The 72,089-nt window shown below is 38.1% G+C and overlaps 1 protein-coding gene across 1 annotated transcript; it reads left to right on the top strand.

Moving 5' to 3' along the window:
• Nucleotides 1–9,570: 9,570 nt before the first annotated feature.
• C18H18orf63 (chromosome 18 C18orf63 homolog) lies at nt 9,571–52,702 on the top strand. Its single transcript, XM_009434180.5, has 14 exons — nt 9,571–9,923; nt 11,648–11,813; nt 14,329–14,407; nt 16,514–16,570; nt 21,763–21,874; nt 22,811–22,852; nt 24,678–24,754; nt 32,526–32,635; nt 35,492–35,588; nt 35,700–35,785; nt 36,978–37,161; nt 46,749–47,771; nt 47,961–48,050; nt 49,981–52,702. Exons 2-13 carry the CDS (start codon nt 11,680–11,682, stop codon nt 48,015–48,017), a joined length of 2,058 nt encoding a protein of 685 aa, XP_009432455.3. The 5' UTR covers nt 9,571–9,923; nt 11,648–11,679; the 3' UTR covers nt 48,018–48,050; nt 49,981–52,702.
• The last annotated feature ends 19,387 nt before the right edge of the window (nt 52,703–72,089 follow it).

Genomic DNA, 72,089 nt, shown 5'->3' on the forward strand with positions numbered 1-72,089 from the left:
TTGTAAATTTCTTGGCATTTTCTACATAGATCATTATGTCACCTATAAATGATGTGTGCCTTTTGTTTCCTTTTCTTGTCTTTTCACACAGGCTAGACCATCCAGTACTATGTTAAATAGCAGTGGTGAATGTACACCCTTGTCTTATTCTTGTTCTTAAACAGAAAGCATTCAGTCTATCACCAGTAAGTATAATGTTGTATATCTTTCTAGATGCTCTTTATGAAACTGAGGAAGCTCTCTACTATACTCAGTTTTCTAAGAGTTTTTATCATAAATGGGTGTGAATTTTATCTAATTATTTTTCTGTATCAGTTAATGTGATAATGTAATTTTTCTTCTAGACTTTCATATGATGGAATACATTTATTGATTTTCAAATATTCAAATAGCCTTGCATCTCTGGAATAAAGCCCACTTGTTTATGGAGTATAATTCTTTTTATATATTGCTGAATTCTATTTTTAATGTTTTGTTAATAATTTGTGTATCTGTACTTATGAGAGATATTGGTGTATAGTTTTCTTTTTATGTACTGTAATATCTGGTTTTGATGTTAGGTTAATAGTGACTTCGTAGAATAAATTGGGACCTTCTTTTCTATTTTTTCTATTTTTCTGAAAAAGATTTTGTGAAATTAATGTTAGACTTCTTTAAAGGTTTGGTAGAATTCTCCAGTGAGACCATATGGGTCTAGAGATTTCTTTTTGAGATTTTAAGCTATCAATTAAGTTTCTTTAATAGTTATAGGACTATTCAAATTACCCATTTCATATGGGGTGTGTTGTCACAGTTTATACTCTTTCAGAGAATTGGTCTGCTTCATTGAAGTTGTCAAGTCTATGTGTGTAGAGTTGTTTGTAGTAGTCCTTTATTATCCTTTTCATGTCTGCAGGGTCTGTAATGGTATCTTCAGCTTAATTCCTGATATTTGTAATTTGTGACTTTTGTCTTTTTATTTATTTGTCAACATTTCCAGAGATTTACTGATCTTTTAAAAGGGAAAGCTTTTTGTTTCACTGATTTTTTCTATTGTTTTTCTTTCTTCAATTTCATTAACTTTCTGCTTCTATCTTTATTACTTCCTCCCGAGTTCTGCTTGCTTTGGGTAAACTTTTCTCTTTTTTTCTAGTTTCTTGAAGTAGGAGTTTAGATTATTGATTTGAGATTCTTCAACATGATCCCATAGTTCCACATCTAACGTTCCCTTTTCAGGAAACCAAGGACAGTGTTCTTCCACTGCCCTGAATAGGGTGACCATATTTTCCATGGGCACCCGAACTCCTCCCTGTTTTAACAGGAGTTTAATATAGCAGAGATGGCATAATGTTTAGACTCCATGTGCCCCATAGTCACCCTGGACAATACACAGACAACTCACCAATTGTCAGGGAGCCGAACAAGTGTTTCTGTGGACCGAACGGATGAACGTTTCTACGCACCTACCAAAGGGAATCGGGTTTCCACATGCCCTCAGGAAAAAGAAAACCATGTTGGCGCACCAGATATTGGGGGAACCCGCCCCCAATATTTCAACATACATTCTTTCTATTTTCCGTAAGTGTCAGCTGGCTGAGAAATAAAGAGAGACACTACAAAGAGGAATTTTACAGCTGGGCCGCCAGGGGTGACATCACATATCGGTAGGACCGTGCTGCCGGCCTGAGTCACAGATCAGCAAGTTTTTATTAAGGGTTTCAAAAGGGGAGGGGGTGTAAGAACAGGGAGTAGGTACAAAGATCACATGCTGCAAAGGGCAAAAAGCAGAACCACTAATAAGGGTCTAACAAAACCTAAGTGTCCATCAACAGATGAATAAAGAAAATGTGGTGCATATACACAATGGAGTACTATTCAGCCACAAAAAGAATGAGATCCTGTCATTTGCAACAACATGGATGAAAATGGAGGTCATTAAGTGAAATAAGCCAGGCACAGAAAGACAAACTTCACATGTTCTTACTTACTTGTGGGAGCTAAAAATTTAGAACAACTGAATTCATGGAGACAGATAGTGTAATGATGGTTACCAGAGGCTGGAAAGGGTAATAACAGGGAGTAGGGGAAAAGTGGGGATGGTTAATGGGTACAAAAACAATAGAAAGAATGAATAAGACCTAGTATGTATTAGCACAACAGAGTGACTATAGTAAAAAATAATTTAATTGTACATTTTAAAATAACTAAAAGAGTGTAATTATTTGTAACACAAAAGGTAAATACTTGAGGGGACAGATACCCATTCACCCTGATGTGATTATTATGCATTGTAAGCCTGTATCAAAATATCTCATGGAACCTATAACTATATACATCTACTATGTACCCCATTAAAAATAAAACATTAAAAAAATAAATTTTAGCTTGTGCTATTATTATTACTACTCAAAAGATTTCCTTATTCTAAAACAAAGATGAAGAAGCATCCTATCTGGCAGTTACTCCGATGTGAAGTTAATCTAGGCAAATTTAGAGACAAACAACAGAGAAAGCAACACAAATATTTACAAACTCCTCCTGACTTTCCCTACAGTAAAGACAGTTTTATACATATTTAGAAAACCACTCCTACTCCTAAAGTTCCTCAGGTAAAAATATAAAGTAAAAAGCACTCATTCTTCTCTTCTACTATAATACCAAAAAGTAGTATTGTTACTTTTTAAATTATTTTTTCTAATTCCTTCTGTCACTCAATCCACAAGACCTACTTGAGCAGATCTTTCCTGCCCATAGGCAAATAGTTATATCAACAATAGAGAGCTGGTTCCCTCAGCAAATGAGCACTTCCATGCAAATGAAATCTTCAAATATCTACACAAATTATCTGTAATATATCCATGTCTTTTAAATATCATGTTAGCACAGGTTACTTTTTTCCTTCCAAAAATATTTCTATTTCTAGTAGATACACCACATTTAGTTGATTTCTAAACAATTCCTTATCTATTAGCAGTAATTCCCAAACTCTGCTAAATTTTTAAAGTTTTTATTCATTTTAAAATAAAGCATTTATGACTTGAAGTTGTTTTTCCCTCGTGTACCTTTATAACCCACCAGCATGTCTGCTGGGAGCCTCTGATCATTTGGATTGCCGAGGCAGAACAAGGAGCAGAGCGCAACGGATAATATCTCACCATAAACCCAAAACAAATGTCTGAAGTTCATTGCTGACATAGTGGAATTTTCGTCAGTAACTTCAATGACAAGTTAATTATGTAGGGCATCTTACTTACTGTAAATATGTCCTTAGGCACATTTTTCTTGTAGGTCCATCTTTAAGCAGGAGGAGGCCAATAAGGATAGTAAATGTTTAATTGTAGGACATGGTTGAAATATAAAATTTATTTTTTAAATCTCTTTTTGTCTCCAGCATAAATTGAACAAGGGTAAAATGGTAAAAAGGAAATTCCAGATATCATATTTAACTTTGTAAAGTGTCCAGGGTTCTAGACAGTTCCATGAAATAGTTGATGCTGCCGCTGTCATAAGGTCACTATATTAATTCGTTCTCACACTGCTATAAAGATACTACCTGAGACTGGGTAATTTATAAAGAAACAAAGGTTTAATTGACTCAGTTCTGCATGGCTGGGGAGGCCATGGGAAACTTACAGTCATGACAGAAGGCACCTCTTCACAGGATGGCAGGAGAGAGAAGAAGCAAGCAAGAGAGGAACTATCAAACACTTATAAATACATCAGATGTCCTGGGAACTCACTCGCTATCACAAGAACAGCATGGGGAAACTGCCCCCATGATCCAATCACCTCCCACCAGGTCTCTCCCTCAACACCTGGGGATTACAATTCAAGATGAGATTTGGGTGGGGACACAAAGGCTAACCTTATCAGTGACCCAAGTCAGAAGCTTGGGAATCATCCACATCATCGTCAAAACTGAATTCATCACCAAGTCCTATAGATTTTACCTGTTAAACATCTCTCCAATTGGTGCTCTTCTCTTTATTCCTACAATCTTTGCTCCAGATCTTCCTTCCAGGATTACCTGCATACACTGCTTTCAATAACTTCCTAACAGGTTACTCTCACCTCTAGTCCTGACTTCTTCAGATCCATCCTCCATACAGGAGTGGACTCAAAATTAAAATCTGATCATATCACTACTTACCTAAGACCTTCCCATGTCTCGTGATAACCAAAGTTCAAATTGCTTACCACAACATAAAAGATCACTCAAAATCTGGTACCTGCCTATCTCTCTAGCTTTATCCTTTGTCATTTCTGCCTCAAACCTTAGAACCCAGCAAAAATTAGCTATTTTTAGTTCTCCACACAGCACACTTTCCCAACTTCCATACCTTTGCTCAAGTCCTCTCCCTTGCCAGAGTACTCTCTTTACCTCCTTTCTCCCACTTTCTCTGTACTGGACAAGGGCTGAGGACTCTTTACGACTCAGCTTAGGAGTCACTTCCTGAAGGAGGCATGTACTGACCACACCCTTCCCTTCCACTAGGTGCCCTCTCAGTGCTTCCTTGATTCTTTGGTTATATCACACACACCAACTACATCGTCCATCTACATGGCTGTCTCTCTCATTGGCTCAAGGGTTCTTTGGGACAATGATGGTTAGTCGCATTGCTATCTCCAGCACTAGCACAGTGCCTAGCACTCAACAGATGTTCAGTAAGTGTTTTTGAATGAATAAGAGCATAAATGTGATCCAGAAGATAGATTTTAAGTACATGGAAAATCATAATTATATTGTAACCAGACTGAGAAATGTGGATTTTCTTACTTATCTGTCACTAGCAAGAGTACCAGCAAAGTTTTAAATTTTTTCCATGACTTCTACTAAAGCTGAAATATTGTTTTATTTCTTTTCCAGTATAGAAAACAGAGGGAAAGGGAGGCTAATGTCAGCAGCAGCATGAAAATAGTTTAAAATGAAAATGTGTGCTGTAATCAACTTGGACTTGATTAAGTCCAAGTCTGAGGTGCTTGATAAGTAACACAACAGGAACAATGGAGAGGGCAATGGCATTTTCATACCCTATGCTGCTGGGAGTCACATGTCAGATACACAGCTATCTACTTTGATAAAAATAGTCTAGGAACTCTAAGGTTGATTCGAGACGAAACTAAACCCTGGACATCAGTGTCCAAGTATGCAACTGCATCCATTGGATCCTTCTTTCCCTCAATTCCCTCAGTGATTACCAATATCACTCCTTGCCACCCACCACTACTCTTCTCTTTTTATTACTGTGGCACAAGTGGGGATGCATAGCCTTTACCTTGCTTTCTTATAGCACTGTTAGAATATTAAAATGAACTTCACGAAAGGATAGCAAAAAAAGGAATTATGCATAAAGTACAATGATTCTGTTACAGGATCTTTGGGGTGTCACTTTTCTGGCAGGAAACCTCTGTGGCTGGTGGCACCTTTGCCTGCAGTCCCCCTGGGCTTATTCCACCCACTTGGCCTGGCAGGCAGCACTCAGCTAACACTACTGGCTGGATCCCATGCCTGCCAAGGGTGAGCCAGGTGTGGAGGGACAAGGGGTGTGTGAGTGAGTAAGCATGGGGTTCAGCCACTGCACAAAGTCAGGCACACTGGCTGCTGCAGCAGCGCAGGGCAGCTGCAGGTGCTGGCACAGGCACCGACTCTCTGCAAGGCTGCAGCTGGACCAGTCACCCTGCAAGCAGCTTCCACGGCTGCCACCAGGGAATGTGGTGTTGCCCAGAAGCTTGGAGACTCCAGGAACTGCAGGGCCCCAAAGAGGGAGTCACAATCCAGGGTTGGGGAGCTCCCAGGTCTGGGGTCCCTGAAGGGCCACAGTTCTTTCCTTTTCACCTGCAACACGGCGAGCAAGGGGTGTGTTTCAACCCTGTTTGTCTTACAGCTTTTTCAGCCCTGCCATTCAGTAGGTCCTGAGCTCTTCTCCTGCATCCAGGAAGAATGAGGTATGTGGACACAAGAAGGGTGAGCAAGGCAAAGAGAAGGTTTATTGAGCGACACAATAGCTCAGAGGAGGACTTGGAGTGTGTAGCTCCTCTCTGTAGACAGGTCCTCCTGATGTCTCTGCAGCTCTCCACAGAGAGGAGGCCCTGGAGTGGGTAGCTCTTCTAGCTTGTCCTCTTGACATATGCTCAGCCCCACCCTTATGATCTCATTAATCTTAATTACCTCCTTGTAGGCCCTGTCTCCAAATATAGTCACATGTAAGGGGGTTAAGCTTCAACATATGAATTGGGGGAGACACATGACTCAATCTATAGCAGATAAAAACCAAAGCAAAGGAAGGCCAAGGTGGTAAAGTAAGATAAAACAAGAGTAAAGTTAGTAACAAGATGAACTAACATTCAGTAAGTGTTTATCATGTGGAAGTATTTCCAAACATTTTATATACATATATACATTATCTCATTTAATCCTAAGAATAAGACTCTGAGCTAGTGACTGTCATTCCCATGTGTCATATGGTCAAATAGTATCTTAGAGAAGCAAAATATCAGGCTGAAGGACACATAGTAAATGTGACTAGTATTAATACCAGAGCCTCCATAGCCCATTTTATACTTCTTCCCCATGGTTTTAATATTAACTATACTTGACACTTAAATTGTTCTTACATCAAGCACTGATGTAAGTATTTTATGTATTTAATGTGCATTAACTCCTTTATTATGTTAAGGGGTATATTATCACCCTAAAAGGTACTATTATAATCCCTGTTTTTAAGGTAATGAAACTGCAGTACAGAGAGGTTAAGTATCCTACCTTAACATTACATAGCTAGTAACTGGCAGAACCAGAATTCAAATTCAGGCAGTCTGGCCCCAAAGACCATGCTCTTTACCACTAAACAACAGTTCCTCTCATGCATATATAAAGATGCATTTCCTCAAGTCCTGCACAATTGCTCCAAGTGGATCTCAAATTTGGTTTTGAGCTTATCGGCTAAATCAAAGATGGTAGCAAGATTCAGAATTCATGACATAAAATCTTACCAGTTTCTCACAGGCATAATATAAAAGATTGGGAGACATCTGCTTGTGAATCCATTCAATAAATATTTGTTAGGCACCTTCTATATGATTAGAAATGGCCTTTTTGGTATTTGGGTATTTGGTAATGTGAACATAATTTAAAACTTCAGACCAGGCACTGTGACTCACGTCTGTAATCCCAGCACTTTGCAAGGCCGAGGCGGGTGGATCATGAGGTCAGGAGTTCAAGACCAGCCTGGTCAATATGGTGAAACCCTGTCTCTACTAAAAAATACAAAAATTAGCCAGGCGTGGTGGCGTGCGCCTGTAGTCCCAGCTACTCAGGAGGCAGAGGCAGGAGAAATGTGGGAACCCGTGAGGCGGAGGTTGCAGTGAGCCGAGATTGCGCCACGGCACTCCAGCCTGGGCGACAGGGCGAGACTCCATCTCAAAACAAACAAACAAACAAACAAACTTCAAATGTCTTTAATTCTGCCTTGGTTAAAATTATTGTTGAAACCAGAGGCCATAAGTTCAATAGCACAGATATTAAGAACATAAAGTGTTGATACATGTGCTTTTTGGAATAAAGAACACTTGGCTTCCCTTTGTTCAGATAGATAGGAAAGGCTAGTGAATATCCACAGTTATCACAAAATTTAAATTGAATCTATATTTACTTTTTACCTGTCTTCATAAAACAGAGGGGTTTCTTTCCCCATGTGTATATACCAAGTAGGACAAAGAGATTTTCTGTAATATTGAAAGGTTTGTTTTAATAATTGCAAGGACTGTGACATAAAACCTTCAGACTGCAGGTGTTAAATTTGAGACATTACATTTGTTAGACTATTTCAGAAGATTGTGTTTTGTTCAATTAATGTAAAGTGTATTTGTCTTAGGAGGCTGATTTGTCTCAACAACGTTGTGATAATCACTTACTATGATCTCACATCTGGGGTCATAAGTAACCAAACAATTGTAAACATTGAACACATTCTTATTGCTAGGAAGATATGTAAAAACATTCCTCTTTGCCAAAAATTATTTTGCAAATAAAATAGGTAAATGACTTTAACTGATTAGACATTAAACACAATATAAAATCTCATTCTTTCACAATACCACTTCTGGGAGCTGGGAAGATGTAGGATTGAAAAGTAGCAAATCTCTGACTTAATGAAAATTTCCTGACATTCCACCCATGAAGTTCCTTGTCATCTCCCTGACCTCATATTGGGGTGTCCCAGGATCCAGTGTGAGGGTTCCTTTTCTTCCTACATGCCTCCAGATTTAAAATCTGGCCTCAGGTTTTAAATAGCATCTATTATATGCAGATCTTTCCCCAGAACTCTTATTGTTCCTCTTCATTTCTCAATGTCAACAAGTCCAAAACTGACATGAACCCTCCTGATCTTCAGCCCCAAACTTGTTCCTCTTAGTCTTCCCCTTTGTAATTAATGGCAACCCAATCCTTCTGAATTCTTAGTATAAAAACCTTGGAGTGATGCTTGATTCCTCTCCCTCTCTCTCAGATCCCACATCAATCCATATCCAAATCCTATTAAATCTAATTTCAAAATATATCCAGAATCCAATCCCATCCCATCCCATTCCCTCCACTGCCACTGCTCTGATCCAAGCCACCTCTCTCCTTATTGCCATTGCCTCCTAACTGCTTTTCTTCCTTTCCCTGTCCCCTTCAGTCCATTCCAGCACAGCAGGCTGGATGCACCTTTAATACTTTCATGGCTTCTCGGGCCTAACCCTGTCTGGCTCTCTGTAACTCCTCCTGCCTCACGGAGCCACTTCTTTCCTGCTCTACTGCAGCCAGCTGGCGTCCCTCCTGTCCTGGCCTTTTGTAGGATTCCCTCTCTCGTAACAAACATTCTCCCCCGAGACATGCACGAGGCTGCCCACTCTCATCGCCTTCACGTCTTTCTCAAACGTCCCCTTCTCCACGAGGCCTTCCTGACCACGCTATTAAACCTAACGACTTCTCCTCGGCACTCCCCGCCTCCCTACCCTACTTAATTTTTCTCCAATGCACCTATCACCATCTGCCACACTAAGATTTTGCACAAATCTTGCTTATTTGTTTTCCCCCAACTACCAAGTAAAATGTGCGTCCCACAAGGAGCGGGAATGCTGTTTGCTTAGTGCTCTAGCAGCAGACCCTAGAAACGCATCTGCACACAGTAGGCGCTTCGTGGATTTACTCCCACGAGCGTGCACCACGCTTCCCCTCCACACCAGGCATGAAGATGTTCCAGTCATGGAGATTCCCACGACTAAAGGAACTGCAGAAGCTGTAAATTCGGGCATGAGAATCTGAGGAGAAACGTGCCGAGGCAAGAGGCTGGGTAGCCCCTGTGCAGCACGCAGTTAGCCGGGGCTTCAGCGCTGGAGCTCCCCGTTGGACGTGTTGCGCTGATCCAGCTTTCCCGCCTTCGAGGGCGGCCAGAACCTTGTGTCCCGGCCCCACCCACACCAGCTCAGGCTGAGAGAATCTCACAGGGATTCACTGGGTCATCTATGACCAGCTTTGGTCGGTTCCTGCCTTGGCGGGAAAAGTTGACCTACATTGCGTGCCTGGAGCGCAAGGCTTGCAGGGCATGCTGGGAGAGCGCAGGGAACGCTGGGAGAGCGCGGGAAATACTGGGATTGGCTCCTGAGGGCCGTGAGGAGGGCACGAGGGGACACTCCGAGGAAGGCAGGGCACGAGGGGCGAGCCGGGAGCGTCTCCTAAGGGCAGCGAGGAGGGAGCTGAGGCGCGCGGGCTCTCAATCGACGCCCCACAGAGACCAAGAGGCCTGGCCTTGGGGGGCAGCTGCTTGAAGGAGGCAGAGCGGAAGCGAGGGAGACCGCTGGAGGCCCTGCCGCCCACCCGCCCTTTCCTCCCCCTGAGGAGAAGCCTGACGCATCTGCAGTGCAGGAGGCCGTGGGCGTTAGAAGCGTTGCTTTTCCAGTTTGTAAGACCATTTTCCTGATTCTCTTCCCCACGGTTGCGGAGGAGCAGGTCAGGGCCGCCATGAGGGCAGGATCCCGGTGCCGGCGCCGGCACCCTGAGGACGTTGGTTTGGGCCAGGAAAAAAATGTATTCATCAGCAAAGACCCATGAGTCCCAATTTTTCGGGCATTTCATTATATTGGAAATTTATAGAATCACCTTTTAAAATGGATTTAGCTGAACAAAGACCTTAGATTCGTTTCCACTCACGTCCATTACTGTTCTCACAGAAGCCAGGCCGGAAGAGGGGTGGGCGCTCGCCTGGGGGCAGCGGGAAGCCGGGTCTGGGGCCGCCCTGAACCCCGCGCCCCAGGATGATTTTTAGGAAGGGTCCCTCGTAGCCGCGGTCCCGAGGCTTAGCGCACAGCACTGCAGGAGCTGGGCGCTCCCAGAGTTTTGGTCCTTTGGGGTTCTCTGAGTCCTCTCTCACGTGTAGAATTGTGTAGGTGCCTGTTGCCTGCTCCTAGCACTTGTTCCTTGCCCTGCTGGGGATTGGGAATAAAGATGAAATCCTGGCACAGAAACGTAGTGGAGCGACTCCCTGGACAGGATGTTAATAGCGCATCCGTAGATCATAGTAAGGCTTGGCTCACGTTTTGAGCTTCACAATATAGTTCTACAGCCTAGCCAAAGAAAACAACATTCTTTTTGAATCTGCAAGTTTTGCCAACTAGGAACTCACAAAATTAAACAATAGTAATAATTCTAATAAATTCATGCTTATCCCTGAACAGATCACTCTTGTTTACATACAGTGTTGCAATCCGTGAGTATTTGAAGATTGGCAAAACGGGAGGACTTGCACCCAGGAATTTTTTGGTGACCTGGAATTTGCATTCCTACTGTATTACATTCCTACTGGCATTGCCAGCATTCCTCAGATGACACCACAAACTCATTGCAGTACTGTGATCAGAAGGCTGGTCACACTGCACATTCCCGGGCCAGTATGTTATTCTTTCTTAAAAAGAAAAAACACGTTGATGTTGAAAAGTTGAAAGTACTAGAGTCCAGCTTACTTTTCCCTGATGTATTTGTGCATGTTAGTGTACTGAAGCTTCACTGGGTTGCTTTACTTTTATATTCCAGTTTTTGTTACTGTAGTAAAATGTAATGTAGACTTCAAAGGTATACCTTATGAATTATCAACTGTAAACTGTGCCTCCAATAGAATTTGAAAGCTGGATAATTTAGTGGAAACAAAAACTAGGTAACAATTTAGAGACCAGTAAACATTTTCTTTCGTGTACAATGAAAAATAATATATTCCTCAACCTTGAAGTGCTTTACAGAAAAATCTGAAACAACAAAAGACTTTGCTATACATTTTGACTTTTAAAAAATAGTTATTGTTACAGAAAAAGGAGTGATGAAAATATTCTAAAAATTATTGCAATGATGGTTGCACAACTCTGAATACAGTAAAAAACAGTGAATTGTACACATTAAATGGGTGAATTTTATGTTATGTGAACTATATCTTAGTAAAACTTGTACCAAAAATCCTAGAAAATCATTAGAAGACCTTAAACGTAAATGGCAGTGATACTTAACTGCTGAAGTTTGCAAACTAACTTGTTTGTATCATCCCATTCTAAAACAATATCAAATATTGTGTGCTGACTTGGTATTGGAACTCTATTGGTAAGATAATTTACTACCTTTTTTTGCTGTTTATTTTTAAAGGCCTGATTGCTGAGACACTCAGTCAGGAAAGTATGAATGATTCTAGGCAGCCGTCTCTGTTCTTCATCACACTTCCAGATTTAAACAAACTCTGTGCTGTCAGAATAATACTGAGTAATAAGGTGGCAGATACTGAGATTAGGACTATACAAATGAAGATGTGCAGGTAAAAAAATACATCTTATAACTAAGACTTTTAAAACTTTGAGACCTATAAAAGCTGTTTTAGAGGAATTTTCTATAAAGCAAAATACTCATTCACTCAACTTGTGTTTATAATTTTAAAATAAAGGAAGTCAGATTTTGTTTTGACCAGGTATATTGGATTATATTTAAGGAGGGATTTAAAATACTTGCAATAGAATTATCTCACTGTTGAGTTTTTATATCTGTGACCTCTTATGTGCTTTTTAAAAGTTTAAAATCTCCACAGACATTCGTGAATTAAATTCAGGCTCCCAGAAACTTAGAGGTCCTAATTAATCAATATTTATGGAATACCTACTGTTTTCCAGTAGGTATTTCCAGTAGGTGGGGCACTTAGAGATCCTATAAACATCTTAGATTAGTATAGTTTCTTAATTCTCAAGTCAGTATGAGACACTGTGGAGTATTTCTCTAGGATCTGTCTCAAAATATCTGATCCCACATAGTCGTTGAAAAACAGCTTAAGAGGGCTGGGCGTGGTGGCTCACGCCTGTAATTCCAGCGCTTTGGGAGGCCAAGGTGGGCGGATCACGAGGTCAGGAGTTCGACACCAGCCTGGCCAACATGGTGAAACCCCATCTCTACTAAAAATAAAACAAATTAGCTGGGCATGGTGGCAGGCACCTGTAATCCCAGCTACTCAGGAGGCTGAGACAGGAGAATCGTTTGAACCCGGGAGGTAGAGGTTGCAGTGAGCCAAGACTGTGCCACTGCACTCTAGCCTGGGCAACAGAGCGAGACTCTGTCTCAAAAAAAAAAAAAAAAAGGAAAGAAAAACAGCTTAGAGGAAACCTAAAGTATAATTCCATGATTACTGAGGACCCTCCTTTAAATTGTTTGAGGCACTCAAAGGAAGAGTCATAGAATACATGAGAAGATTCCATATTTAAATGAATTGCTTAGAGAAGAACAAACAACTAGAAGATAGCCAGAGGCAAGAAATAAGGAAGCCACTTTTGGGGTGTCCTTCATTTTCGTCTTATTTACAAAGTTTTTCTTCTCTCCATTGCATATTTTCCCACCCAAGGGCATCAGGGAGCCTGTACCCTTCCTGCTAAAGTATAATATCATACCTGTTAAGGACTTAATCTGTGACTCCTTTTGGAAATACTAAAATAGGTAGAAAACCTAAAGTCAGGTTTTTCTTCTGCTTGTCCTCAAATTGAAGGCAGCCATGCCCACAGAGTGGGGTTATCTTCACTCACCCTCCCGGTAATTGACAGAGAGTCTTGAATAGCATTTGGCTCTCTCTAGTAGCATTTGGCTGTGTCAGGTGATGGCAGGCCTTGCCAAGGCAAGTACCTGATATACCTTGGTTCCAACAAATATGAAGCCACCAGAAACAGATTGGCCCATGTTGCTTTTTAAGGTAACCCCATACACATCCTAATGGTTATTTTAATTTGTTTCTTTGATGATTAGTAATGTTGAAGGTTTTCAAATTTCCAGTTGTATTCTTTTTGTGTTTTTCCTATCTTTCCCTTGAATCTTGAAATGAAATTATTAATGGTAATTTGATTCTGATGATGTTTGTTTTAAGTTCATTTGACTGTTGAAACCACTACCCAGTTCTTTCTGGCTTGGGAAGAATTTCCCTTCTGAAGGAAAAGGATTTAGTCAGTAGTTCTAAATGTTTAAGTGGTTGGTAACTTCACTGATAGGTGAATCCTTAGACTCTTGCCTCTGGTGCCCCCTGCCCACCACCTTTTGTTTATTTTAAAGGAAAAATGGAAGAAATAGGAGTTAAAGGAGACAGATTCTTCACTGTGTGTAGATTTCTTCAAGTATATGGGACAAAAATTGAGTTCTAAAAGATGAATTTAGGTTCACAGATGAAAGAGGTTGGGAAATTCAGATGTGGGGACAAGTTCTCAAGTTAGCATTAGTATCTAAAACTTCCTAATTCTCTTAAGTCAAATATTGCCTGAGTACCTACACCTACACCGTTCAAGGTGCTATGCTAAGTGTGGGGAGAGAGTCTCTAACACAATTGTTGCCTAGGAGAAACTTAACGTTTTAGCTAAGCAAAGGTTTAAAATGTTCCAATAGAGTAAAAACGGATAGTGAGTGTATTAGTCTGTTTTCACACTGCTGTAAAGAATTACCTAAGACTGGATAATTTATGAAGAAAAGAGGTTTAATTGACTCACAGTTCCACAAGCTTAACAGGAAGCATGATTGGAGGCCTCAGGAAACTTAAAATCATGTCAGAAGGGTGAAGGGGAAGCAAGCACCTTCTTCTAATGGCAGCAAGAGAGAGAGGTGGGGGGAGGAAGTGCTACACACTTTTAAACAAGATCTAATGGGAACTCACTATCACTAGAGCAACAGGGGGGAAATCCGCCCCCATGAGCCAATCACTTCCCACCAGGTCCCTCTGCCAACACTGGGGATTATAATTCAACATGAGATTTGGGTGGGGACACAGAACCAAACCATACCAGTCCACTTTGTAATATATTTCATCTCCACAGGCAATTGCTGTTTTTGCATCAAGATATTCTTACATCACCTGTGTCTGGAATATTAAACCAAATCTGGGTGGTGATGGCGGTTAGTATTTTAATATTTTGTGAAATGTTATTACTAGTTGAGAACAATATTGATAAATAATAATTTAGGTATTATAGCTAAAGTTAAGATGTTTATGAGGATTAATTGATTAATCACAATGTGTTACAGGTTAATTGGATTATTAACAAACTAATATTGAAATGCCTGATGCTTAAAATCCATTTTTGTGGTTCTAATTTAACATTTATTTTTCTCATTATAAATGCTAAGATAAAGACTGTTAATGAATAAAACATGCTACAGTATAATTTTTAAGATAGCATGGGCTTGATACATTTTATCATATTTTATTCTTTAGACTAAAAGGAAAAATTTCTCATTTCAACAAATCTCCAGTTGTTTTTAAAGAACTTGGATCAACATTTCTTCTAATGGAACATTTTATTTAAAATTATTTTTACACTTAAAATTTTAAAATTAGTATTAGAAACATATTTCCCAATTCTGTATGTAACCCTGAATTATAGCAAAGTGCCAAAAATCTTTCTAAAAATCATATTATCCTGAGATTTTTATCAAAAATCTTCCTGGAAATTCTGTTTTTCTGATATTTTAATTCCCAGAATCCAGTGAAATCAGCATTTATTGACAATGCTGATAAATCATCTAAAGGTTTAGTTCTTTTATTTTTCTCCTAGGTCTTGGTTATATGTCCATCTCGTATTTTCCCTCCCTCCTTCCCTCTCTCTCTCCCTTCCTTCCTTTTTTTGAGACAGGGTATGGCTCTCTTGACCAGGCTGGAGTGCAGTGGCTCCATCTCGACTCACTGCTACTTCCATCTCCCAGGCTCAAGCAATCCTCCTCCATCAGCCTCTCGAGTAGCTAGGACTACGGGTGCATGCCAACATGCACAGCTAATGTTTTGTATTTTGTGTAGAGAGAGGGTTTTCCTGTGTTTCCCAGGCTGGTCTCAAACTCCTGAGCTCAAGCAATCCTCCCACCTCGACCTCTCCAAGTGCCTAGATTACAGGCTTGAGCCACCGTGCCCAGCCATATTTTCTTATTCTTACTGTAGTTTTTTTAAAAGGCAAGCTGTTGGTGAACAGGTAAATTAATATCTTATTCGTATCTTTTTCTACCTAAACATCTTTATGGAACAAGGGCATTATTTTAGAGTACTAGTAAATTCAAGAATGTGAATTTAAGCAAGGGCGATAAGAGGAAAGTAGCTATCTGTTTTTAAAAAATGTATTGCTTTCTTACAAAGGTATTCTGTAAAAAAAAGAAGTTGATGTTTAAAAGTAGAAAATGGGATTACATACATACTGTTTTGAAACTTGCCATTCATTTCCCCTTTAACAACCTTTCCTGGATATCTTTCCATGTCAGTACACATATCTTCCTCACTTTTAAGGCTGTGAAATATTTCATTGTATGGATGTATAGTAATTTACTTAATACTTTCCAGTGCACATCTGAGTCTGTGCTCTTACAGTGTTTCAGAAAGCATCATTGAAATTGTATCACTTTTATTTGTCTGATAATTTGTCAGTTACATTTTTAGAGGTAGCTTGTAATACACTTTAAACTATAATATAGATACTGCTAAATTGCTGTCTGAAAAGCTTTTTGCCAGATTGCATGTTAACAAATAGTCTGGGAGGAAACCTGTTTTTCCATACCCTCACGAACACTGTAGATATTCACGCCTTTAAATAGTTGTCAGTCTGTTAGGTTACAAATAATATTTTCCTTTAATTTGTATTCCTTTTATTAATGAGTTGGAGCACTTAGGCCTTTGAACATGATCTTCCATTTATGTCCATTTTCCTTATTCATGCCTAAGAATTCTATATTAAGAAAGGTGTTAAATATTTATTATACAAAATTTATTGACATTTTCCTTTATATGGATACTGGGGTCATGTCACTCCTAGAAAGGCTTTCCTCACTTTGAAAATGTGCCCACAGATTCCAATTCAGGGAGAGAATGATCATCACTTCTTCTCCAAGGCACAAACCCTAATTGGATGATGGCCTGTTTCTTTGCCCTCTGTAGAATAATGCTTAAAATCTTTCTTTATTGCATTATTTAATTATATATTTATGTTAAGTCCTTTTTATAAATGTGGATTTTTGTTACAGATACCATTTTATAAAGCAAGAAAACTTAATGCCTATGTTGAAAAATATGGAGCTAAGGTAAGTGTTAAAAAATGATATTAATACCATATGTTGTTTATAGTGATTATATGTTCCACTCCTTTTGTCAACAAACAAAAACTGGAGTATCTTTCTCATAGACCATTGTTATGCATATGAAAGAACCCAACACATTTTTTCTAACAATTATTATGTGCACAATTAGTGCAGAAAGAGGAGAAGAGGCTTTTTTGTTGGATGCTTTATTTCAGGCATTTTATGTGGCATAATCTTATTTGCCATATACATCTTCAGATAAGTGAATCTCGTCATTTTCACAGATAAACCCAGAGATGGGATTATTGTCCACATTATATAGCTAATATGTAGAGAAATAAAACATTATAGATTGTATTCTACATGGTGATGAGCTTCTGGATCTTCACAAAGAGAAAGATGAATACAGTGGTTAGTATTCATTTACTGAGACCTCTCTGTGTCTCAGTAAGTCATGAAGCCTTGACTAGAGCTCCTTTCATGCCTCTGCATGTAACTCTGAGACACTGTGTCATTGGTTATCCCAGAAGCAACAGCTGTTATTGCTGGCCTCTGTTCCTAAGTCTAGTAGAGTTTGGAATAATGAGGTTTCTAGTCATCTTTAAAATGAGATGTTGCCTTTAGGTCCTAGGGAAGTAAAATGTCAGTAACACTTTCCAGTTCCCTGAGAAATCTTTGAATGACCTGAAAGCTGGTTCCAGCCATCAGTTACAATCTGTGGGAAAACAGTATTATTCAGGAGCAATGAGGAAAGAATATGTTTACATCTTTTTGCTGAGACAAGTCTTTGGTCATCTAAGGATTCTGGTTATCTTGAAAGGCCATTTACAAGCTAGCTATGAGAACCGGATTTATAGTATATCATTCACCTAGAACTAGAACTTGGGTCTTTAAGCAATCTCTACCATATTCTATTATTTATTAAGGCCTAAGAATAGGTAACGTTTTAGTATAGCAGATCCTTGAGTAAATTAATTTTGTTCAACGTTGTTTCAATATAACATTAATGAGAAAGGAAAATAATTCAGTTCCCAGCCAAGGCCACTGTCTGTGTGGTTTGCACCTTCTCCCCTTGTCTGGGTGGGTTTTCTTTTGATACTCCAGGTTCCTCCCACATCCCAAATATGCACACATTAAGTGAATTGGCATGTATAAAGTGTCCCAGGCTGAGTAAGTGTGGGTATGTGTGTGTTTGCCCTGCAATGGAATGGAGTCCTGTCCAGGGCTGGTGCCCACCTTGCACCTGGAGCTGCCAGGATAGGCTCTGGCCACCCACCACCCTGAACTAGAACAAGCTAATTGGAAAATAAATGAATAAATTGCTGCATGAATACAAATTATAAAATAAATGTTTGTAAAGTATACAATAATCATACAGATGCGCTACAGTAAATGATGCGGTACAAAAGCACTCAGGGAGCCTGTCATATTTGTGATTATTTTGAACCGTGTGGTAGTAGGAGGTGCTCCTTACAATTTTCGCTTTGCAGACATTTATTCCTTGATTTTACCCACTGCCACTACTACCACTGTCATTCATTGATTCACCAAAAATTGGGTAAATAATTCTTACTTGTTTTTATTAATCTGTCTTAAATGTATGTATAGCTTACATTTATTTCAATGTTAATATTACAAGTGTTTTTGGTCTTTATTTAAAAGCTTGGTGATTTTTGGTGACCAGAACTATGCCATAGGAACTTTTATTTATATCAGTGTATAGTTTTAGCAATAGCCAAAACCAATATAACAAAATTGGTTTTGTTATATGTCGTTTTGCTTAAAGTCATGGTTTGTAAGAACTTATCAATGACATTAAATGAGGACTTACTGTATTGATTTAATAAAGCAACATTTATACTAAGCATCATCATTTTTATGTGTACTTTACAAGAAAAAATGAAAAATTAAGAAAATATCACCCATAGTCCTTATACAATAATAAAAATGCTTTGTCCTATATTTTTCTTCCACCTTGTTAATTCACACCTGTGACTTCCTCAGTACAAGGTGTCATATTTCCAAAATGTTTAAGATTTTTCTGTTTACACTCTTATCCTTTTTCCATGTATCTCAGTTTCTATTCCTATAAACTAAATTTTTGTTACCTTCACTAGACTTTCCAACCCTGAATTCTTTATTATTCACAAGCTTTCTTCCAGTATCACTTGTTTTTCTACCCTCATTGAGCCTTTATGGTTATGCTCAGTTTTTCTTTATATGAATACTTTTCACATAATCATAATCAGCAGATATTTATTGAACATCTGTAATATGTCAGGCACTCTACTTGATTCTGGGGATAAAGCTGTGAACCAGATAAAGTCTCTGCCCTTGGTAATCTTATAGGTCTTATTTTTCTAGTTTCTTATTGTGGAAGCTGAGGTCATTGATTTGAGAATTTCTTTGTTTTGTAATATAGAGACATTTCTTCCTAAACACGTTCGTGCTATACATTTCTTCCTAATCACGTTTTGTTTTGATTTTCTTCAGTTAAAAAACACGTTCTAATTCCTGTTTGATTTCTTTTTTAATCTATGGGTTATTTTGAAGTGTGTTACATAGTTTCCAAATATTTGAGGATTTTCCAGGGATCTTTTTGCTGTTGATTTCCAATGTAATTGTTGTTAGAGAATACGTTCTTTATAACTTGAATCTTTTTAAATTAATTGAGATTATTTTATGCTCCAGAATATAGTCTATCTTAGTAAATGTTCCTTGTCCATTTGAGAAGAATGAGTATTCTATGAATGTGTCATCAAGTATTCTGTAAATGTTTATTGGGTCACATTGGTTGATAGTGTTTTTAAGTCTGCTATATTCTCACTTATGTTCTGTTCACTTGTATCAGTTATTAAGAGAGCAGTATTGAAGTCTTTACCTGTAATTATGAATTTCTCTGTTTCTCCTTGAAGTTCTGTTCATAGCCCTTAGACAATTGCTGCAAACTTTCCAAAATGAGGCTGCCCTTGGTTATTTTGGAGGAGCTTCTTAGAGAGATAACAATCCATTGTTCATGCCCATCCTGAAAGCAGTTTTCCCTGCAATGGGAGTCACTCACATAGAAAAGGTGGTAGAGAATTTGTCCTTGACTTTAGCTGAAGTGATAACTCACACCATCTTTGCACTGCAAGGCATCCAGGTCACCAAGCAGGATGGTTATGAATGACAGAATTGCCCCATACTTCCTCTTTGCATGCCAAGGCTGAGTCTGTGCTGATAGATTTTGCTGTATCTGGATTAATTCCTTGGGCCATAGAGAAAGTCAATACAGAAATTAAGAGAGAAATCCACCTGGCCCTCTGAGGAAGACCCTGGTGGTTTATGGGATTTGTTCAGCTGTCTGGGTCTGGGCCCCTGGGGCCATGTTTGAGATCAGCATTATGGAGTCCTAATGATAGTCCTTAATTAAATTCTGTTTGAGACAAACTGAAGAAATTTGGTTCCATCCTCTGCCAATAGATTATTCAGTTATGTCCTGGAAACATTCACCAGAAGTCAAAATGGTACAAAAATTAGAGATGGATAATATTGGGAGACAATTTTCCTCGGCTTTCTCATGCTTCTGCATGTCCTTTTTCACAGAGGCAAAGCCAGCAATTTTTTCTGGACTGTATTTTCAAGGATGTTTATATACCAAACAGCCTTGGCTCTTTCTCCAGCCTTGGGTAGCTTCCTCACATGTCTATGCTAATCCATACTCAGCTGATTACTCAAAAGAGACTCTCTGTTGACCTCCAGAGTTTGCTTTCTGTGCAGCTCCCATACTTTGCACTGAAAACTCTATCTTCCTAGACTCTCAGCTCTGTCTCCTCAATTCAGGGAGACTACTGGCCTGTTCCTAGGTTCCCCTGCTCTGTACCGCAGCCTAGAAACCCTCTATCATCAAGAAGCTGGGGAAATCCTAGGACTTATCTTGTTCATTTCCCATCTTTTGGGGATCACTTTTCTTTGTTGCGTGATGTCCAATATGTTGTGAACTGTTATTTTGTATAACTTGCCTGGTGTTTTAGGCATTTCAAGTGGGAGGATAAATCTGGTTCCTATTACTTATTGGTCTTAGTTGTACGTGAAAATCTTAATTTTTAAAATTAATTTTGTATTGTACAAATAGAGATATTCTCTTGGTTGCGTGTGCCCATGTAAGTATGTATTGTTTTCTACAGTTGTGGCAGGCAAGGTCTCACTAACTCAGGCCTCCATTACAACTGTCCCAGCACTGACTGAGTAGCAAGGTTAAACATTAAAAGCTAATTGAGCCCATGCCCTTATACAAAGGCTGGAATGTAACAAAGAGCCCACCAAGAGTTTTGCCTAGGCTTTTCCTGGGCCTTGAAGCATGACAAGATAACGAAGGAATTCTTAACCGGACCCTTTTAGGATTAAACAAGTTTTATTGTGAGTCTGAAGAAACTTCCCAGGCCTCCACAAACAAGTTTATTGGGGTCTAAAGGAACTCCCCAAACCTTTATGATTTAGCAGGAGACAAGATAAGGGTAGTCACCTCAGCACCTAGACCCATTTAGATTAAGTAAACTTAATGAGGCTCCAAAAGAAGGTCTTCAGGACTCAGACCTTAGTTATAGATTAAAAGAAGTTAATCACTTATGTCTTTAGATAAATGCACACTTACACATAGACATATAGCTTAGAAGGTGTATAAGCTCTGGAAAACTTTGTAATTTTGAGTTGGTCTGGCAATAATTTCCAGGCCTTCTCCTTGTAACCAGTTGCAGAAAATAAAAACTCTCTTCCTTCCCAGTTCATTTGCATCTCGTTATTGGGCCGCAAGAAATAGCAGCCCAACGTTCAGTTTGGTCCAGGAACAGAGTGAACAATAATGAGAACTATTACAAGTTTGTCCTTGTTTGGATTTCTCTTTGTGGAGCAGAATACAAAGTGAAGATCAAGGGTTTTAGCACAGAACTCCCAAGATTTAGACTTACTGGCCAGGGTAAGCAGGTAGTATTTGGCCATGATAGCATGACAATAGTAGTGGTTTTGAAGTGAATATATTTTAACACTTCTTTAACTTTAGAACCAGATGGGATTAGCTCTAGCAATGGCTATAAGTTTTACCTAGAACACCCGAGTTTGTTGGGTGGTGATCTAAATGGGCAGTCATTTCCTATTAGTATATACATACACAGCAATTGTTCTAAATTGGCCCATATTTTGCCATTTAATATTTTTAGATGGAGGCTCCACAAAGAGTAATTCCTGTAATCCTTCAGAACTGCCTGTCATATTCATTCATGGCTAGACTTGCTCCAGCCTGGAATAGAACTGGTCATCTCTTCATACAAGGTAACTTTATCTTTTTAGTCACTGGGGCTTTCTGAACTAGATTACGTCTGTTATGTGTGTATTAGTCTATTCTCATGCTGCTAATAAAGACATACTGGAGACTGGATAATTTATAAAGGAAAGGTTTAGTGGATTCACAGTTCCACATGGCTGGAGAGGCCTCACAATCATGGCGGAAGATGAAGGAAAAGCAAAGGGACATCTTACTTGGCAGCAGGCAAGAGAGCGTGCTCATGGGAACTCCCCTTTATAAAACCATTAGATCTCATGAGACTTATTCACCATCATGAAAACAGCACATGGAAGCCCCACCCCCATGATTCAATCATCTTCCACCGGGTCCTTCCCACAACATGTGGGAATTATGGGAGCTACAATTCAAGATTCAGATGGGGACACAGCCAAACCATATCAATGTGCATCTGTTCTTAATTTTAAGATATGCAATTTTTAGAAAATAATTATTAAAACTGACCCAACTAAGCAATCTCAAGCAAGCCCACAACAACATAAATATCATTTCTTTACTTTGGGATTATATACAGAGGCCTGATGTTTCTTTAAAAAAATCAGTATGTAATACTTGATACTTAGGAATAAATGTAAGTTACAAAGCAGTATGATAAAATGAGCACAATACTGTTAAAACTGAGAAGCTATCCTGAATTTTTCTTGAAGTCTGACTGTTTTCTAAATGTTTTATAGCAGGAAATAGACATTTGGGGGAAGAATTGGGTATTTCCATCCTTTTAATTGAAGAGATACCTTTTGAATGATTATATTTTTTCAGCTGTCATCAGGTATTACTTTATATAACAACTGCATTTTTAAGTATTTTCTTTAGCTTTGATAATCTCACATCAAGCATAGTTATAAATATCAAGCATGATTATTTATGAGTTGTAATAATATGGCATATTCTATGAATTTTTTAAGGAAGAGATTTTCTTTCTCAGATGGGAAAACAAAGTGCTGTTGGTAAGTAAAAATGCATAAGTCAATAGATAAAACAATATAATTCATAGTTGCTAAAGAAAACAGTATCATATGCTGGGCACAGTGGCTCACGCCTGTAATCCCAACACTTTGGGAGGCCAAGGTAGGTAGATTGTTTGAGCCCACAAGTTCAAGACCAGCCTGGGCAACATGGTAAGACCCCATCTCTACAAAATTATTATCCAGGCACCACACCTGTAGCCCCATCTACTTGGGAGGCTGAAGTGGAGAGCCAGTTGAGCACAGGAGGTTGAGGCTGCAGTGAGCCATGATTGTGCCACTGCATTCCAGCCTGGGTGACAGAGCAAGACCCTATTTCAAAAAAAAAAAAAAAAAAAACCAGTAACATAGATCATTGGGTTGTATAATTATTGATTAATTAGGTTGTATAAGACCTTAATCAGATATTATTGTAATCAGAATTTCACCTGGGAAATCACTTCTTATTCAAAATATACATTCCAGACTGTATGAGAAAAATTCATCTTAATTGGAAAAAGCTATCTTTTTATTCTCTCTACTTAAAGAAAATCATGGCTGTGAAGGAGTTTAATTCTGTAGGCATTTATAATGTATAGTTTCCAGAATCATATCATCAAAAATTCTTTAGTACTGATATAAGTCAAAACTTTATTTCTTATAAGAATAGGATTCATTTTCTCCTTAAAAAATTGGAAAAAGAGACACAGATGATCTAAAGTATACAGTTTACTACATGGCCTAATCCAGTTCTTTCATTGATTTGCACAGTTGTGTTTCAGATAGACACTTTCCTAAACAGTAGTCCAGAGATAGCAGATAGATGAGAATCCTGAGTCACCACCGTAGACATTATTAATCAATCATGGTAGCTTTTCACATCATTTGGGCATAGCCTTAAAATCCTGACCTGTAATCTACAGCTATTAGATCTGGGTTGACTTTCCAGCTGAAGCCTGTTTGCTCTCCTTGCACTAGTTGTATGTTTAATTTGTGTAGTGTCAGTCAGTGTGCCCTGCCTCTGGGTGAATGGGTTCATTACCTACATCTAGTTTCATCTCCAAACACTGTCATGAGACTACAGCTGTAGGGATTAAAAATAACAGTTTAGGAGAGGAAAATTCCTCACTCCTGTGTTAGGATTTGTTTTCGTTTACTTTTATTGAAATGTAATACACAAATTTTAAGTGTCTAGCTCATTGAATTTTAACAAACTAAACATTCTTGTAACCATTTCTCAGATCAAGAAACAACATTAAGAGCACCCCAGAATCCCCCTCATGCTTTTTTCATGTACTAACCCTTCCCAAAGTCACCACTATCCTGACATTTCAGAAGTAGTTTTCTTTATGAAAAAGAAAGGTAAAGACTTCAAGGCTCTAGGAGATTTGGAATATATCTGCCAGTATATTTGAGGATATTTGTTAGTAAAAGACTACTCAAGTCAGAAACATGGTGTGATACCTCTTTAGATTACAGAAGAGGACAATCTCCATATTTATATATATAATATATGTCAGATTTGTGTAAGGTATTTGTTGGATTTTTCTCTTAACTGTGGGGTGTCTCATTTTTTTTATTGTAACCTTGCCTATGACCTGCACCCCCCACACATATTCATGCTGTTTCGTACCTTTGTCCTCTTTTAGATGTCTCATCTGTAAACTGTCAAATATTAAGTGGTTATTATTTGAATTTTACCATGTGCGGAAAAAAATCTGTTCTTGTTTTTGACTTGAATAAGTTCATTTCCTTTGTTACTAAAATACTTAATTTAATAGTAGAGTAATAATTCCAGATAGTTCACAGTTAAATATTTTATTTTCAGTATTAAACATCAATGTAACAGAAACTCAAGTTTGTCTAAGTATAGAAGCTTGCACAATCAGACTGCCAGCACCTGAGGTACCACATATTGTGATTTCTATACTTTATTATATTTACTATATACTTTTTATATTTATTATTGTTACTAACGTGATTAGGTTTTAATTTTTAACATGAAGCGTGCTAGAAAGGTTTTTATTATCAAAATCTGTATTATTAAATGCTTGATGTATTTATATCATTCTAAATCTGCTTCCCCAAAGAAAATATTGTTCTGTCCATTTAACACAGGTCTTCACATTATTCCTTTGTTCAAAAACTTTGTTAAGATTGTATCCAAGACTCTCCACAACCTATCCTGTCTTAGCACCCACTTCTTGCCTCTTCTTTCACCTCCAAATATAAAAAGCATGATTTCAGCTCTTACTAAATTTAATATTAATTCCCCTGCCATTGATATTCTGGTAGCATTTTTTTGCATCTATTTTTTACACATAACACTTTCTGTCTTCTTAGTAGAAGGATATGTCTTTTATTTTGTGGATTCCCATAGCACGTAGCATAGAACCTTACACACTAGTGTCACTCAATGTTATTGTCTTTCCTCTAGGCCAGTAGTTCTCAATGGAAGCGGTTGAGGGCAGGGAAATGAATGATTGGCTCCTTATGAGAAATTTGGCAATGTCTAGAGACAATTTTGGTTATCACAGTGGAGGAAGGATGGTGTTGCTACTGACATCTAGTGGGTAGAGGCCAGAGAAGGGATGCTAATGAATATCTTCCCCTGCACAGGACAGTCATCTTATCCCCACCCACAGAATTATCCAGCCCAAAGTGTCAATAGTGTGGAGGTTGAGAAACCCCAGGCATAGGACAAATGATGCTTCCTTTGCTTAGAATGCCCCTCTGATTGGCTATATGTGACCTGCTCATCATTTAAGGGCCAACTCAAATGCTACTCCTCTATTCATTTATTTCCATTTAATTCTTTGATTACCTCTTATGTGGATAAGTAACAAAGGACAATGGATAAGTCCAAGATGAATAGGATCTACTTTTCTGCCCTGGAGAATCACTTAAGCCAGTAGGGAAGATGACCTGCATATAAATAACTGGAATGGGTAACATGACATGTATATCTTGGACTGATGAGGAACCTTCCCAAGGTTCCAAACCCTGTGTGATCTCCCACCCTCATTTAAACCCTCATACTCTCCTGTACCAAACTGTCTTTGTTTTCTGTCACTTAGAATACCTGAAATTGGGTAATTTGTAAAGAAAATGAATTTATTTATTAAAGTTATAGAGGCCATGTCCGGTGAGGACCTTCTTGCTTTCGGGGTCTCTCTGCTGAGTCCTGAGGTGGCACAAGGCATCACATAGCAAGAGGGCAGGGTGTGGAAGCTGAGGTCTCTCTTCCTTTTATAAAGCCATGAGTCCTACTCCCATGATAAACCATTAATTCATTAACCTTCTAATCCACTAATCCATGAATGGATTAATCCATTCATGAGGGCAAAGCCCTCATCACTCAATCACCTGTTAAAGGCTCCACATTGGCTCAGCACGGTGGCTCACACCTGTAATCCCAGCACTTTGGGAGGCCGAAGTGGGTGGATCATGAGGTTAGGAGTATAAGATCAGCTGGCCAAAATGGTGTAACCCTGTCTCTACTAAAAATACAAAAATTAGCTGGGCATGGTGGTGCATTCCTGTAATCCCAGCTACTCAGGAGGCTGGGGCAGGAGAGTTGTTGGAACTGGGACCCAGGAGGCAGAGGTAGCAGTGAGCCAAGATCATGCCACTGCACTCCAGTCTGGGCTACAGAAGAGCAAGACTCCATCTTAGAGGGGGGGAAAAAAAAAAAGGCTCCATCTCTCAATACTGCCACGTTGGGGATTAAATTCCAAAATGAGTTTTGGAGGGGACAGATAGTCAAATTGTAGTTTATACTCACATGCTTATTTCTATTTTTATACCTCTGATTTTCTTATAAGAAGCATCATGAAGACTAATATTGTGGCTTATTCAACTTTGAATTTTCTACAGATGATACTTCTGTATTCTACACCTCAGTTTGAACCAATTTAGAGATTGACAGAGGAGTAAGACATAAATAGAGATCAGAATGTCACCTGTATTACTTGGGTGAGATTATAATTTATCCTCAAAATAGGATGCTTCTGAGAGTGAAAGTGGCACTAACCTGAGGAGATACTGGCCCAACATGCACGAACTGGGATATATAGTCATGCTGTTCATTACTGGAAAGGAAAAACAGCTCTTGGAGGACATGGTTTATCTGAACCTTAGAATTAGGCAGACTTACCCACTCACTTATTGCAGTAGTGGAAAAACCTTAGGCCTCCCTTGGGAGACCAGGCACTCGTTCTGATATGACAAAGAGAATGCAGAACACCACTCTCTGCCAGCAGGCCAACTCCCAAGAGGAAGGGGAGGAGGTGAGCCAGCATGCCTGGTTATTCATCCCAATTTTACCGTCTGTATTAGTCCATTCTCATGCTGCTCTGAAGAAATACCTAAGACTAGATAATTTATAAAGGAAAGAGGTTTAATTGACTCACAGTTCCTCATGACTGGGAAGGCCTTAGGAAACTTACAGTCATGGTGGAAGGGGAAGCAAGCATGTCCTTCTTCACAAGGTGGCAGGAGAAAAAAGTGCAGAGCAAAGGGGGAAAGGCCCTTTATAAAACCATCAGATCTCTTGAGAACTCACTATCACAAGAACTGCATGAGGGTAACTGCCCCCATGAGTAAATTACCTCCCACTGGGTCCCTCCCACAACATGTGGGGATTATGGAAACTACAGTTCAAGATGAGATTTGGGTGGCAGTGCAGCCAAACCATATCACCATCCATATGCCCTAGGGAGGAATGAATGACAGAGCAGAATGATTCCAGGAATATGTGTTAGTAGAGCTTTCTGGGCATGGAAGGAAACACCAAAAATGGGGCAATAACATTCCTTTCCTCTATTCAACATTATACACTCAACATGTACTTGTTAAATTAAATCAATTCTCTAAATTATGATTGTTCATCAGCTTCTCTGAATCTCACTTTTACTTATGTTTTTGATATGGTGTCTTACACATTCTGACTGCTACAAAAATTAGTTTCATATATACCTATGCTCCCACTAAATTGTAATATTTTTGAGATTCTAGGTCCTGTGTTATTCATTTTTATTCCCCATGGAGCCTAAAAGATAATTGCATTTAATTTTCCTTTTATTAAAATCTGGCATTGGTTATGTTAACCAAAAAGTGACTGAGGCAGATCTCAGCTGACTCAGGTTTATTTTGCCAAGGTTGATGACATGCCCAGGGAAAAGAAATACAAGTTACAATAGGATCTTTGCCCCATGCTTTTTCCAAACAGGGTTTTGAGGACTTCAGTATTTAAAGGGGAAAGAACAAGCAGAAGGGGAAAGAGGAAGGGGAGAAAAGAGGAGGAGGGTAGGCAATGAGGCAAATGGTTACATTCTTGTGAGGCTTTGATTACAGCTGAGTGAACCTACATTATACACATGAAAAGGGGTAGCAGAAAAGTCAATTATGCATTTCTCTCACTCAGTAAATCTACATTTACAGCAATAATCTGAAACTAAGCTGTCTGGGAATGAAAGGAAGGCAGGGGTTTTTTGTTTGTTTTTTGTTTTTGTGTGATTCAGTTACCAAGCTTAATGTTCCCTTTGGCATAGTGAGTTTGGGGTTCTGAGATTCTGGTTTTTTTCTTTCATAGTTATTAGGTCAGGTTGTGGGGAGGGGAGAAATAAGGATGAAGAGGTGAGAAGGAGGATGTTTCTGGTTTCTCTTCCCTCCAGTTTATTTTGTTTGCTTTCATTCCCCCTTTCAAAAATCTACCATGGCCCCCATTGACTATAAGATGAAATCTCAGCTGTTTACTATGATATACAAGGTCTTCAGCAAACTGATCCAAACCAACCTTACTTATAGCCTCATCTCCCATTACTGCTCTCCAAGTAGCCAGACTATGAATTGTTTCTCAAAGATAGTATGGTCTTTCATCCTTCCATGTCTTTGATCTCACAGTTGTCTAAATCTGTAATTCCCTTTCTTCTGCTCATCTTTCAAGGCTTATCTCAGACATCACCCCTTTGAAGAATTTCCCAGCTCCTAAGTCTCATCTCTCTTGGTGCTCTCTGCCTTGTTTATCACATATTATCTATGCAAATGTCTCATTCAACTGAGAAGTCCTAGAGGGAAGGGTCTGTGTCTTATTAATCTTTCTATCATAGGAGCCTACTCTAGTGCCTGTCACTCACTTTAGTAAAGATTTATGGAATGAATGGAGCATTGACTGGAGTGAAAGACTAATTTATTTTTTGAACTAGGTGACTTTTGTTTCTAAATTCTTTTTTAATTCCTCTGGGCTAGAGATTGGAGTAGTTTTCTAAATCCTGACCTTTGACCCTATTTAGACAAATTTTGAAGCAGTTTATTATAATTCATTATGAAAAATGGGATTTCAGCCCTTATCTTTACAATTTAAATAGAGATCAAAAAATTTAAGAGGTAATTGAAACAGTAATTTACTCATTTCTCAAATTTTGGACTGTGCTAAACTTTAAAATAATGCTTTCCTGGAAGTAATTAAATGTTTCTAAAGGAATTTATATGCACAAGTTGCCATTTTACTGTTTGGTGCATTGAGATTATAATTGAATCCACAGTTACATGAGGGATATATTTCAGAAAAGCATTATGTAATATTAAACTGTTTGCCTTGAAATTTAATTATATGGAAAATTTGGGAAATGAGTGCCTCGAAACAAATTTCTATTTATTTCATAGATGGATATTTACTGGGTACTACTATGTATATATGCCAAGTGCTGAAGGAAAACACCTTTTCCTCCCAGAATGTTTTATCTAGGTCAGAAGAAAGAGGAGCATGCACACATAAAACTTACCAGAAGAAGGGAACATTTACCGAGTACTGGTTAATATTCACATACCCAGAAAATTCAGTGTAGGCCTAGAATCACATTAAAATTCTCAGATCTGCACTTATTGGCAGTGCCTCTTTGGCATGTTAGTAAATCTTGCAGAATCTCCATTTTTCTTATAAATTGGAGATAATGATATCCCTTCTAGGGTTGTAAGGAGGTTATGGTGTAAAGTACATTAAGGGCCTAGCATAGTACCTGGCAGTAGAGGTTAAAAAATGATAGCTATTGTTATTATTTTATAAATAAGTAAATGAAGACACAAAGCAGTTAAGTAAGTTGCTCTGGATCATAAAGGTAGTAAGAGATTCAGGATCTGAGTTTGTCCTTCAACTCTGTCCTTTCTGCTGTACCATGCTTCCTTCACCTAGCCTTAGGTTTTTTGGTTCAAATTTGTATGTCCCATAGAGCCTTACAGAAATAGAAACCTAATATATGTTAAATAAAAATATATTAAAAAACAATGTTTGGTAATGGAGTATCAAAATTTGTGTTATAGGAACTATGTTACTTGAGGAATTAAGAGAAAAAGAAAATGTCTGAGGGAATCATATGTGAAATCTTTGAAACACTTATAATATTTTTCACATTTTTCTTCTTGAAATAATCTCCTCTCTTGATTTATCTGAAACTGATTTTTCTAGAATCTCCAGGAATTCATTTATCTTCATTCATTTATGATTTTAAATGTTGCTGTTTCTTAGGGTTCCATTTTCAGCCCTCTTTTCCTTAGCAGGCTTACCCATTTCAGTGGCTTCAGCCTATACACCAGTACCTCCCAAATATTCTTGTATAGTTGTAATTTTTCTGTCATCTCTTGGATACTTTCAAATGAATGTACTAATGGCAGTCAGACCCAATTATGTCTAAAACTGAATGTATTTATTTGTCACCTTCCTCAACCCCAAATCTGTTCCTCCTGTGTAATTATTCTTTTCATTAGTGGCATCAGCAGTCAATAATTTACCTACCTAAAGACTTCAGAATCATCCTTGGCTTTCCCTCTTTCTCACTTTCTCTTTCCAGTTAGTCTTTAATAGCCTACTGTGGTCTCTGAAATGGACTTCTCTCTGCCTCCATTTATGTTGCTCTAATTCAGACTCCCTTTTTTTACTTGAACTATTAAACCAGTCTCCATATGGGCCTTGTTTCCAGCCTTTCTCCTTCAAGTGTATTATCTAATTTTTCCTTACAATGTCAACAGAGTTCACTTTCTAAAACAAAGGTCCCCAGCCTAAATATCTTTAGTATTTCAACATTGCCTAGAGAAAATTAAGTCTAAATTCTTCAGATTGGCGTTATAAGGAGAAAATAATATTTATTGAATACCTGCTTTTCAGTATGGTTTTGGTCATCATATAAGGGCACTTTATAAATATTTGCTAAATAAAGAAATACAAAGGGTTAGCATTCGCAGTCTCTTGGAGTATATGGTGAACAGCTGGGTGCTTTGCCAGTCTTTAATCTGTGTTGAGAAAGACCAATGTAAACAATAAGTACTGGTACTTATTGAGGTCCCTGCAGCAATCGACTTGAGTCTCTGAATACTGTAGAAAGTACCCAGAGGATGTATACTCAAGCTGTATAAGTAGGTGTATGTGGGAACCCATAAACTTTAAACATTTGAACCTGATATCTACCTTCTGTGAATTCAATTTTAAGTTCTGTTTTCTCTCAGTTTAGTCCTCCCTCTGCAACCAGTCTTTTCTGACATTCATAACCATGCCTCCTCTAACCATGTTTTTATCACACATTTCAGGCAACTGATCTCTTAAGCACAGTACATCACAGTGCAAGATTTATCTCTTGTGCACAGGAAAATATGTGTCCTTATTCATTCTGCGTGTCCTTGCTCTTTTACCTCACAACGTAACTAGCATATCTTATCTTCCTCTTCCTGCATTCATGTTTTCTGCTCTTCCCTGCTCCTCCATTTCCATTAGTCTTGATGAATGACATAGGAACTCAGAGAAGGATCAGTCACTGGACATGGAGAAGATGGGTCTAGATCCAGGCATTAGGACCTTATTGGTAGGAGTCCAGGCAATAAAAAGTTGTCCAGTTTAGTTGGACTTCCTTGAAAAGTAGTAGGCAGCGAAGTTAGAACATTGTTTCCCAAAAGATGTTAGGTGGTTGGTTAAGAATGGGGTAAGGGTTTATGAATCATTCTGTCTAATCTTAATATAGTGTCCTTTCACCCATTAATACTTTATTTTTTCACCCTCCTTGAGGTCTCTTTATATCTTTGGCTAACTAGAACAGTGCCTCTCAGGGAGATTTTCCAGGGTAAGAGAGCTGTAATTGGCAAACTCTTGTAGGTTAAATACAAGCCAAAATGCCCTACAGGGAGGACACTTGAGGAACAGGGAAGAAAGTGTTCTAGGAAGCTGGGAGGGGTATAAAAGGAGACTGGAGCATTGGCTCTGTCTTTTCTCCTCCAAAAGACCAGATGGAGGTATAATTCCCTTACTCATCCTCCATTTAAAAAAACAATTGAGGTTAAAAGCTATTATTTTAAAATATGAACACCTTCCTTTGGAAGAGATTCAACTTCCTGCAAATTAACATAATTAAAAAAACACCTGAAAACCAACTAAAATCACTGCGAAATAGGAGTTTGGGCTTGGATGGTAAGAGGGAAAGCATGAAATACTTCATATATTGTATAAAGGAGAAGCAGGGTGAGCTGCAACTTTGACTACTTATGTAAAGTGGTTATGCATGATTCAATGTAACTTAAGACTTTAAATCTACTTTATAACCTACTGTTTGTGTGTAACAAATATGTGTCTTTTAAAATGTTTCCTTTTTTGCCAAATGATTTGAGGACTTACAAATCTTATTTCTATTAAAAGCTAAAAGAGTTTGAGATTTCCCAGAGTATTATAAAGGATTTTCATGCTAACAAGCATGCTGTCATTGAGAGACATTCCATTTTAAGCAACTGGTGCTACGTTTTGCCAAGGTGAGATTTCAATTTGTAATATCTAGGGTGGGTTCAAAATATGGTGGCTTCCCTTATTTTGCTTTCTTAACATTGATATGTGTAAAAGTATAAACTATTCTGGTGAATTTTAAAATACTGAATTATGACTTCACAAAGGTATTGAAACAATATTGTCATATTTACAAAAGCCATGAATTTTCTTTATCAAATTAATAATTTTATTATATATTCACATCTTATTAGATCTAGTTTCAAAAAAGGTAATATTTCTAAATTTCTCATTATAAAATGAAAACTATCAAAATAATATTAATAAAACCTCATAAACTTGTATCTAATAATGATTCATTATAATTTGATATGAGCTGAGTTTTGAGTTTGTACTATTTTCAGGAAAAAATAATTTGGTACTAGTATAAGCAGGACTGTTGGGATAAAATTTTAAATTGCTTAGGAAAAAGAACTTCAGTAGCATACACATAATAATTCAATCATTGAAGCTGGGAGGAGGTAGGTAGAAAACATAGGTTTGACCCTCTTTACAGACTTTTCCCTAAAGTCTAACAATTACCAGCAATATCTTTGGGTGGAAAAATTTATTAGTCATTATTTTGTGCTTACAATTGGCATGTTGTTTACAAAAATCTAATTTAGTTTTTTCTAGTAATTCTAGTTGTTAAAATATAATACAAATAAAGGCCATATATGACAAACCTGTAGCTAACATCATACTCAACAGTGAAAAATTGAAAGCTTTTTTCTCTAAAATCAGGAACAAGACAAGGATGCCCACTCTCTCCATTTCTGTTCAACATAGTACTAGAAGTCCTAGCTAGAGCAGTTAGACAAGAGAAAGAAATAAAAGGCATCCAACTTGTAAAGGAAGAAGTTAAATTGTTGCTGTATGCAGGTGACATGATCTTATGTATAGAAAACCCTAAAGACTCCACAAAAAAACTGTTAGAACTAATAAACAGATTCAGTAAAGTTGTTGAATACAAAATCACATAAAAAAGTAGCATTTCTATATACTAACAACAAACTATCTGTAAAAGAAATCAATGAAAATAATTTTGTCTGTAACAGCTACCAAAAACATACTTAGCAATAAATTTAACAACCAAGGAGGTGAAAGACCTGTACACTGAAAACTACGTATCTGTGAAAAAGCACAGACAACAAAAGCAAAAATAGACAAATGTGGTTACATCACTGAAAAGCTTCTATATGGCAAAGGAAACAGTCAACAGAGTGAAGAGACAACTTACAGAATGAGAGAAAATATTTGTAAACCGTACATCTGATAAAGAGCTACTATCCAAAGTATATAAGGAACTCAAATAACTCAATAGCAAGAAAACAAGTAACCTGATTTTAAAATGGGCAAAGCCCTCGAATAACATTTCTCAAAAGAAGATATTTAAGTGACCAACAGGTGTATGAAGAAATGCTCAACACCACTAATCATCAGGGAAATGCAAATTAAAGTCACAATGAGAGATCACCTCATACCTGATGAATGGCTATTATCAAAATGACAAAATATAACAAATACTGGCAAGGATGTGGGGAAAAGGGAACACTTGCACACTGTTGATGAGAATGTAAAATTAGTTCAGCCATCATGGAAAACAGTATGGAGGTTCCTCAAAAAATTAAAAATAGAACTATCTTATGATCTAGCAATCCCACTACTGGTGATACATACAAAAGAAATTAAATCAGTATGTTGAAGAGATATCTGCACCCCCATGTTCATTTCAGCATTATTCATAATAGCCAAGATATGGAATCAACCTAAGTGCCCAGCAACAGATGAATGGATAAAGAAGTATGTGGTATATACACAAATAGAATAGTAGTCACCCTTAAAAGAGAAGGAAATCCTGTCATTTGCAACATGGATGAATCTAAGGGATATTATGTTAAATGAAATAAGCCAGGCACAGAAAGACAAATACCTTATGACCTCACTTCCTTGTGGACTCTAAAACAATTGAACTCTCAGAAGCAGAGAGTAGAATAGTGCTTACTGGGGCTGGGTAGGTGGGAGTGAAGGAGTGGATTGGGGAGATGTTGGTGAAAGGATACAAAATTTCAGTTATATAGGAAGGATAACTTCAAAAGATCTATTGTACAGCATAGTGACTATAGTTAATAAAAATGTATTAGGTTGGTGCAAAAGTAATTGCAGTTTTTGCTATTGAAAGTAATGGCAAAAATCGCAATTACTTTTTTTACATACATATTAAAAATCACTAAGAAGGGGTGAGGTGGCTCACATCTGTAATCCCAGCACTTTGGGAGGCCAAGGCAGGCAGATCACCTGAGGCCAGGATTGAGACCAGCCTGGCCAACATGGCAAAACCCTGTCTCTACTAAAAATACAAAAATTAGCTGAGCATAGTGGTGCATGCTTGTAATCCCAGCTGGCGGCTAAGGCAGGAGAATCGCTTGAACGATGGCTTGAACCTGGGAAGCAGAGGTTGCCATGAGCTGAGATTGCACCACTGCCCTCCAACCTGGGCAACAGAGCGAGACACTGTCTCAAAAAATAAATAATAGCACTAAGAGCACATTTTAAGTGGTCTACCACAAAAAAAAAGTATGTGAGTAAATGCATGTTAATTAGCTCGACTTAGCAATCCAAAATGTATACATATTTTGAAATATGTCATGATAAATAATATATACTATTTTTATTTGTCAATTAAAGCAAAATAAAAAGATTTAGTACAACGTGTTTGAAACTTGAGATGTATAGCTAGTGAGATAGTTGTTGAATCTTTTTTGAACACTTTCTAAATCATGTAGTTGACTTATTAAACTATATTTAAGCATTGGCTCATAATAGCTTCCTCTCATTTTTCATAGTATGAAAATGGGACAAATTATAAATATTTTTCATGCCATCCCCGCTGCCTGTCCTTTTCACTCATATGGAGATTTCCAGAGATACTGGGATGCCGTGGTAAGGAATGGAAATATATGTTACATTAGAAGTTATTGATTTTTGTTTATTGTAACTTAACCTAAGTTTAGCTTTCTCCAAGATATTTAAAATTTTGTGCTTAATTTTTAGTATGGCTATAAACTTCCAGATGATTGTGGAAAAATTAAAATATACTGCAACATCTATTTCAAAATGCTCGGAGAAAGGACCTTCACATATCCTTTACACACCAACTGAAGCAGATGCTGTCTGCCCACCTTATAATCTAGTTTTGCTCCCACTCTCATGTCATACTTTTCAACCTTCTTTCTCTGTGTCTAACTGAAACTATGGTACATTTCCTCCTACTTCTTATCTGAACAAGTGTTTCTGGTTTGCTTAGAATATCTTCCTATTTTTATTTGAGGATGAGCTCAATAAGGATATTTTCCTTAAACACCATTTCAACAATTTAGAAAAGTTAGAAAAAAATGTGTACTTAGAAAGTAAGAAAGCAATCATGATTCTCCTTAGCCAAGTGCTCCCTCCAGTGGCATTTCAGATACAATTGAAAGGGTTGAATTAAAAGCTTAGGTTGTAAACAAAAACAAGATTTTTCTTTTGAGGAGATTATCTAATTTTATAGGCAAATTTTTGATGATTTGACTTATACTTAATTGCACCCCATTGACTTAAGAAAATATCTTTTAAACAATATTTTTTAAAATCGAAATATACACACGAGAAGAGCATAAGTGCTCAGGCGAAACTCTTAAATCTTAGTACTGATTTCACCATTTCTATCTTCTGACCTGCTGGAGTTTAAAAATGGAAGAAGGAAGAGCCTCAGTGTTGTCTTTTTGCATTCTTTGTTTCCTAAGCCAAACTTATTTTAATAGTAAAACTGAGGTTAACATACATCAGTTATTTTATTTCATTAGATGCCAACATGTTATTCAAAATCTACAGAATATGTTTCATCAGAAAAAGTAACTGCTTTCTCAAAGAACTGCTTTTGCAGCTTGAATACAATCTATATGTGTTGTTTCTCTGTCCTGAATTTTTAACTGTTTTTGGAGGTGCAACCTGTTCATTGTTTATTATAGTACTTATTTTGTAATTGGTAAGGCTTATAGTATCTTCCTTATAAATCGTTTTTGGAATATCATAGTTGCCCTTCCATTTAGAAAGCCATATAGTAAGATATTATGAATTGTCTTGATTTGGAATGTTAGAATAGAAGGAATGAAGATCCCTGTGAGAAAACATACTTTCAGCTGTGGATGGTATCAGATAAGCAATATAAAAGAGTTAAGATATATTTATGTGTGCCTTTTTAACATTGCTACTTTAATACTTTTTAAAATCCCTTATAAATTTCTGCCTCTTATGTAATAAAATCAGACATTGTTCTTTAACATTGTTCAGATATCCTCTCAGTTGCATCAGAAGTCAGCCCATGCAGTTCTTTCCAAGGGTAGATTCAGAAGTTGTGTTGAAAAGTTTCCTTTCAGATTTAAAATCTAAACTGCCCCATATATGTGGATTTCCCATAAAGATGACAAGTAAACCATGCTACTACACACAAGAACTAACTAAACCTAATATACAGGTAAGAGATCTCTTGTCCCATCTAGTTCTCCAAGACATACTATCCATCTATTTTACTTGAATCTCTTGTCTTCTGGGGTGGAACACCCAACCCAGTGTGCAGTAATTCTTTTCTCTCAGTTCAATGTTTCCCTAAAACTATTTGTTATTATTATTACTATACTTAGTCATTTGTTATTATTATTATATTTAACACGGTATTATAGTAGTAGTTGTTTACTGAAATGTTTCACCTACATCAAGGATATAAATGAGTTGGGTTATTGGAGATTAAAGAGACAGAGTTTTATGAAGAGTATTTATTTGGAGATACTGTGCTGACAGTACAAGTTCAGTTAAATGGAAGGTAAGATGCCTGCCCCTCACCAAATCAAGTAAGTTGGGGCTTCTATGGAACCACTTAGAGATTGAAGTATGATCCCTGCTGTATAAGGAAAACAGAGGGCTAGTGTCTGGCTCCTGTCTGATTTCATTAAGAAATTAATATAATTGGCTGTCTGCTAATGGACAAGTTAAAGATGAAATGGCCTTATGGGGATTGGCCTACATCTCAGAGTTTGTCAGAACAAAGCTGTTGAAGACTTAACTTGAAATCAGATTCACGGTTTTTATTTTTACTGAGGCTGGAAACTATCGGGGAGGGAGGGTGTTTTCTACTGAGTTTGTCTCCTCTGCATTTTTAAAATCTATTCTTATGGTGACATATGACACACATATAGAAAAGTAATACTGTGTAGCTTAATGAATATCAAACGTCCATGTAACTATCACACAGATGAAACATAGAACCTTGCCAGGACTTAGGAGCCTCCTACTTAACACCTTCCTAGTCATAACTCCTTTCCTCCTCCCAAAAGGTGACCACTACTATGGAAATTATTCCTTGTTTCGTTTTTATCAACTAAGTATGTGTCCTTAAACATCATATTTCATTTTGCATGCTTTTGAACTTCATGTAAAATAAATCATAGAGTATGTATTCCTTTGTGCCTGGCTTTTTAGGCTCAGCATCATGTTTGTGACATTCATCCATGTTGCTCCACTTAGCTATAGTCGGTTTATTTTCCTTTATATGTAGCATTTTATTATGTGATTATGCTGCAATTTATTCAGAATATTATTGATGAATATTTGGATTGTTTCTCTTTGGGGGCTATTACTAGTAATACTGTGATGAACATTCTTGTATATGTCTGCTGGTGCTCATGTACATGAAACCTCCAGGAGTAGAATTGGTATGGGTATTTCCAACTTTGCTGGCTACACCAAACTATTTCCCTAACCAATCTGTATTCCCCTCTGCCCCAAAGCAGTATAGGAGAATTTATGCTGCTTCACATCCTTGCCCATTTTTGGTATTGTTGGTTTTGAATTTCAGCCCTTCTGATAGGTGTATTTATTACTGTGTGTTTTTAATGTGCATTTTCCCGATTATTAATGAAATTGAACATCTTTTCACATGTATTTTGGCCATTTGGATTTTTTTGAAATGCCATTCTTTCATTTTTCTACTGTGTTATGTGTTTGTTTGTTTTTTTTATTGATTTATACGTATTTTTAACATAAGCCAGATACAAGTTTTTCATCAGTTATACGTAATTATCTTCTTCCATTCAATAACATGCTTTCTCTCTTAAAGGTGTCTTGGTGTCTTAATAGTATCTTTTGGCAGCAGGTCCTAATTTATAATCAAAATGATCAGTCTTTTTCTTTATGGTTGCTACTTTTTGTACCCTGTTTAAAAAATCTTTCTGTACCCAAAGTCATGAAGGTATTCTCCTCTAATATCATCCAATAAAAGGTTGTTTTGCATTCACATTTAGATCTGCAATGCAGTTGGAATTTATTTTTGTAATGTGATGTAGGGAGTCAGATTTCTTTAATATGGATATCCATATGTCCAAGCCAAAAATAAAAAACACAATTCTTACCCCAGTACTTTTTCCCCAATAGTTTTTCTCCCCTCAGTACTTTGCAGCACTACCTTTGTCATAAATCCAGTGTCTTTGTGTGTATGGTATTGTTTCAGGCCTCTTTAATCTCTTTCTCTGGTCAGTTTGTTGATCCTAGCACCAGCACCATGCTTTTAGAATTATCTTAATTATGTAATCTTAAATTTTATATTTATTATAAATAGTGTTTTAATCTTAAATTTTATAAGATTTTTGAAATCTGATAAAGCATCTTATCTATTGATCCGTGCATTTCCTTACACATTGAGTTTCAACTTGTCAACTTACACATAGACACAGACACACTCGTGCACACACACACATAGAGAGAGACAGAGAGAGCATGCTGGGATTTTGATGGGAATTTCATTGAGTCTTACAATCTAAGAATATTGTATATTTCTCCACATATTAAATATATATTCTTTAATTTATCTCAATAACAGTTTATATCTTTATGTATAGGGAAGTCTTTTGTACTTCCTATACATAAATTACTTCAAAATGTATTAATTACATGAATTATTTTAAAATGTATTTATTAACTTTCTAAGATATGGGAATTTTCTAGCTATCTTTTTCTTATGTTTCTGGCTTAAATACATTATGACCTGTCAGTCAGTTGCTGAGAAGTGTGTTCTAATCTCCCAACATGATGTGGATTTATCACTTTTCCTACTTTCAGATTTTGCTTTATGTATTCTGAGACCACAATATTATATACATGTAAATTTAGAATTGAGAGTTGTTTATCTTCCTGGTCAGGGGTCAACTCCTCCTACTGTTAGTTAGAGAAAAATTGTACAAAAACCTGACAATCTAGATACAAAGGCCTACAGGCAAGGTCATCTCCTTAGAAGGGAGAGTGAGTGGACAAATGCCCATTGACATCTTTAAAATAGTATTAAAGTTTTGTCCAGACATAATATTTTTTAAAGTTGCTGGCCAAATATGAACCTAAAGAATCTGGAAGAAGATACGTTGTTACATCATGCATGTTTATTGAATATATTTCTGGAATACTTAAGATTTCCAGCCCATGTCTGTTTTAAAAATAGTTAATCAGAACAATGTACTTGTTAAAATTTGCTTCATAAGTGTAAAATAACACTTAATTGGAAGTTATGGTTTTATATTGTTCCTTACAATAAGAATTTATCCTACTCAATTCTATTGAGTGCTTTCTGCATGCCAGCTGCTTTTATGTGTATTATTTCATTTAATAATCAAAATTGATCTTTGGATAAAGAATTCACTCAATTTTGCAGAAGAGGAGACCGAAGCTCAGAACATCCAAATAATTTAACCAAAGCCACGCAGTTAAATGCATTGCAGAATTAGAATTGAAACCCAAGATTCTTAGTCCGGTAATTGGAAAAAGTTTATATTTGTAGCTAAGAGCTCAAGCTCTAGAAACAGGCTGCCTGAATTTGAACCTCTTATTAATTGTATAATTTGGGACAAGTTATTTGATCTCTGTGTGCCCCAGTTTCCTCAGTTGTAAAATGAGGCAGAGGCTAGCGGTGGTAATGATAAAACTTGTCACAGATTCGGTTCTCTAGGAGCTGATTCTGAGGTGGTCTAGTCAAATGATGTTTGTTAGGGACTGCCGTTGGAAACAATACCTGTGGAAGGCAGAGAGGAAGCAAGAGTGGAGAAAGGGAGAAGTCAAAAACAAAGCAGACACCAGATGGCCTTGGCCACTCTTCTGAGGAGCTCTGAGACTAAAATGGCCCATCAGAGTTGTTCTGCACTGGTCCAGATAGCCAGGCCTTTATAACCCTTTCTGTATCTGTCATTGGATTTGGGCCACCCTGAAACAGGCACATCCTTGGGCATTGGCCCTCTGTAACCTATTTCTGCTGACAGCACTCTACCAGAGGCAGTAAGTCCTTCCTTTGAAGGGGGTCATGTCTTTTGCAGTACTTACTTCAGAGGGGTTTTTAGGACTAAATGAGATAACACATAGAAAAGTTTCTTGGTGAGCTCTCAGTAAGTTGTTATTACTAGACCATATACATGTTAACTCTAAGATTCATGCAGTGTAAAAGGCATAAATTTAAAAAATGGAAAATAAATTGATCAGACTACTTGATAAAACTCAGCCAGCTTAAAAAAATTAGGAATCCTTAGTCAAACTTGTTTTTTTTTTAACATATAGAAAATGTCAAAGATACATAAAGGAAATTAGTATAATCACCTCTCGTGTGCTTCTCATCTAGTTTCCCCTTGACATATTTTTGGATAGGGAGTAAACTGGGGGATTTTGGAACGAATCCCAGATATAGTGTTTTACCTGTAAAGACTATGGTGTACATTCTCTCTCATTTCAAAATATTTTTATATAACCCCTATGTTATTATTACACCTAACAGAATTAACAATAGTTTCTTAATATCTATTAAGTACTAGTTCACACTGAAGTTCCCCATTTGTCTCACACAGACTTATTTTTAGGAGTTTTATTTAAATCAGAATCCAAAAAAATGTCCACATAATTTTATGTATGTCTCTTAAATCTCTTTATTCTGTAACATCTCAAACTCTCTCCCCTTTTATTTAGGCCAGTTATTTGCTAGAAAACTGATTGTTTTCCCTGGAGAATGTCCCGTATTCTGAATTTGACTACTTCCTTGTTGTGTCATGTCACTTAAAGAAAATATTCTTCAAAAACCCATATGTCCTATAAACCTGTGGTTATATCTAAGCTTGACTGAATTCTGATTCAACTTGAAGCAAGAAATACACTGAGGTGGTGCAATGCACTGAACCAAATTTTGATCGATAAAACACTTTTGATTAGTCATCTTTGTCATTTCTCAAGTTTCATTTTCATTTAATTATTGCTTTAATATTAAGCTTCTGTGAAATATTCGTTCATATCTAAGTTCAAGCTTTTGGCCTTCTTCTATAATGTTATGTTAATGTATAAAGTTACATAAGTTGTATATAAATTCTAGAAATTAAAATTCAACCAAGTTGCATTTGCCAATGACACTTGGCAGAATAATGATAATGATATAATAAAGCATATTTTTTTTGTTGGCTTGCGACTTCACAAAGCTGTAGTTTGTTGACTATTAAGTATATTTAAGTTCTGTGAATTATTTATCATCTCATCTGCTGTTTACATAGGCTCTTTTGTAGTCTTTTTATAAATTTGAATATAAACCTAGAGGTTTCCCCCTTTGAGCTATTTACTTTATCTTAAAAATTGAAAGAATGAGTAAATAATATATTGACAGTCTAGGCTAGGGAGCAAAAGAAACTTCTGGAAATTATGTTCACCATATGTATATTTCCAAAAGACAGCTGAAGAAGAAACAGTGTGTGAATATAAACATATTTCATATACCACACACATATTCTAGTACAGTTTTATGTTCGAATACAAATAACGTATATGAATCTGCCTATGAGTTTTCTTTTATCTCAAGTAGTAGATATGTTGTTTAAATGTTACTACAGTTTATAGAACCCAAGGGTCCAAACAGTGGGTGTTCTTTGCTTTTCTATAATTCATTTTAATTCTTCAACTTTTTTTCATGAAACGGAAAAAAATTCAATCTGGACACTTCAAAGTGACTCAGTCCCTTATGACAAAACATCTCTTTAAGGTAGAAATGTTCTTCAATCCAATTTAAGAACCCTTCTTCTCACGATAGCATCTGTGCAGAGAAACCTTGCATAGGATGAGGGCAGTGGTATGTGGTGAAGTGCATTGGTATGTTTGCCTAGTATGCTCTATAGCAGGGGTCCCCAACCCCCAGGTCATGGACCTACCGGTCCATGGCTTGTTAGGAACCAGGCCACACAGGAGGAGGTGAGTAGCAGGAGAGCGAGCGAGCATTACCGCCTGAGCTCTGCCTTCTGTCAGATCAGCAGCAGCATTAGATTCTTGTAGGAGCACGAACCCTATTGTGAACTGCGTACACGAGGGATCTAGGTTGCATGCTCCTTGTGAGAATCGAATGCCTGATGATCTGAGATGGAACAGTTTCATTTCAAAACCATCCCCCCCACCACCCCGGTCCACGGAAAAATTGTCTTCCACAAAACTGGTCCCTGGTGCCAAAATGGTTGAGGACTACTCTATAGCAAGAGAATAGTGCCCTACATTCTGCTCCCCTACACTTAAGCTGCTAACTCTGTAACTGAAAATCAAAGGCATTCATAGTTAAGCGTTTCTGCAAAAACAGAAGTGTGGCTTGACCTTACTTCTACTTCCAAATATTTTATGAGTGCATCTGATTGGCTGGTTCTAAATCACATCCAAACCCTAGCTGCAAAAGATGAAATATAAATTTTAGATTTCCAGGCTTTAGTCTGTATAGGAGCACAAGGAGGAGGGTGGAATGGAGGTTGAACACCAGTCCATCCTATCCATTGCAGTCACAGCATAGAGATTGGCTGTGGGGTGTGGGGGTAGCAGGCCTTCACACCTTCACTTCTTGACCTGGGTTGATTTAATGGTGGTGGTCTCTGCTCATATGGTATCTCAACAGAGATAGTATATGAGGTTTTATCAGTTACTTTTTAGCTTTACCCTAGCTCCCTTGTACAGGGTGTCTTCAGAAAAACAGCTCCCTCCTCTCTCTCTTCTCTCCAGAAGTGTATATCCAACCCTGTTACAGGTTGAATTGTGTACCCCTCAGATACATACACTGAAATCCTAACCCCCAATTCCTTAGGATGTGACCTTATTTGACATAGGGTCACTGCAGATATAGTTAGTTAAAATGAAGTTATACTGTAGTAGGGTGGGCCCTTAATCCAATATGACTAGTGTTCTTATGAAAAGGGGCAATTGGATACAGACACACATAGAGGAAGAACACCATGTGAAGGTGGAGATGGTCATCTACAAGCCGAGGAAACAGGCCCGGAACAGATCCTTTCCTCCTGGCCCTCTGCAGGAACCAGCCCTGCCAACACCTTGGTTTCAGACTTCAAGGCTCTAAAACTGAGATAATATGTTTCTGTTGTGTAGGCCATCCAGTGTGTCGCACTTGGTACCACATTGCCCTAGCAAACTAATACAAACCCCTTCTTGATGCATGCTTTTTCACTCAGCTGAGCAATGTCAAGGGGCAGTAAGCCAGTAATTCTTCCGTGGTTAACTTCTGTATTTCTTCATTCAGGGTCATGAAACTTAGCTGGGTTTTCTTTGCACCCCTTGAAAATAATGGGCAAATTAAGAAGGATGTGCTATGCTCTGAATGTGTTTCTCCAAAATTTAAATGTTGAAACCCTAACTCCCAAGGCGATGATATTAGGAGGTAGGGTCTTTGGGAGGTGATTAGGTCATAGGGGTAGAGCTGTGCTAAACAGGATTAGTGCTCTTATTTAAAAGGCCCAAGAGAGACTTGCCTTGATCTTGGACTTCCCAGCCTCCAAAACTGTTGCTTATAAACTACCTACTTTGTTATAGCAGCCAAAAGAAACTAAGACGGGGTGTCTTCTTGCCCTGGTGGCATGGGTAAGCCTCCAACTGAAGTAATCTCCAGATAAGAAATGAATCCCAATCACCTATTTTCAGCATCGCCCCCAAATCTCACTCAGTATTTTCTTGGGGACTTTCCGTTTTTCCCAAGAATAGTCAACATGGAAGGAGGAGTATTGTCCTCTATAATGACTTTCTATTATGTCAACTTAGGTATTATGGAACTAAGTTTCCTGGAGTTTCCTTCTCCACATCATTTTGGTCATGGGACAATACTCCTCCCATTGAGGTATGGGTCTCGTTCTCTTGAGTCTGGATGTCCCTATGACAGAGTGATGCAACATACCCTGAGGCTAGGTCTTTAGGAGAAACAGCTTCCACCTGGTCTTTCTGGGGACATTTGTTCTTGGAACCCAATCTGTGAGAGATCCCCAGCACAGGAAGAGACTGCCTGTCAGCATTCCAGCCAACAGCCAGCATCACGCATCACATGTGAAAGAGGAAGTGACTCCAAGGTGACTCCAGCTGCAGAGTATCTAACCACACAGCATGAGAGATGCCAAACTAAGCCAAGCCAACCCCCAGAATAGTGAGAGATGATAACATAATTATTATTGGTTTTAAGCAACTAAATGTTGGTGTGATTTGTTTATGCCTAATAGATAATTGGATTAGTCTCTTACTTGTGCCTATTTCCAACTCTGATTTCCCAAAATCTTTCCTATTCTCTTCTCAACCTAATTCAACAATGGAACCTCCAGTAGTGGAGAGAAAAACCAGTCATTCAAGTTTGCATATTATTCCTAGCAGTTTTAAAATGTTTATTTCAAGCTGTGAACCTGTGTTTTGATGGGGAAAGTGAGAAAAGAACTTGGTGTTCAGTGTTTCAGGTTATTGCTACCTATCACTCTTTTACAGACAACAGGACAAGATATGTACTTTAAAAGACAATACTTCCACCAAGAGATGAGTGGATAAAATATGCTATATAAGTACAGTGGAATAGTCAGTCATTAAAAGGAATAAATCCTGACTCATGTTGCAATATAAATGAATCCTGAAAACATTATGCTAAATGAAATAAGCCAGACATAAAAAGACAAATATTGTATGATTCCACTTACATGTGGTACCTAGAATGGGCAAATTCATAGAATAGAAAGTAAAATAGAGGTTACCAGGGGCTAGAAGGAAGAGGAAACAGGAAATTACTATTTACAGAGTACAAAGTTTCTGTTTGGAATGAAAAAAAATTTTTGGAAACAGTATTGATGGTTATATAACACAGTACAGTGGTAAATGTACTTAAAGTCACTGAATTGTTCACTTAAAAATGGTTAAAATGGTAAATTTTATATTATTTATGTGTATGTGTGTGTGTATCCACAGTTCATCTTTAAAAGACTGTAAACGCTTGGCTCTTTTTAATGTATCTGACAAATTTCTTTGACAAATACTTGCTGAATTGCTACCACGTACCAGGCACTGTGGTAGGCAGTGAAAAAGTAAACATGATTAAGACACAGATAGCGCCTTCCCTGTAGTCAAAATCCCACTTATTCCTAAAGGCCCAGTATAGATGCAGCCACCTCTTCATTAATTTCTTTCAACAAGGATTTTTAGTAACTGTGAAGGATATAAGAGTAAATAAGTCATGATTCTTACCCTCCAAGAATCTGGTACCTACTTAGGAAGATGGAATATGTACACTAAAAGATAAGAGAGCTTACCTTGTACTATTTTTTTGTGACAAATATTATTTAATTGATAGCAGATCCTTGGAGAGTTGACAGAAAAACAGCCACTCTGTGGTAGATTGATGGGTGGGAGAAGGTGGGACTTTGAGTATCTGAAGGAGGTCATACCTTGTTCAGTGAGCAAGGCAGCAGCATGAGCATGTTTGGAGGACAGTGGGTAGCTGTGTGAATGGTTTTTATGGTAGATTTATATGAAATGTAGTATATACCTTTATCTTAAGATAGTATCTTGGATAGTATCTAAAGGAGGATACAAACCATAAGAAATGTACACATTTCCACCAGAAGGCTCATTTTTATTTTGTTTTTCTTTACCTGTTCTGTAAATCATAGTGTTGCTTTATATTCTTATTTGGATGATACTTTATATTTTATTTCTTTTCCATTAAGGACATTATTAACATTTTTAATTTTTTTTTAATCTCTATCCTTTCAGGAACACAAAGTCAAGCCACCCAATTTGACCACTAAAAAAATGCTTAGGGCATCTCTGACTCAAGCCACTTCCAGAAAGCCTGCCTGTGCTCAAAGTCTTCTACCATGTTCAGTAGCAGTGGACCACAAGGTGGAGCTTTCAGTCAGCCAGCCAACATCAGGCATTTTCTCAGCTTTGCATCTCCAGCCAGAGTCTGTTCAGGGTAGAAAGAAATCCCTGTCTATCAGGGCTCCACAAGTACATTCAGAAGTATTAATGCCCAACAGAGGAAATACTCAAGTTCAGCACACAAATCTTAGTTCCCAAAGCAACATCACCCCTAAGTTTGTACCAGTTTTCAAAAATAGATTGTTACAAATGAACAAAAATACCTCAGTACTTGGCAGCCCAAAAAGAAAACAGCATAATGTGACACAATCTAAATTGTTTTCACTCAAAACTAGTATGATCCAGCATGACAAACTGAATTTAGGTCCAGCTATAAAAAACCGTTATAATAGTAACATTCAGATGCAGGCTGCTAACAATTTAAATCAGGAGAATTCCAGACCTCTGCAAGAAAAAAATACAGAGTCTTCTGAAAATATGACAAAATTTCCCTCTTCTCATGGAAAATCGACTGTGAGTTTAAACAAAAATAAGCAACTATCTAATAGTGCAGTATTTGTGGTGTCAAATAACAATTTAGGGGTGGCAAAAAGTGCTGTTGACTTCCAAATGAAAGGAAAAGAAAATTTAACAGGCAAAGGTATAACACACATTTTAGGGAAAAGCCATGGGTCACTAAAACTGAAAAGACAGCCACACATTTTTGAATCAGATGGAGAAACCGAAGATCCACGACTGCTACAGCAGCAATCAGAAAATCAAGCTAAAGAAGTTGGTACAAGTGACCCCAGGTTGATAGTAAGCAAAATAGCCCACAGGTCTAAAAGAAAATTATGTCCAGAGTCTTCCAAAACTTCAAAGAAGCATCATTCCGATACTGTGCACTATGGCCAATCCAGCTCTTCTAAGAAGCAGGTAAAAAAAAAATTAATCTGGCACTACTTATCATATGCTAGACCTTTAAAACCCCTAAATAAGGATTTAAGTGATTTCCCCAAGAACATTTAGAACCATACTAATTAATAAACAGAATATCTACCCTAGAGCGACTGTAAGTATATGCAGTTCATTTGTAACAAAATGTGATTCTTCAATCTAATACAGATACTTGACTCGGATAAATCAAAACCTAAGAAATCTCTCATCATTCATAATGCTTAGAACATGGACCTGAAAGAAGGAAATGTCTACCAGGTAACTGAAGTGATAGCTTTTGATTTGTTTTTACATTATCTGAATTGGGATTGCCAAGTTTAGGGGTCCCCAACCTCTTGGTAAAAAGCAGCTACTTTTAAATTCTTTGAAACCGTAAAATCAGCAAAGAAATAGGACATGGTAGGAACAGTTCACTCCTTGAATAAGGACCATACACAGCAGCTGTTTTGTAATGACTTCAAAGAGGGATGGCTGCAAATGGTCCACTGGGGGCTCCCCCTCACTCTGTTCTGGGGATCCTTGCAGACTAGGAAGAGCTCACACAGCAGCAGCAGACTATCTAAAAATAGAAGATTTGAACAACTACTACAATATCCACTTTTTGGGATACCTACCCAAGATAATAAACCTTAAATGATGTTTCAAAGGTTAATCATTTAGTTAAAATTTACTCCAAAAGTGCTACAGTGCTGGCTATGTTTAAACTTGATACTCAGTTAATAATGCCCAGTTCATGGCACTGAATTTACAACATGATACATCTGGAAATTACATTTTATTTTGTTCTGCCATCTGTTCTATTCTAAGAACAAACATATTACTAAAATACCCACAAGTTATTTTTTTACATAGAACTATTGGAATACTTTCAATTCAGATTCTTTAAGAACCAACTAGAAAACATTTTCTTTTCCAACTGCTATTTCTTCCTATAACTAATAAAATTTTCAGCCTGATTTTAATTAACCAGAAAGTATTTGAGTCTATTCCTATATACGTGATGATGTTGTATTTTATGTACTTTTTGACATCTTAACATTTTAATGCACTCAGTAGGTGATTGAGGGAAAAATGCATGTGCCTTTAAGATGTTACTTGCATTTTTAGAAATCAATGAAATCTATTCTAGGTTTCATATTGTTTTAGAAATATAGCACTTTCCCACTTTGAACTACTTAAGTCCTGACACAATTTTTAAAATTAAGTCATCCAGGAGGGGGGGCTTACACCTGTAATCCCTACACTTTGGGAGGCTGAGGCAGGCAGATTGCTTGAGCTCAGGAGTTCCAGACCAGCCTGGGCAACATGGGTGAGACCCTGTCTCCACAAAAAATATAAAAAATTAGGGCCGGGCATGGTGGCTCACGCCTGTAATTCCAGCATTTTGGGAGGCTGAGGCAGGTGGATCACCTGAGATCAGGAGTTTGATACCAGCTTGGGCAACATGGCAAAACCCCTTCTCTACTAAAAGTACAAAAAATTAGCTGGACGTGCTACTCAGGAGGCTGAGGCAGAAGAATCACTTGAACCCGAGAAGTGGAGGTTGCAGTGAGCTGAGATCACGCCATTGCACTCCAGCCTGGGTGACAGAGTGAGACTCCGTCCCCCGCCAGAAATATTAGCTGGGCGTGGTGGTGCATGCCTATAGTCCCAGCTACTTCGGGGGCTGCAGTGGGAGGATTGCTTGAGCCTGGGAGGTGGAGGTTGCAGTGAACTGTGTTTGCCACTGCACTCCAGCCTGAATGACAAAGTGAGACCCTGTCTCAAAGTCAATAAATACTAAATTTTAAAAATAATTTCATCAGGTAGAAAGAATAACGAGAACATTTTTAATATTTTATTTGTATAAATTTGTGGGGTACAAGTGCAACTTTGTTACCTGCATGTATTGTAGGGGTAAAGTCAGGGCTTTTAGTGTATTCATCATTGGAATAATGTACATTGTACCTGATCAAGTAATTTCTCATCATTCACCCCCCTCCCTTCTTCTATCTGTCAACGCCCTACTCTTCTGTCTATCATTCTGCACTCTATGTCCACGTGTATATATTATTTAGCTCCCAATAACAGGAATCATTATAGAAAATAATTTCCCCTAAATATAAAATTAATACATACTCCTATACTTGAGTAGCACAGAGCAGTTTCAAGAGAAAAGTAAAAAACCATCTGTAATTTCTCTTTGCAGAGATGAGCATTCTGAATATAGGATGAACACTCTTCCAGATGTCTCTCACACTCCTGTGACCATGAAATCAGCTCTACTTACTGCTGTGGAACCTCCTTTTTCACTTGACAGTTTCTTTTTATTGTTTGCATAGCGTTTTGTTGTATGTGGGTTTCTGTATTTAACTAGTCCCCTATTGATAGACACTTCAGTTCTTCCCAACTTTTCACTATTACAACATCATGTAAATAGTCTCCTGCAGATCTTTGCAAAATATCCAATGATCTTGTACAGTAGTTTTGATAGTTGAAAATATCTTTATTTTGCCCTTATTGAAATTATCAAACCACATAAAGCACAGATAAGAGTATGAAGAACGTCGAAGTACCTATCACCCAGATCTACCAGTTATTAATATTTTGTCACTGTTTCATCTGTTCCTCACAGACATGCTTTTTTTTGCTATAATCTTTTAAAGCAAATTCAAGACATCATATAATTTTACCCATAAACACCAAAATGTATACATTTCTAACATAAGATATAGTATATTTTTTAAGAAAAAAAGAATGTGTATATATATATTACATTTTGGGGATCTCTACTATATCTCTGCAGGCTCACTAAATTTCACTTTTGCTTTTATATGCAAATTAACAGGAAGCCCTGAATAAATGTAAAAGCTATTTCTCAACAAAACTGGAGCCTTTATTGGGGTGGAGATTTCTGTTTCCACCAGTACTCATTAGCATCTTGTGTGTGCCAGGCAGTGGGGACAACACCGTGTCCATGGCAGAAATGGATGAGACAGCCGTGGCCTGAGCCCCTGAGTGCTGGTGGTCTAGTCTCAAGCAAATTCATTCTGGGTTCCCCGCACAGACTTAGGGATATGTATGTATTGAAGCATATGTCCAGAATGACCTTCTAGTCCATATTACAAATAAATTATCTAACATTTGAAAAAAAGAGAAACAGAAGAGAAGCTTCTCAGACAATGAATATTATTCTGGCTTTCAAACATTTTATATGTTTGATATATAAAATATTATATAATTGTTGTAATATATTTAAAAGAAACCAAAATCTTCATTGGCTATTCCACTGAAACAATAATTACATAAAAATAGCCACTAGAGATCCAAGTATAAGTTGAACTCTGATTTTGTAAATGTGATTTATTGTCTCCACCACTTTACTAAACCATTGCAATTAAAAGCAAAAGTAAACACAAACTCTCCTTCAAACATTAAGTGTAACTCCTGCTCCTGAAATTGTGTTTAGTTAATTAATTTGCTATATACCTTTATTGTAAGCATTTCTGTTTTCCAGAATTATCTCTATTTCCCAATTATTTTACCATTTTCATAAGGATAAGCATTTTGTCTGAAGCCCATTTTGAGTGTGCTTTTCTCATTCCAAAGTTTGTATTATAGATATCTAGTAGACTGTTATAAAGAGTGGTATGTCATTTTGTTTATGAGGCTATGGTGAAAATAACGTTAGTAAATATGCATTTTTGATGAGCACAGTCATCCACAGCATGTAATCATTCCTAAAACCAGCCTTCCCCACTGTTCCATACATTCCCAGGCCACCTTCCTGCTACTGCCCAGTCACTATGCCTCAGGTAATGGACACTTACTTTATTATTACACTGAGCAAAATAATGAAAACCATACATCCACTGCTGAAGTGGTATTAACATCTTCCAGTTCTTTGTATAAATAATCTTGATAGCCCCTCCTATACTCCATTAGTGTCTAAAATTTAGAATATATAGTATAGTACTTGAGTTAGATCAATGTTAACCTACATGGCAAAACCTGCCATGTTAATATTAGTGTATTTTTTTTGCATAAAGTAGGTTTTATTTTTATCTTACAATATTTATCCTAATGAAAGTTATAAAAATATATGCATATATGTATATGTGAGATTTAATATAGATAGGTATATAGATTGTTGATTTCATATTTTATGTTCCAAGAAGAGGTTCTAGATCAAATTTCTGTGTTCAGAATCACCAGAGAAATCAATTAAGATTTTGGTTCATTTTAAACATCGCAATTTTTGAAAGCCAAGATAATTCCAAATCTAATTAGGGAAAGCTACATTATACTTCTTTGTGTAAGTTATTGGTGATTTATATGCAGTATGGACCACTCTCCCCCCAGAAATTATTCTTATATTCCAATTGTGCATTAGTTTTAGAACCATTTTAATTTTAAAACCATAAGCAAATAATTTTATGTTTGCCTATGTCCAGGAGCTGAAGAAATCAGCGATTACTTTAAAAAATATATGGCAATGTCAAAATAAATGCCAAGAATCATATTTCTAGGAATGCAAAAGTGCTTCTCATATACTCATATATTAGGTTTCACAGTATTGGTTGCTTACTATATTTGTTTTTATTTTTATTATATATCATAATTACACATTTTTATTTGCATTTGTTGCTTACTGTAGTAAAAAGGTAAAAAAAAAATGGACTTGTTAATGACTAGCTTTTATTTGACTAACCAGTTGACCAATTTTGCTCTGTTTTCAAATTGCATATGATGGGGTATTATGCTGAAACTGCTAATATATTGGGTATTTATTGATACTTAGGAAGAGTCAGTATTTATAAATATTTAAGAATGTCATGGTCCTTATGTTTTGATGTTTAAAATGTTCACGTTGTTGTACGCTACATAGTGTCTTATTCAAAATTGAAAATAATAAAGGTATTTCTAATAGATGTAGTTTTCATATGTCAGAGTGACTGTATAGGAATGGAAAGGCTTAGATAAATTACAAATTTCTTTCCCTCTGTGGTTCCATTTCTTCACATGCATTTGCTGCTGGACCCATGTAAACTACCTCAGGTCCTTAGTGCTTCACAGAACTTTTATTCTCAAAAGTCCTTCATTCTTTCATTTGACACATATTTTAGTATTTGCTATGTGCAACCATTATTGTAGATACTTGAAATATATCTGTGAACACTGAAATTACATTCTAGCAGGCAGACACAGATGATAAGCATACGTAATTAAATTATATAATGCATTAGAAAATGGCAAGTACAGTGGAAAAATAAACAGAGTAAGGTAAGATAAATAGTAAGGGTAGGCTTCCTTGAGCAGAGACTTGAACGAAGAGAGCACATGGAGTTGTCATCTGAAGGATATGCTTCCCAGGCATAAGGAACAACCTGTGTGTTTGCAAAATGTTTCAGGGGGAGCCCAGGCTAGAGTAAAAGCAGCAGAGAGGAGGATTCGCTTTACCCTGACTGAAATGGGGTTGAGGCCAAAGAAGTGAAGTGATCTGACTTAGGTTTCAACAGGACCTTTCTGGCTGCTGTGTTATGAATAGACTTGGGGTGGGGGTGGGGGTGAGAAGAAACAGGGACACCAGTTAAGAATGCAAGAAGTGGCTGGGTGCTGTGGCTCACGCCTGTAATCCCAGCACTTTGGGAGGCCGAGGTGGGCAGATCACAAGGTCAGGAGATCGAGACCATCCTGGCCAACACGGTGAAACCCCGTCTCTACTAAAAATACAAAAATTATCTGGGTGTGGTGGCACATGCCTGTAATCTCAGCTACTCGAGAGGCTGAGGCAGGAGAATCACTTGAACCTGGGAATCGGAGGTTGCAGTGAGCCAAGATCACCACTGCACTCCAGCCTGGTGACAGAGCAAGACTCCGTCTCAAAAAAAAAAAAAAAAAAAAGAATCCAAGAATCAGATGGCAATGATGGCTTGCACCACTGTGGTAGAAGCAGAGGGTATGAGAAGTGGGGATTCTGAAGGGTAGAGCCCACTGGCTTGGGGATTTGAGAGAAAGGTGTCTAAAATGGCACCAAAATTATTGGCTCACTTGGAAGCATGGGGTTATCATCAACTGCGATGAGAAGGAGTGGGTTTTGGAGTAGGAAGAGGACTGGGAATTGACCATGGGGTTTCACACATGGGGACCACTGTTACCCTGAGGAGCAGTTTCTGTGGAGTGATGTAGAAGCCCGACTGGAGTGGACGTAAGAGAGAAGGGAGACCAGAATTGGAAATCGCAAGAACAGACAGCTCCTTAGAGAAGAGTCATCAGTGCACTTTTCTAAAGCCTTATTTTCATTTTCCCCTAAATATCATTGCTTCTGATTATATCCTTCTTTAAATGCTGTTCTCCCATGGCCGTTATAGTCTTACATCTCTGGGTGCATTTTTTCAGTCTCCTTTACTGACTGGCATTAAGTACCCCAGGGACCTTGAAGGAAGAACACATTTGGGTCACAGGAGAAATGGGAAGAAGGCCATTCCAAAGAGAAAGACTACAATGAGCAGAGGTATGAAGATGCATGTGTGTTTAGGGAGCAGTGGATGCCGATTCTGGTGTGTTTAGCATGAGCTTCATGTTGGGACCAGAATGACTGCAGAAGAAACTGGAAGATTGTCCCGGGCCAGGGCCATGAAGTCATATGGAGACTTTCAGAAAACAAATCCAGAGGGCGGAGATAGAAAATCACCCCAGGGACACACCCAGAAATGGCAGCTCCTGGAAAGCTGAGAGCACCGTGTGCTATAGAGGTGGAGGCAGAGATGAAGCTACATTTTCAAGCTTGTGTCGCTGCAAGGAGAGTATTGCTTCTTAAAAACAGAAAATGAAGGCTTGGTAGGAAGCAATGCTAGCAGATAGATGCCTGGTTTATGTGTTACAAACTGGGTTGGTGGCATTAGCGGAAGACCCTGGGAAAGGTAACCAATCACTGAGATTGAATATCAGGAACTGTCAGCATTTGGGGAGTCATCCACATAGACATGTCAGTTGGAGGTGTGTGTGCGAGTGCTGGGAGTGAAGCGCAACTGATGCTGGCGGAGTAGGGAGGGAGGAAGGAGGACGGAGACAGTCGGCTCGAGTCAGAAAGCAGAGGTTGTTAGGTCAGGGAGGCCGGGGAGAAGGGAGCGTCGGCAGCCCACAGTGTCAAGTGCGGTGAAAAGCCCAGGAAAAGGACTTGAGAAGAGATGAGGGGACTTAGTCTCTGAGGGGGTCCGGATGGCCACCACAATCCAAACTCAGGTCCTGAAGACATGAGAGGTGGTCGGGCATGGAGGAGACGAGTGTCCGAGGCCGCTACGAGAAGCTTGGCCGTGAGGCAGCACAAAGAAAGATCAAAGGAATCTTTGTGATGTGAAGCAGATGGATAGACAATTTATTATATAATTTATAATTACATATTTATATATAATTTATAATTATATATTTCTATATAATATAATTATATATTTCTATATAATTTATAATTATATATTTATATATAATATAATTATATATTTCTATATAATTTATAATTATATATTTCTATATAATTATATATTTCTATATAATTTATAATTATATAGTTCTATATAATTATATATTTCTATATAATTTATAATTCTATATTTCTATATAATTTATAATTATATATTTATATATAATTATATACTTATATATAATATAATTTATAATTATATATTTATATATAATTATATACTTATATATAATATAATTTATAATTATATATTTATATATAATTATATACTTATATATAATTTATAATTATATATTTATATATAATTATATACTTATATATAATTTATAATTATATATTTATATATAATTATATACTTATATATAATTTATAATTATATATTTATATATAATTATATACTTACATATAATTTATAATTATATATTTATATATAATTATATACTTATATATAATTTATAATTATATATTTATATATAATTATATACTTATATATAATATGATTTATAATTATATATTAATATAATTTATAATTATATATTTATATATAATTATATACTTATATATAATATAATTTATAATTATATATTTATATATAATTATATACTTATATATAATATAATTTATAATTATATATTTATATATAATTATATACTTATATATAATTTATAATTATATATTTATATATAATTATATACTTATATATAATATGATTTATAATTATATATTAATATAATTTATAATTATATATTTATATATAATTATATACTTATATATAATATAATTTATAATTATATATTTATATATAATTATATACTTATATATAATATAATTTATAATTATATAATTTATAATTATATATATAATTATAAATTATATATAATATAATTTATATTTATATATTTATATATAATATAATTTATAATTATATATTTATATATAAAATAATTTATAATTATATATAAAATAATTTATAATTATATATGCATATATAATTATATATACATATATAATATAATTTATAATATATGCATATATAATATAATTTATAATATATGCATATATAATATAATTTATAATATACGCATATATAATATAAGTTATAATATACGCATGTATTATATAATTTATAATATATGCATGTATTATATAATTTGTAATATATGCATATATTATTTAATTTGTAATATATGCATATATTATATAATTTGTAATATATGCATATATTATATAATTTATAATTTATATAATTTAGCCAGAAAATTCAAAAATACCTAGTGAGAATATAAAAATAGGTAGGATTTTTCCATTTTAACCTTTTCCCCTATGATTTTTTAAATCTGGGGAATCTGCTACCACTTAATATTAATAGAAGAAAACTCATAAATAGTTTATTGAAGAGTAATATGACTGAATTTTTAAATATTACATATATCTTTACTCTTGTTTTCTGCAGTAAAATTTTTTCTAATTTCCATAAAAAATAAAATACATTAATGTTTTATTGTATTCCACAAAGATCATCCTGATTACTAATATATATATATTCATTGTACTATGAAATCCCTGAATTTAAAAATACTCAAGAAATGTTGCGCTATTTGCATTCAAAGGTTATATATTATATACTTTGATACTATGAAATTATATAGAGAGTGTACACACAATATTTTAAATTTTGTTCCACTAGCTTCTTTCCAAAGCATCGAAAGGAATTATTTCTACTTAACAGCCTGTATTCCTTGCATAAGAAGTACAAATCTGCAGTCATCCTCAAGGAGACAATTGGCAAAACATAATTGTTATGTGGTTTATTCTATATCTACTTCACCACTAAAATAATTTTGAAATAAAATCTTCAAGTCTCTGAAGAACATGAGTTAAGCTGCCTTAAAATAAAGTCCTGGGTCAGTGCTTAGAGGGAACACACATCAGTATAATCATTTAGCTAAAATGAATAACATAATGGAATTTTATAAACAAACTGTTTAAACCATTATGAAGTCTTTTTTTTATTCTCCTGATAACTCACAGAACAACAAAGTTTTATTTCTGAGAATAAAAATTTTATATAATTTTTCAAATTCATTTATAGTTCTGCTATTTACCAATATTGCCATACTGAAACAAATAAGCATATTAAGCAATATATAAATATATTAAGCAAAGAGAGCCTCACTACCTTCTTTTCCTCTTTAGTTCTAAACTCTTGTTTAGGTCTGAATCAGAATTTGAAAACTAACAGCTTTCTGCTGGGGCCAATGGCAGCCTAGGTTATTCAAATTTGCCTCTCATGGACCACAGCTCATCATGATGGATTTTTTAAAGTTTATAGAAACATCAAAGAACCAAAATAATATAAGGAATTACCTGTCTAAAACCAGAAAGGTAAGCAGAAACCAAAATGAATTTTGCTCTGAGAAGATTTGATAACCTAGATTTGAAGCTGAGCTGCAGTTCTGATGATGCCGAGGAGTGAGGGGAACAGAAACAGAGAAGTCCAGGGCCCACCAAAGCTGGCAGTCTCCCCAAAGCTGCCCACCAATCCCAGCCGCACACACATTTTGCTGGGTCCCTGAAGGGCTGTACCCTCAGAGTAAACCTAAGCCACAAGTCACCAGCTCCACTCCCTCCACCCGCAGGACACCATGGGGGTCTGTTGCCTTGGTGCTGAGTAAAGTAGGGGAAAAGCATCCCTGAAAAGACCCCCTCATCATCCCTGGTGGATTTCCGCCTATATTCATATCACCAACGTGATCCAGGAAACCTCAAACCAAGTATTTAGTTTAAAATAACATCAGAAATATCAAAAACTTTAGGGAGAAAAATGAAACTTTATCCAGTGGCATTAAAGGAAATCAAAGTAAATGGAGAACTCTGTTACGTTCATAGATTAGTCTTGGAGATGTGGATGTAACTCATTCCAGAGATGAGAGTGAGCAAGGAGAGTGTTTATTAGCAAACAGGTGGCACTTTTTCCTGCTGAACTTAAACCGTCAGCTGCTGTCTTGGCAGTGTGAGACTGGGATCAACACAAAAAAGATGATAACTCGTCCCAGTGATGTCTGAGTCCCAGTGAAACAGTGCTTGAAGCCAGCTCTTCAGTCTTGGGGACAAAAAATTTCCCTTTGCTTTTGAGCTGGTTCATGTTGGGTATTACTGACTCTTGTGACTCAAGGAGTCATAATCAGTACACACCCTAATTATAAAGAGTTTATACAGAAAAATGTAAAAAAGGAAATTCAAAATCATCACCCCAAACCCCACCACCCCAAAATAATCATTGTCAACATATTGGCATTCTTCCCTCTAGATTTTCATGGGTATGTGTATAAACCTATATTTATTCTTACAAAATTCCCGTCATACTGCCTGTTTTGTACCCTGATTTGTTTCAGTTAACATTGTTTTATATAACCCTCATTTGTTGAATATGCTTCAAAAAATTATTTTAAGAAATGTATAAGTTTCCATTATGTGAATATGCCAAAACATAAAAATTGTTTTCTTATTATCCTACTTTTTTTTTTTTTTTTTTGTAGAGACAGAGTCTCACTCTGTCGCCCAGGCCGGAGTGCAGTGGTGCAATCTTGGCTCACCGCAACCTCCACCTCCCAGGTTCAAGCAATTCTCCTCCCTCAGCCTCCTGAGTAGCTGGGACTACAGGCGCACACCGCCACACTCGGCTAATTCTTTGTATTTTGGTAGAGTCGGGGTTTCACTGCCTTGTCCAGCCTGGTCTCAAACTCCTGAGTGCAGGCAATCCACCCGCCTCTGCCTCCCAAAGTGCTGGGATTACAGGCATGATATCCTACTCTTTTAGCTATTAGCAGAAATTTAGTAAACCATTTTTGACTCCTGGGACTCTATTCTATTATGAGCATTGAGGATACAGAATAAAAATCCTCATAGTCAAAGGGCGCCTCGTGGGTTAGGGACCAGCCATTCTGACTCGAATGAAACCCGCGCCATCTGTGTAGGGAGAAGCACAGGGTCTGTGTCCGCTGTCTACGTGACTCTTCTTTTATATCTGCTATTGCTAGGAAAAAACTAGGAATAATTATACAACCTTACTAGGCGAATCCTTTATTTTTAAAAAAATACAGTGATACTACTTTAGCCAATAGCGTTTCATCACAGTGGCAAATTAATGAGCTTACAGCAACTAAGATCTACCGGAATTCTTTCTACTTTGAAAAGCTAACAAAAAAAGAAATACAAACTAAGTAAAATGCGCCACCTTTAGAAATTTTTCTAGTTAGGAAATAAGAGTTTATATAATTTGCAGATACTCATCTTGGCCCTGAATTTTTTTATTTCTGTTTTTATTCTATGAAACATTTTAAAATTTGTACAGTTGCTTTTCAAGGTCACAAAAGTATAGCTTTTTGATCAGTATTATTTATAACAAATTCTGAAAAAATACATATAATAATATGTTAAATTGTACTATATTTTATAATTAAAGGCACTTTCACTACAATTTTCCATTGTTATTCCTCACAATATCTTGAGGTTATTATTTTCATTGATGAGATAAAAAAAATTGATGCGGAAAGAATTTATAAAATGTGCTCAAAGTCATACAACCAACTACGTGATAATGCTAAGGCTGGAACCCAGATTTTCAGACTGTTAGATTTTTACTTTTAGATGGTGATGGCTCCTGACCTTCTGAAAGGGTGACATTCACAAAAAAGTAAGTTAGCCTTTGCTGAGCCAAGTAAAGAATAAGAATCCGGGGCCGGGCGCGGTGGCTCACGCCTGTGATCCCAGCACTTTGGGAGGCCGACGAGGACGGATCACAAGGTCAGGAGATCAAGACCATCCTGGCTAACACGGTGAAACCCCGTCTCTACTAAAAATACAAAATATTAGCCGGGCGTGGGGGGTGCCTGTAGTCCTGGCTACTCGAGAGGCTGAGGCAGGAGAATGGCGTGAACCTTGGAAGCGGAGCTTGCAGTGAGCCAAGATTGTGCCACTGCACTCCAGCCTGGGTGACAGAGCGAGATTCTTGCCTCAAAAAAAAAAAAAAAGAAAAGAAAAGAAGAATCCATCTTTGAATGTGGGGAGTTGCAGGGCAGTTCTGAAGATGAAGCTTTCAACCACTCTGCGGACCCTGGAACTTCCTTCCTGCTCTTTCTCCTCCTCTGGTAAAAATGGGTGAAATATAAGAGTTCTACTAATCCAGAGTGTAATTAACCTCCACTGCGTCCCTCTTGAGAAGCACAAGTTCTGGCCAGCCAACAAGTGGTCTATTTAAAGTAAGAAAAATAAAGAGTTAAAAATGGAAGGGAGGCCTAGCAGGTGGGGGGCCTCTGACCACAGCTGAGGAACAGGGGCCTCCACTGTCCAATCTGCTGTCCAACAAGCTGAGCTCTTTTCGCCCTGGAGTGGGGGGATCCTGTTTTTGTTATTGATAAGTTCTGGTCGTCTTTTGGACAGCCTCTTGCAGGGGAGAGATCCAGCACGATTCCAAGGAAATGTATTTCCTTTTTTGGAAGTTTAGAAAGTGGAACAAGAAATGATTGTCTTCCAGATCCATTACTTATGTAGGAAAATGTGTCTATTAATAAGGAAATTCTTTACAAGATGGAAATCACTTCATATAATGGTAAGACTATAAAATGCTTTCCTGAGATAGTATTGCAATTTTTAACTTCTGAGTGAATTGAAAAGTCCTAGAAATAAACAGAATTCTCAGAAAATGTGGTTGCCAACCAATACACCCACAGCTTAGTAGAACTAGATTGTAAGCCTCACATATGACCTGCTGTGGCATGAAATGTAATCATATGAGGCTACTGGAGAAGTTCATACTATAAATGGTTAGTGATAAGAACGCGAATTGAGCTGTGATCTTAGGTCTGCAGCTGGCTTGCATGGCTTTTACTTTGAGGGCCTCTTTTTAAAAAAATCAACTCATGTGAGTTCCAGAAAATAACAATAGCTCATACTCTCTGTTTCCAATTTAGTTTAACAGATATCCACATAATGAAGATGCTGATAGATAGACCTGAGGACAAAGAGTGGTGAAGGAAGCTCCATGATGGAGCTACTTGTGACCCACGCGGATCTAAGGTATTACTATTTTATGTGTCTTCTTCAGGATTAACTAGAGAACAAGAGTACACCAGAAAACTATTCCTTTCCTCACTTGAAAAGCAAGTGCAAGTTGTTACACTGCGCAATAGGAAGCACTGTGAAGAAAGAGCCAGGACCTTGCATATCTTCAATTTTAAAGGGAGGGGGAAATGCCCCCCTCCAAAAATTAAGTGATTCAGAAAAGCAGGAGATAGTCACCAAAAAGTTTGATTGTTTAAGAATGGATGGGGGAACAGAATTCACAGCTATAGTCAGTATTGAAAACGGGAAACATGGATAGATGGGAGGCAGAGTCCACCCAGCATCTTATTAATCGCAGCAGGGTTACTGCGGGCCTCCAGGATGGCTCCCACGGAGTCCCACCTTCCTCTGCGTGTGGCCTGTGTCATCTGTTCCCATAGCCAAGCCTCAATCAAATCCCTGGCCCACGGAAACTGCAAGGAATAAATATTCACGGCTGTTTTCGGCCACTGGATGTTGGGGTTAATTTGTTACATGGCAATAGATAACTAACACAGTGGTGCAGTGTAGGAACAAGGTCAAGAACCAGGGGTTGCAAGCAAAATGGCCAGGTAAGCCCTTGAGAACAGTCATATGAAAAATATGAGAAAATGTCTGGCAAATTAGACTGTGCAAATTAGACTGGGCTCACTCTCACCTCACTTTGCATAGGAGGAGAACAAAGCTCTGAAGCCTTACTACCCAAAACAGATTCCTCAGAAACTCTGGGGAAACCTGTGTTCTTACCAAGTCCACCCACTCCATGGGAAACACTGATCTGTTATCTCAAGATTGGGAAATGACAAAATGCCAGGGCTTCTTTCCCCAGTTAACTCCCCCCAGTGTTGCTAACATACAGGAGCCTGGTCAACCTGAGTCAGGGTTAGGTGCCCCCTTCCCAGTACCCTGTCTTTTCCCTTTCACGGGACTTTCTTGGTTTTGTAATTGCCCTTTTATTTCTCTCTGGGCCGTGGTGGCCTCCTGAGCCAGTCCTGGGTGGCAGGGGCCATGTGGCATTGCCATGCCTGGCAGCCTGGAAAGAAAGCCAAGGCTGTGAGAGGCAAGGTGACCTCTGCCTGAGGTCAGTTCAGCAGGCCGGTGACACACAGAGCAAGAATCGGATCTTTCAATGCTTAGCGCAGTATTCTCCCTGCTAAGCCACACAGTATGTCGCTACTTTCAAGAAGTGTTTAAAAACACGTGATCTAGGCCGGGCATGGTGGCTCACGCCTGTAATCCCAGCACTTTGGGAGGCCAAGGTGGGCAGATCACCTGAGGTCAGGAGTTCAAGACCAGCCTGGCTGCCATGGTGAAACCCCATCTTTACTAAAAATACAAAAATTAGCCAGGCGTGGTGGCAGGCGCCTGTAATCCCAGCTACTTGGGAGGCTGAGGCAGGAGAATCACTTGAACACAGGAGGCAGAGGTTGCAGTGAGCGGAGATCACGCCACTGCACTCCAGCCTGGGTGACAGAGTGAGACTCCATCTCAAAAAATAAAAAAATAAAAAAAATTTTTTTTTAATGCAAAAATTAGCCGGGCATAGTGATGTGTGCCTGTAATCCCTGCTACTTGGGAGGCTGAGGCAGGAAAATTGCTTGAAGCCGGGAGATGGAGGTTTCAGTGAGCGGTGATCGTGCCGCTGCACTCCAGCCTGGGTGACAAGAGTGAAACTCCGTCTCAAAAAACGAAACAAACAGAAAAATGTGATTTAAAGGAAGGACCTAGAAGGCACGTTCACATGGTCATTTTCATGGGTGTCAGCAGTCTCCGCTGTATGTACATACAACTCCTCTGAAAACCTTTCTTGAGATTAGTAGCACTCCGTCTTTTCTGTCCTACCCTGTTCCCATGTAAACTCCCTTCTCACTTCACTCAGGGGTGACCGAGGCTTTGAGGGCAGTGCCTGGAGCTGATCTATTTGAAAAGCCGCTCCTGAAGTTAGCTGTGTAGTCAGGGAGTGCCTTCCCCGCTTCTCCTCTGTTGTCCTCGGGAATCACTCTTAATCGGCTTGGGCCAGTGCCCTGAAATCTTCCTAGTTTACAGCACTGAGAACTTTTTGAGAAACAAGCGTAAACGCTCCTCAGTTATCAGCAGAGAGGATTGGCCCTCAGAGATTGTGATCAAGGATCCAAAGTCCATCGAGCGGTACCACATTTTCCTGCCAATCCCCAGTCCCCAGCCAGGCAGTTGTTTTGCAGGAGGGGAAGCCAGGGGACTGACAGAGCCCCCGACGCACGTGGCCATGTGATCCACCGCCTCAGAAGGTCCCCAGGAAATGTGGTAAACTTGCTACGGCTCCCAGTGTAAATGACAGCTAATGGTTACAACTGAGATTTTTATGGCTTATCTATAAAACAAAGAACTTTTATATATTGTAAAATTGAGTAAGCTTGGTATTTCCCAGAGCAATAAATTCAGCCGTTTTCCTCCCAAGAACTTCAGGACTTTGTAAACCAAAGTAAACCACACTATGTACAAGGCTGTTGAGATGAAACAAAGGAAAGTATTTTTAGTTATATTTCTCTTTAACCAGATTTACCACATTTCATTACTTTGCTGCCTACTATTGCTCTGTGGTCCCTAAGGAAATAAGTAGATGAAATTGAGAATAAAAACAACACAAAGGAGGATATTCAATACCCCAGGTTGCATATACTCAATCGGGTCACACAATGATTAAATTTAGCTCTAGTTACCCTGATTTCAAGTGCGGTTCCATTCTGGAGCTCTGAGAAACAGAATACTTACTCTAAATTATCAGAAAATATTTATATTGAAACATATGGTTTTGAGTTTCCCTGCTGGATAGGAATACTAACACACAGCAGGCAGGTTCTACTTTCAGAGATCACTGAACATGGCATTTGCCATCAACTTCACAACTTGATTTGGCCAAGGAGAACATCAACCAGCACTCTTCGCTGCTCACCTCTTCACAGACCTGTGTACACACACACACCTCCCCTATCTGTAGCATCTTGGCCCTGTCGTGTCTAGGAAAGAATATAGATTTCCATTGTCTTATGGGAACCGTGACATTTTGACAGGCAGCTCCATTTAGATTTAGTCCTCTAAAATTTTGCCAACCTTGAATGTGTTGTAACATTGTTTGGAGAGAGGCTCCAAATTGTGGAAAATCTGTGTAGGTCAAGAGAAAGAATTTTCAGACACTTAAAGCTGATGATATAACCAGGCTGTGTAATTTCTTCCTGGGGAAAGGGAGGGGTGGGGTTTCCAAATCAGATTGGTTCTCTCTTGCCTGAACTGGTTTTAATTAACTAGTAATTCTGCAAGGAGAGTATGGAGATGCCCCAGATGTCCCCTCAAGATTCTGTCAAGCCTGCCTGCGGTTGACTGAGTCACAGGACACAGAACAGAAAGGGATCTTCCTCCTTGTGAGCCCAGCGCCTTCACTTGTCAGGGAGGGAGCTGAAATATGAGGATGCTATGCAGTTCCCACTCACACAATGATTATGAGCAAATACCACTATGTCACTTGGTATATTTCCATCTTCCCCTTGTTTCTTTTAAAAAAATTTTATTGTGAAGAATATCATGGATTCAAAAGAGTTCATGCAGTCATGTGTACAACTGAAAGAATAATAATGAATAATAATGAAACAGAGACCTTGCACTCTCACCCAGGCTGAGAGACAGACCCCCGCAGGAACTTCAGAAGCTTCCTAAGGGCTCTTCCAGGGGTCGCCCTTGCTTTTCTTTAGAGTTTCACCACTGATGTATCCATCTCTATACAGTACATTGGAATGTCATCTAAATGGACTCAATACTGTATGTGTTTTTCTGTGACTTTTTTCTTTTTCTCAACATTAGGTTTTGAGGTTCAACCCTGTCAATGCCTTAGTTGTAGTTTATCCATTTTCATTTAGATATACAATCTCATCATATGAATCTACCATAATTTATCTAGTCCACTGTTGAAGGAATTTGGATCATCCCCAGTTGTCATTTGTTTGTTTTTGTTTGTGTGTGATTTGCATATGTGTAAGTTTCTCTGGACCCTAGAGGTGAAAGTGAAGGGAGAACCACCTTTAAACTGAAGTGGCATTTGAGCCGAGTCCCCAGTGGTAAGAAAGAGGCAGCCATATGAACAGAGCAGAGTGTTCCAAACAGGAGCGACACGTGCCAAGGCTGTGGTGAGAAGCTTGGGGTGCTAGAGGAAGAGCAAGAAGGCCCGAGTGGCCAGTGTGTCGGGAGCCCATGGGAAAGCCGTAGAGATGAGATCTAAAAGGCAGACAGACGCAAGATCACGCAGACCAGTCAAGGCTGGATGCAGTGAGTGGAGTACAGGGGCTATTCTGGGTGACATGTAGTGAACCAATTATACATGTACAAAACAGAAGGCAGGAGGACCATGAGGAGGCTGTTGAAATAATACAGGCAAAACATGCAATGGTGGCTTAGATAAGATGAGCTGGAGGTGGAGAGATGAGAACGAACACAATTTTTTGGAGAGAGAGAGATGCATTTGTTGCTGGGTTGGACATGAAGCGTGAAAAAAAAAGAGAGCAATTGAGCTTGAGTCCTGCATTCTTCCTGCCTTGAGAAACCAGGTGACTGTCATGGTGGGTACTGGAGATGCAGAAGGCTAGGGGAAAGACAGAGGTGTTTTAGAGATATGAGGAAAATAAAACTTCTGTGTTAGCGATGTTAGGTTTGAGATGCGTAATAGACACCCAGAGAATACCTCTGAGAAAGGTCTGGGTTGGAGAAGTCAGCTTGGCATCATCAGCAGATCACTGGTAGTTAAAGCCATGGGAGAAAATAAGATTACCCTGGGAATGTCTAGAAAAGAAGAGGTCCAAAAGGAAACCCTAAAGTACCCTCAACAGTTTTTAGACAAGATGAGGGAGAAAAGCCAGCAGAGGATGCAGGGGTGAGAGGAGAGGAAAAGGGTTGGGGTGACAGAAGCCAGGAGCTGAGAGTGTGTCTGGAAGGAGGGTTTGCTCTACTGAATGCTGCCAATGGGCTAGAGAAGATGAGGACAGAGGCGTGGATCTGATCAGCAATGGTTGGTAAGCTCACGGAAAGCAGTTTTAATTCAGGGGTAGATGATACTGCTGGTCAGCGTGCATGGGAGTGAATACTGGGTAAGGAAGTGGGGACTGTAACCAAGATCAGATCTTCCCATAATAAGTGTAGCTTTCAAGGGAGCCAGAGATATCAGTGTAAAGCTGGAAGGGAATGCAGGGTGAGACGAGGGCTTTTGTTCATTTATGATGGAAGCTATTAGAGAATGTGTGTGCAGATGGGAAGAATTCATGGGAGAGAGAGACATTGATGGAGCAGGAGAGAACATGGCTAACTGCAGGGATGAGGTCCTTGAGAAAGCAAAAGATGACCCAGAACATAAGAGGGGAAGGTGACCTGTGATTCAAGCTGAGATGCTCACACAGAGTAATTTATATTAGTAAAAAATAGGAGCAACCTAAATGTGCCACAATAGAAAAATCATTGTTTAAATAGTTATAGCATATCCACAAAATAGAAAGTCATAAAAATTATTTTTCTTTTTTTTTGAGACAGAGTCTTGCTCTATGGCCCAGGCTGGATTGCAATGGTGTGATCTTGGCTCACTGCAACCTCTGCCTGCCGGGTTCAGATGATTCTCCAGCCTCAGCCTCCCGAGTAGCTGGGATTACAGGCGCTCGCCACCACACCCAGATAATTTTTATATTTTTAGTAGAGACGGCTTTTGACCATGATGGCCAGGCTGGTCTCGAACTCCTGACCTCGTGATCCGCCTGCCTCGGCCTCCCAAAGCCTGGGATTACAGGTGTGAGCCACCACGCCCAGCCAAAAATCACTTTTTTGGGTTATGATGTATGTGAAAAAAGTCATGTACAAAAAAATTTTAATTTTGAAAAGAAAAATACACATCTGTCTGTATATGTATAAAAAGTTATGAAAAGAAATGCAACAAGACATTCCCAATGGGCCGGGCGCAGTGGCTCATGGGAGGCCGAGGTGGGCAGATCATTTGAGGTCAGGAGTTTGAGACTAGCTTGACCAACATGGTGAAAGCCGCCTCTACTAAAAATACAAAAATTAGCCCAGCATGGTGCTGGGCACCTATAATCTCAGCTGCTTGGGAGGCTGAGGCAAGAGAATTGCTTGAACCTGGGAGGCGGAGGTTGCAGTGAGTTGAGATCATGTCATTCCACTCAAGCCTGGGCAACAGAGCAAGACTCCGTCTCAAAAAAAAAAAAGACATTACCAGTGGGTATTTTGTGTATTATTTTGGGTGACCCATTTTTAAATACTTTTAAAAAGTGTCCAAATTTTCCATAATCAATATGAATTATTTGTATTATCAAGGAAAAAATCATTCATATTATTGTTTTTTAAAAAAAGGTGGTACGAGGCATGGCATTTTGTCATCAAGCCAGATAGCTATTTCCTTTTGTTTGATATGTGCAGATACCACAGTAGTGATAGTGTTAAATTTAGGTTAATTCCACTTTGATTTTCTTGTCTTATTCTTACCTTATCTGTTTTATCTCCTTTGTGGCTTTAGGCCTGTTTCACTCAGAGACGTCACGTTATGGCTTGTGCTCTTTCTAGGGCACTAGGTAAGCACCCACATCCTTTTGAACATGCGAAGCTAATACATATGTAACAAACTTGCACGTTGTGCACATGTACCCTAAAACTTAAAGTATACTTAAAAAAAAAAAAAAGTAAATAGTCAAGCCAGAAAAGCCTAACAGGAACCTGCCAGATACCTTCACCCCAGTACCGCTCATTAAAGGGGGATGACTTAATGGGAGGACCCTGTGCACTTCCAGGGAATCCCAATAACATATTTAACTGAGAAATGACAGTTTTAAGTAACTGAAGCCACAAAAACAGATCTGTTTTCTCAATGATGAATATTTGAGTAACTACTTGAGCTGGGATAAGTGGCTTCTCAGGAACCTCATGAGCCCCCAACAGAATTCAGGGCTGTTATTAAAAAAGAAAGACAAATGGATGCTGGGAGATGCCCAATGTTGACTGCGAACTGAGATCCAGGAATGCTGATCTTCTCAACCTGTAACTACAAACTCAGTGGTCATATTTCCACTAAAATAGGCTTTCATTCATTTGTCAAATAGATGTTAAGCACTCAATAAGTGCCAGAAGCTGTGCAAGGGGACAGATACACAATCTGATATACAAGACGAGACCCAGCTGCTGGGGAAGACAGACAATTAAAGAAATCACGAGCATAGGTTAAATGCCACCACAAAGGAAGTACAATGAGCTAGAACAGAAGTGTATAGCAGGACCCAGCCTTCCAGAAAGAAGAGAAACTCCATGGGTGGGAATTAGCAGGGTGAATTGGAAATAAAAGAGTGGTCAAGCAAGGAAAATGTGTGTGAGATGACCCAGAGAAGACCATGAGAGCTTTAAGGAACTAGAGACATCAGTAAGGCTGAAGTGCAAGGAGAAAGTAGTGGTGAGAGGTGCAGCTGACAAGAAAGAACTGGGAATTTGGGGTTGGAGACGACTTAAGATAGGGGGATCAGGAGACTGTGACAGCAGGAAAGAGGGAAGGAAACTGATTAAGAGTTATTTAGGAAGTACAATTGACAGGATTTACTATTAACTGAATATGGTAAAAGCTTAGATGACTGACCTTAGACTTCTCTTTGCCAATAAAAGCATGAAATGCTATAAGTATTCCTCAAATCACTGCTTTAGCTATATCTCACAATTTTGACATGTTATATTTTCATTTTCATTCAGTTTGAAATACTTTCCAATTTCCATTTAGAAGCTTATTAATTTCCAAATATTTGTGGCTTTTCCATATATTATATCTTTCTCTTATTGCTATTTAGTTTTATTCCACTGTGGTTACTATTTTAAATTTATGTAAGCTTATTTTATAGCCTAATGTATGATCTGGTATAGCAAATGTTTTACAAGCACTTATGAAAAATATGTGTTCTGCTGTTGTTGAGTAAAGTCATCTATAAATGTCAGTGAGGTCAATTGATTAATACTGTGTTCGAGTCTTCTATATCCTTACTGATTTTTTATCTACTTGTTCTATAAATTATTCAGAAATTAGTTTGATTCCCTTGAGGTTTACTTATAAGCTTTTTGGGGCCTAGAGTAGCCTTTATTCCAGGACTGATTTGACTCCTCTTCTAAGTCATGGCCTTTCTGGGGCTTGTTCTAAATGCCCCATATATTCAGTGAGGTCTCTCTCTCTCTGGCTGGAGGGAACTTGAGTGATTTTTGGCTTTGCAATTTTAGGGAATTGTTCATTTTAGAACTCCTCGCCAGGTGCAGTGGCTCATGCCTGTAATCCCAGTGCTTTGGGAGGCCGAGGCTGGCAGATCACTTGAGGCCAGGAGTTTGAGACCAGCCTGGCCAGCATGGTGAGACTTCATCTCTACTAAAAATACAAGAATTAGCTGGGTGTGGTGGTGGGTGCCTGTAATCCCAGCTACTCAAAAGGATAAGGCATGAGAATCACTTGAGCATGGGAGGTGGAGGTTGCAGTGAGCTGAGATCGTGCCACTGCACTCCAGCCTGGGCAACAGAGTGAGTGAGACTCCATCTCAAAAAAAAAAAAAAAGAACTCCTCATAATTACTTTTTCACCAGAAGCTTTTCTTATCTGGCCTTATATTTCTATAGACTTCTGTTTTAAAAAGATTCCATGAACTCCTGTGCAGATTTCCGAAGTACTTTTATCTGTGTAGCCCCTTCCCTTGAGAACTCTGCCTCACAGGTTCTTCACAGAGCCGCCTGGCCTTCCCCATCTCTGACCTCTGTCTCTTCAGCTCTGTGAAGCTGCCTCACTTTTTTGGAGTTCTCCCTCCCTGGACTGTAGCCCAGGACTTATCTCTAGGCAGAAAGGCCAGCTGATGGTAGGGCTTACCTTGTTTTCTTCCTTTTTCTCAGGAATCACAGTCTTGTTTTGCCCTATATCCAAATAGTGGCTTTCTATATTTTATCCTTTTTTTAATAGTTGCTTACAGAGGGAGGGAGATCACAGGCCATCTTACTCCCTCATGGCCAGAAGCATGAGATCATTAGCAGATCATTAATGAGATCCAGAGACGATGGAGAAAGCAATGAGTCATAGGCAGTTTTGAGGTTACTGCCATGGGCAAGCAGGTGGATGATGGTCCCATTCACAGCGATGGCAAAATCCAGGGTGATAAACATGGGTAGGGGAGGGCATGAAAGAACTCCATGGGTTTACTGTTGCGTATGTTGGATCTGAGTCACTTGCAAGTCATTAAAGAAGCGAGTAAGCAGTGGAGGTTACAGAACAGCTCCCTCACGAGCTTCCACCTCCTTCTCTTCATTCCACTCTGGGCTGCAGTTGCCGTGGACTAGTGACCCCTTCCCAGGGTAATCAGCAGTGGTTATAACCACTTATTTTAGAAGAAAAATTTATTTGTTAAATTTAGTTGGGATAATCCAGCCCCACAGTCTTCCAAATTATTAGGGTGCATGGCCCAGCATTGGTACATTTCCCAAAGGCTGGATTGTCCTTTCTAAACAACACAACAGATGAAACACCAGTAACCTAGTGCAAGTAGCACGGCCCCAAGCCCAGTTCATTCCTTCCCTTCTGTAAGTTGCACGGCCCCAAGCCCAGTTCATTCCTTCCCTTTTGTAAGTTGCACGGCCCCAAGCCCTGTTCATTCCTTCCCTTCTGTAAGTTGCACGGCCCCAAGCCCAGTTCATTCCTTCTCTTCTGTAAGTTGCACGGCCCCAAGCCCAGTTCATTCCTTCCCTTCTGTAAGTTGCACGGCCCCAAGCCCAGTTCATTCCTTCTCTTCTGTAAGTTGCACGGCCCCAAGCCCAGTTCATTCCTTCCCTTCTGTAAGTTGCACAGCCCCAAGCCCAGTTCATTCCTTCCTTTTTGCATAGCATGACCCAAGCCCAGTTCATTCCTTCCCTTCTGTAAGTTGCACGGCCCCAAGCCCAGTTCATTCCTTCCCTTCTGTAAGTTGCACGGCCCCAAGCCCAGTTCATTCCTTCTCTTCTGTAAGTTGCACAGCCCCAAGCCCAGTTCATTCCTTCCCTTCTGTAAGTTGCACAGCCCCAAGCCCAGTTCATTCCTTCCTTTTTGCATAGCATGACCCAAGGCCAGTTCATTCCTTCCCTTCTGTAAGTTGCACAGCCCCAAGCCCAGTTCATTCCTTACTTTTTGCATAGCATGACCCAAGGCCAGTTCATTCCTTCCCTTCTGTAAGTTGCACGGCCCCAAGCCCAGTTCATTCCTTCCCTTTTGTAAGTTGCACGGCCCCAAGCCCAGTTCATTCCTTCCCTTCTGTAAGTTGCACGGCCCCAAGCCCAGTTCATTCCTTCCCTTCTGTAAGTTGCACAGCCCCAAGCCCAGTTCATTCCTTCCTTTTTGCATAGCATGACCCAAGCCCAGTTCATTCCTTCCCTTTGTTTTTCCCCTGACCTGACCTTAACTTACTTTTCCTCCTCAATTTCTCTTTTTCCTTTACAATGATCTCTCCCCCACTGCAGAGAAGTGAAGAGAAGGCCAAGCTGTCAGGGTTTCCTACAGCATGGGGAACTTGTCTAGGGACCGCCTGTGAGGAGATATGCACCAACTCCACAAAAATAAGCAATAAAATATTTGCACATTGTGGTCTATAGCCATATTTGGGAAAGAAAATTATTCTAAAAAATTATTCTAAAGAAAACAATCTGCAGCAATGTAACTCTGACACCGTAATTACAACCTTTACA

Source organism: Pan troglodytes, chromosome 17 (genome assembly GCF_028858775.2).
Source record: "Pan troglodytes isolate AG18354 chromosome 17, NHGRI_mPanTro3-v2.0_pri, whole genome shotgun sequence".
Lineage (NCBI taxonomy): Eukaryota > Metazoa > Chordata > Mammalia > Primates > Hominidae > Pan > Pan troglodytes.

Bases quoted from the DNA above. Each gene is read 5' to 3' on its own strand.
- C18H18orf63 (XM_009434180.5), top strand. From the start codon at position 11,680: ATGAATGATTCTAGGCAGCCGTCTCTGTTCTTCATCACACTTCCAGAT. The intron at 35,786-36,977 runs ATATCCTTTACA...AACATTGTTCAG, and splicing joins CTCGGAGAAAGGACCTTCAC to ATATCCTCTCAGTTGCATCA. The intron at 37,162-46,748 runs GTAAGAGATCTC...CTATCCTTTCAG, and splicing joins TAACTAAACCTAATATACAG to GAACACAAAGTCAAGCCACC.